This window comes from Balaenoptera musculus, chromosome 15 (genome assembly GCF_009873245.2).
Source record: "Balaenoptera musculus isolate JJ_BM4_2016_0621 chromosome 15, mBalMus1.pri.v3, whole genome shotgun sequence".
Taxonomy (NCBI): domain Eukaryota; kingdom Metazoa; phylum Chordata; class Mammalia; order Artiodactyla; family Balaenopteridae; genus Balaenoptera; species Balaenoptera musculus.
Window position 1 is genome coordinate 1222808 of NC_045799.1, and position 68787 is coordinate 1291594.

General features: G+C 61.1%; 2 protein-coding genes and 1 long non-coding RNA gene across 3 annotated transcripts; 2 read left to right on the plus strand and 1 right to left on the minus strand.

Moving 5' to 3' along the window:
- Window positions 1-4575: 4575 nt before the first annotated feature.
- LOC118880933 lies at window positions 4576-49496 on the minus strand. The gene is made up of 5 exons (XM_036825143.1): window positions 49427-49496; window positions 48761-48836; window positions 7593-7771; window positions 6543-6783; window positions 4576-5866 (listed from the first exon to the last, which is right to left on the minus strand). Exons 1-5 carry the CDS (start codon window positions 49494-49496, stop codon window positions 5716-5718), a joined length of 717 nt encoding a protein of 238 aa, XP_036681038.1. The 3' UTR covers window positions 4576-5715.
- Window positions 49497-50330: 834 nt separating this feature from the next.
- On the plus strand, window positions 50331-56846 carry LOC118880934. The gene is made up of 6 exons (XM_036825144.1): window positions 50331-50401; window positions 50711-50896; window positions 50962-51227; window positions 53810-53876; window positions 54146-55661; window positions 56044-56846. The coding sequence occupies exons 1-5, from the start codon at window positions 50331-50333 to the stop codon at window positions 54708-54710; spliced, it is 1155 nt and encodes a 384-aa protein (XP_036681039.1). The 3' UTR covers window positions 54711-55661; window positions 56044-56846.
- A 6774-nt stretch (window positions 56847-63620) lies between these two features.
- Window positions 63621-66633, plus strand: LOC118881791. The gene is made up of 3 exons (XR_005016607.1): window positions 63621-63697; window positions 63795-64332; window positions 66596-66633. It is a non-coding gene; the product is annotated as an uncharacterized LOC118881791 (long non-coding RNA).
- The last annotated feature ends 2154 nt before the right edge of the window (window positions 66634-68787 follow it).

A 68787-nucleotide genomic window follows, 5' to 3' on the forward strand; every position in this document is an offset into this window, starting at 1 on the left:
CTTGGGGGATGTCACGGTATGGAGTCAGACTAGTGGGTGCAGGGGACCAGAAGGAACACAAGGAGGTCAGGCAAGAGGTGAGGGGGCAGGAGGGGCGACGAGAAGGCAGCAGATTCGAGATGTATTGGAGGTAGAGCCCAGGACTAGCTCTTGGAGCAGATGTGACGGGTAAGGGAGAGAGTCAACCATGAGATGTGGAGGTGGGGAGAGCAGATCTGGACCAAAGTTTCTGAATTCAGCCGCACAGAGATGCCTGTTGGACACCCAGGGTCAGCAGCTGGACACACTGCTCTGGGTTTCAGGGACAGTCAGGCCTGGATGCAAGAAATGGGACTTCATCTGCGGAAATTAGGTGGTACTTATGTGGGGCTTGGGGCCCCCGGGGTGGAGGTTGGCAGGGAGGAGCCTGGGAAGGAGCCACCAACAGAGGAGAGGAGCCTGGAGAGGAGGAGGGGGCATCAGCGCCTCCCCCGTGACCCTGACAGCTGCCAGCAGCGCCCAAGAAGCCCAAGTGAAGGCTGCTGACCTCTCCCCAGGTGTCCTTCTACCCGGAGATCCCTGCTCCCCCGTCTGAGGTCTCGGTGAGCCCGAGTTATCTGGAGCAAGAAGGGGAGGGCACACAGCAAAGGCCAGGCTGCAGGGAGGAGGGTGGCCTCTTGCTCACAGAGTCACCTGTCACCCCATCCTCCCCTGGGCTCCTCTCCCTGGGCCTCTTGCCCTGGACTCAGGTCTGAGCAGCCCCCCCACCCCGGCACATCCCAAACTGGGCTCAGCTGTTTCATTGTGCAAAGCCCTGGGGGCATGGGGCATGGGGACCAGGCCTGGGGGCAGCAAGGGTCCTGTCCGCAAAGCTCCGCCCACCTCCCGCAGGTGAGTTCGTGCTGGGACCTGTGGTCGCTCCCATTTCATGGAGACCCACCTGTCTGCCTTCTGATTTCTGGGGTCTCCTGCCTGGATCGCCCACGGCTGCGCCCCTCCCGTCCTTGGCACTGCTTTCCCGGGCCGACCACACCCTTGGCAGGATAGGCCCAACAAGGAAATTGATCCTGGCAGCTGTCGTCCTGGCGCCGCGGGGGCAGGAAGGCGGCCACAGGGAGGGCTTTTCCGTGTGCTGCTTTGTTCTGTCTTATTCGGAGCAACATTAAGTTACAAACCAAAGGGTGGAAAATAGTGGGAATTTCACTGTGCTTGGCAGCGGAGCGGACTTCTTATGAGGGTGACGGTCAAGGAAAGTGCTCTCGGGGCCCAGCTGCTGCCACAGACGAGGCTCTCAGTGGCCCCCCTGATGATGCCCCACTCTGCCTGCTGCATGGGGCTGCGGGTTCCAACCCTTACAGCGCTTTCTCGGCTTCTGTTCTACTTCACAGGCAGTTGCCTGGAAGTGGGGAGACGGTTTATAATGAAAACCAAACTCATAAAACGGGGATTTGCTTTTAAGTTTTCTTTGCCCTCATTTCTGGGGAGGAAAGCAAAGGCGGGGGTTCTCCACACAGGTGATTCCAGAAGCACGTGCCAGGGCTCCAGCAACCTGTGTGGACTCCATGGGACTCTATTCAGACCAACCTGTAACTTTCAGTGGCCAACAGGGACTCGGGGACGTGGGGACGTGGGGACACAGTCTGTGCCATCCCCACTTGTCCCTGGCAGACACTCGAGGGTGGAGACAGTGTGGCCCCTCTGGAAGTAAGAGGATGTGATGCCCGCTTCCTCTGTCTGGATGAAGGCCTCGCTCTGTCCCTTCATGCAAGTTCCGGCTTTATCTGGGCTTTCTGGTGAAACTGGCAGAAGTGTGGTTTGGACAGGCATGTCCCTTTTTTTTTCTCCCCCCCTTTTTTGATAGTGACATATTTAGAGAATAATAAATAACTTCCCTTAAAGATATCCAAGTACAGAATTGCAGAAGTTGCTTAGTAGAGGGGGCTCTGTTAGCGGCACTTCTGGGGCTGAGCCCGGTTCAGAGGTGCATCAGTCAACAGACCCTGTTCTGCCGCCGCAACGAGCAGGCCCAAGGTCCAGGGGCTCCGTCCCAGGTGGCCCCAGAGGGGCCAGTGCAGGGACCCAGGTTGTCAGGGGAGGAGGGGCAGGTGAGCCTCACACCTGCTGAGTCCTGAGGGCTCCCACCTGAACCTCACTTTCCACGGGGGCCTCCACCCCCGGTGCGGGGAGGTGACCTCCTGCCACGTGCCCTGAGGCCAGAGAAGGACTTCTGGACAGAGGCGCGGCCTGACACTTGACTTCTTTTCTGTTTGGTTCTGATCCAGGGGTCATCTCGGGGGAGCTGGCAGAGCTCAGGCACACGGGCCCACCATCTGCACGGTGAGGGGGAGGAACCTGAGTCCGCGGACCCTCCCTTCTCCCCCAGGTGCTCCCACCAAACGGGAACAGGAGCCAGGTACTTCTGTGGCCTCTCTCCCACCTTCGGCCCAGTCCTGAAGCTCCTCCCCTGGACCGATCTGTACCCGCCAAGGCTGCTCACGTGAGGCCAGAGATGCACGTGATTTGAAAAGTGGGGGGTGGCTAGACCATCCCGCCCGCACCCCACACGGCAGTCCCCAGGCTGCCTCCGCCACCCACCCTGCCCCGCCCCTTTCCCTGCTGAGTCACGTCCCGCTCCCGCTCAGGGCGGCTGTGACTTCTGGTCGGTCAGAAATGTTTCTGGTTGAGCTGTCAGTGGCTGAATGTCCTTCCTGCCCCTTGAGAGGAAAGTTTCAGCTCTGGAAAATTACCAGGCCAGGAAGCTAGGGAGGTTTCTGCCCTGGGGCAGTTTGAGAGAGAAATTTTCCGACTGGTCTCAGACTGCGAGAAGAGACACTGGCTCCTGGCAACCTTTATTAGAACCACTTTCCTGATCCTCTGGCAGCAGGAAAGCTGTGTCCCAGACTGTCCTCCTGGACACAAGTCAGTTTGTGTCAGAGAAGCGGCTCAGCCGTTTGGAACAGGTGCAAACCCTAAGTTGTGAGTTCAGACACATGGACTCCTTCTGGAAAGCATGGCAAACCACAGCGACTGCCTGAAATGATTCCTATGTGCACAGGAGTCCGGGCCCTCCCCCACCCTCCCTGGGCAAACTCCTTTTCAAAGCACCTAGAGGTCAGGTAAATATGGAAAGTGGGTTAAGTACCAGCTAAATCATTAGAGCAGAAAACATAATTGCCAACCAGCCTACTTAAGGCTGGAAGTCCTGGGGTGGGGGGCAGGTCTAGAGCCCACAGAGCTCCCCAACCTGCACAGGTGATGCCGTTCAGGTCTGTAGATGCCACTGATCTGAATATTTGTGTCACCCCTCTCCCTCCTCTCTGATCGAGGAGGGAACGTGACCCCCTCTGATCTCCCTCTGTCCCTGGTTGGGGCACCTGTCCCCCCTGTGTGGGTGTCACACCAGCACACACAGGTAAACCCCGTCAGTCCCAGGGAAGGTTCCTAAACGCTCCAGGGGAGAAGCCACTGGGAAGTTACACACAGCTCCGCTCGGGTCCATCCGGGGCCACATAAAACTTGACGGATGGAAACAAGGGCAAACCTGAGCAGCCGACCCTAACCCTAGGCACATGATATGCCCGCAAGACGACATCAACCCTTCCGGGTTCCCCCGCGATCCTGTGCCCACGAGGCCGGCGCACAGGCGGCATTGCAGGCCTCAGTCTGTCCGTCTGTGCAGTGGGGGAGCCAGCAGGGCTGTAGGAGCTCCGGAGACAAGGCCACAAGCTGCCCAGAGCGGTGTGAGCATCGATCGGGCTGGCCCTGGGGTGGCCAACCCATCACGAGCCCATATTTCAGAAGCACAGATTAGACTGTCCCTTTCCTGCCTAAAGCGTCCACAGCTCCCGGCACCCAGCTCCTCCCCGGGAGGTGGTGAGTCTTGGCTGCTGTGACAGATCACCGAGCCGGACTGGAGCAGCACGCAGACAGCACCTTGCAGCTCTGGGGCCAGAGTCCCGGGTCCCCCGGGTGCGGTGTCCGTGGGATGGAGCTCCTGGAGGCTTTCTCTCCCGTTCCAGCCCTCAGAGGCGCCATGCCCTGTGGCTCGTGGCCCTTTCCTTGCATCACCCCAACCTCTGCTTCTATCGCTGCGTCTCCTCTGGCTCTGACCCTCCGGCCTCCCTCCTCTTGGGACGCTGGAGACCAGTGGGCCACCCAGACCACCAGGCTCATCTTCCATCTCACGGTTCATACCCCTTTGCCAGGTAAGGTAACATATTCGCAGATTCGGGGGTTAGGACGTGGGTGCTGTTGGGGCCAAGAGGCACCCTCCCTCCACTGGTCACCTTGCTGTCCTTCCTCCCTCTTTGTGCCTGCTCCCAGGGGCTTTCAAGCCCTCAGCCTGGCCGTCCTTCTCACTCTGGGGTCTCGGCTGGTGTCCCTTCTGCCAGGGTGGGGCTGGCCCCCCAGGGTCACCCTGCTAGTGCCTGGTCCCTGTGGTTTTTCTGCTGTCGGTGCTGTGCTGGCAGGGGACGCGTCTGCTACCATGCCACCTTGTTCGTCCCTCAGAACACCGATAACATCATCTCACGGCTGCTAACCCAGGTGGGCTGCCTGAAGGTGGAGGCTGGAGACACGGTCTCTGAAACACACGCAGCAGCCACGGAGCACTTTATTCTGATTTTAAGTTAAATTTAAAAATTTAAACTGATACCCATGCAGTTTCTGAAAACTTTTATGTTTGAAACAACTTAAGTAAATGAGTGTCCTTTTCTGACCATAAATTTTATGAAATTTAAGTATAAGCAACGATTTCTGATAAAGATTTAGGTTCTGAATTTAGATGTACTGTAAACATAAAACATACACGGGATTTTGAAGACTCACCAGAAAAAAGGGAAAGTAAAATATCTCATTAATAATTCCTTATGTTGATTATATGTTGAAATGATAATTTGGGGGCTATTTAGGGTTAAATTAAAAGATATTATTAAAATTAATTTTACCTGTTTCCTGGAAAATTACATATATGGCTCTATTATATTTTTCTTGAACTGTGATGGTCTAGATGCACAAAAGTTTAAAAAACAAAACCTGAAAGTTTAATGCACCACCTAGTGGCAACTTTGAAAGGGCAGCTGGGGGCTGTGAGCATCTCTGCAGGGTGGCGGGAATGTGTGTCTGTGTGTGTGTATGTGTGTGTGTGCCTCCGTGTGTGCCTGTGTCTCTGTGTGTGTGCCTGTGTCTCTGTGTGTCTGTGTCTGTGTCTCTGTGTGTCTGTGTGGTGCAGGGCACAGTGCCGGCCACACAGGGATGTGAAGCCTGTGGTCTCTGCCTCCAGAGGGCCAGTCTGGGCCACAGTCCCCAGCACAGTGGGCAGAGTGGACGCCCCACTGACCCCTCCTTTGCGGAGCGTGGCCCAGCTCACCGGCTGGGGCCCAGGGGAGCGGTTGGTCTCCCTCCAGAAACAGGGCTCAGCACTGGACTCCCGGGAGGGTGGTCCAGGCTGGAAGCTTCCTCTTCTGAGAGCCGCACAGCTGGATCACACAGAGGCTCCTGGGGCCCGAGGGGCGTCCCAGCCCCCAGCCCCTGCGTGTCAGGGGAGGCAGGTCCCTGGGAGGGGTTGTCAGGAGGGCAAATCTGGGTGACAGGTGGTTCTCCTGCAAGGTGGCAGACCTCGCATGGGGCGTTTCCAGGGAGGGGCTGGGCTTTGCTGGTTGCTAGCTGCTCCAGGGCTGCGGTCTTGTCACCCTCCCATCAAGGCCACTTCCTGGGGCTCTGCGGTCCCAGAATTGCTCAGCGCCTGCTCCCCTGCACCCCCACCCCCATGCTCAGGAAGTGGAGGTCACTTGCAATCGGCAGCCGCAGTGGAGACGTTGACAAGTCGGAACTCTTTCTGTGGGAAACTCTCCAGTCTCCCGCAGGACCACGAGTTCCCCGGGCGGGCCTGGGGGAGGTGTCAGTGGGGAGCTGACCTGAGCCCGGACCGGGAAGGGGGCCACCAACCCCTCGGGCTCCAGGGTGGCTCCAGGCTGGACCCCAGGTCAGGGGAGGGGCCTGGCAGCCCTGGCCGTGAGGGGGGTGGGGGTCGGATGGGGAGGGGGGCACGGTGGCCTGACCCATCGGGCTCCAGCAGGGAGTCTGCCCAGCCCAGGCCCTGTTTTCTCAGTGTCCCCGCCAGGGCTGGTGGCAAAGCCAGGCTGAGGCAAGAAGCAGAGGAGCTCGGTGGCGAGCGGGCTGGGGCCGTGGGACCCCCCCTAGAGCCGGGCCGTGGTGAGGGCGGGGCCACACCCACTGCGGGACGTCCATCCTCCTGGCCTGGGTCTGCCGGGGTGGCCGTGGCCTTTTCCCTGGGATGCTCAGCCCGCTGTCCTGTGTCCCCCTCGAGGTCACCTGCCTTGCAAAAGCCGGGAGGTGCCTGTCGGCCTTTCCCACGGCCACTGAGGGTGAGTGGCGGTGCCAGGAGGCAGATAAGAAGGAAGGCTCTCTGACACCCGCTTCTCCTGGTGCCTCCCTGGGGTGGCAGGCACGATGAAAGCCCGGTGGGCCTGGACGGTAGCTGCTTACGAGGCCGCAGAGAGCTGGACGCCGCCCAGCTGGCCCCCCGCACCTGTGTTTCCTACCTGTGTCCTTCCTTCGTGTTTCGATCTTGTCCCTCAGGCAGCGCCTGCCTGGGACGCGGGTCTGAGAATGCCGATGGTGCAGGAAGGTGATAAGTCAGCCGGCTGCCGTCGGGGGACCCTGGAGTCACCGAGAACACAGGCAGGCCAGCCGGGCATGTCTTGTCACCACCCCCTCCTCCCCTCCTTCCTGGCCCTGAGAGGGGTACAGCCACGAGGAAGCCTGCCCTTGGAGGAAGGGGCTCTGTGAGGAAGGAACAGGTGAACGTGAGGGATGGCAGCCGGCTTCTCCGCACTCACGGCTCAGAGCACACCGGCCACCCCGGGCCTCGGAGCCAGGTGAGAAAGACCGCCCAGGCCCCCCGGTCCCGCCCCGGCCTCCCCGGCTGCGGCAGCCACAGGACAGGGGGTGTCTTTGCTGGTGTCTGTGGGCTGGAGGGGAGGGGCGGCCGCTGGTCCTGCTGAGTGAGAACCTGGGGCTGCCGTCCCAGGAGGGGAGCGAATCGGCATCACCTGGGAAGGTGACCTTGCTGGGTGACCTTAGGAGCACCGGCGCCTGAGCCGGATTCCCGCCCGTGGCCGTGTGTCCAGCAGGCATGGCTCTTCCGTGCCCAACGGTCCCTGCCTTTGCTGCAGCAGGAAAGGAAGCTACAAAATCCCCCAGGAGGCTTCGTTCTCCCGTTCCCACGTCTGCCCGGCACCCGCAGGGCCTCCGGTGTCCACTCGGATCCCCTCAGGAGGGGGCGTCCTTGACCGAGTCCTCTGGACTCAGATACTGAGTGAACTGATCTGAGCCTCGTCTTGAATCATCAAGGCCACGGCTCCTCCAGGGCAGGCCTGGGCTCGACGTTCCCCCAAACAGGAGAAGCAGGGTGACAGGAAGGTGGGTGTGGGGGGCCTAGGAGACTGCACCTCTCCCAGAGCCCTCCCTGCTGCTCACACCTGGCTGCCATCGGACGCGACGCGCAGGGGGCTGTCTGGAGGTGGGGTCTGTCGAGGAAGGCCCTGTGCACGGGTGAGGGGAGGGCGCACCGTGCACAGGTGGGGATTCACCTGCAGGAAGTGCTTGTGTCTGGTCCTCAGCTGGGCGATGGGGGGCAGGGTGTCTGCTGGTCCTTTGGCCTCTGCCTCTTTGTTCTGTCTGCCCAGGTGACGAGAGCCCAGCGGGCTCTGCTTGAATGGAGTCCACTTTCAACTCTTCTTTTGCGAGCGGCTTCTCCTTGGCATTTTCCCTGAGATTTGAATCCACAGAGAGTAGATTCAGGAAAACAAAACCTCCACACTCTTACCAGCTGGCCAGGAGGGAGGCCACCCCACCCAGAGCCCTGCCTGTCTAGGGGTTGGGCAGGATCATGGAAAATAACAGTAACAGCCATACGTGGGAGCCACGGGCCAGGCACTGAGCATGGCCTTTCACATCAAGCCTATGGAACACAGACTGTCTTATCCCCACTTTATAGATGGGATAACTGAGTCTCCCAGGTAAGAAATTTGGTCCAGAGCCCACCACCAGCTAGTGGCAGAGAGAGCTGGCTTTGAATCAGGCCCTGTAGGCTCCAGGGCTCAGGTCCTGAGCCCCTTCCAGCCTGGGGGAAGGCATCCTCAGGCTACGCTCTGCCCTTGGGTCCACGACCAGGGGCTGGACCATCCTCACCTCCAACTCCGTGTGTCCTGCAGGTCCCTCTAACCCTTGGGCCCAGCTCTGGGGTTCTGCTTCTCGACCTTGACCTGCGGCTGTGGTGTCCTTCACATCCCCAGACTGGTCTCCCCTTTGTCTGTAACCCGTGCAATCCCATTTTCTGATTCTTCCAGGTGAGACAGCCCTGGTAGGAGCCTCCCTTTTCCCTCCAGCGGGCTTCCCTGCCGTCTGGGTCTGCATCACAAAGCATCCCACTGAGGGACCTGTCCAGCCAGCACGGGAGCTGCATGCCTTGGTGTCAGCCCTGGGCCTGGCATCCCTGGGGGCTCTGCCCTCCCTCCCTCAGCTCCGCCCTCCCTCCCTCCTCTCCGCCTCTCCACGGCTGCTTCCCAGAGTTTTCTTCACCTTTGGTTTTTGGCAGTTTGATTATGATGTGTCTGGGCTTGGTGTTGTTTGAATTAATCCTGGTTGGGGTCCACTGAACTTCTTGAATCTGCAAAGTTATGTCTTTCACCAAATTGGGGGAGTTTTCAGCCACTACTTCTTTAAATGTTTTTTCCTCTCGACACTCTTTCTCCTCTCCTCTGGGGTCTCCAAGGATGCGACTGTCAGGACTGTTCCTCCCTCCCCCCACTTCTCTGCCTCCCTCCCTGAAGGATTCCTGAATGTTCTCTCCTCTGCGCTGGTCTCCCGGCCACACAGCAGAGATGGAGGCGGAGCTTGGCTTTCTGCACTTGGGGGCTGCTCTTTGGGGAGGGCAGAGGCCGGTCTCCCAAATCCCTGTGCTGGATCAGACGTCAGGGTGCTGGGTGCAAAGCAGAGATTCCTTTCCTTCCTTCCGGCCTGGAGAAAAGGAGAAATGCCCTCTGGTGCTGTGGAGCCAGCCAGCCTGGCCTCTGCGTTGCTGGGACGGAGACTGACTACACGCTAAACACCAACCCCTCCCTCCCCCCTGCCCCAGCCCCTGGCACCCATCATTGTACTTTCTGTCTATGGATTCGACTCCTCTGGGGACCTCCTATAAGCGGCTTATTTCACTTAGCATCATGCCCTCAAGGTTCATCCGTGTTGAAGCTGGTGTCAGAATTCCCTTCCTTTTTAAGGCTGAATAATATTCCATTGCATGGACCACATCTTGTTTGTCCATTCATCCATCAATGGACATCCAGGTTGTTTCTGTCTTTTGGTGATTGTGAATAATGCTGTTACGAAGATGGGTGTGCAAATATCTTTTCAAGACCCTGCTTTCATTCCTTCAGGTAAATACCCAGAAGCAGAGTTGCTGGATAAGATGGTAATTCTTTTTTGTTTATTTATTTGTTTGTTCGGTTGGTTGGTTGGTTGCGCCAGCTCCTTAGTTGCAGCTTGCCGGCTCCCCAGTTGTGGAATGTGAACTCTTAGCATGCATGTGGGATCTAGTTCCCTGACCAGGGATCGAACCCGGGCCCCCTGCACTGGGAGCACGGAGTCCTAACCACTGCGCCACCAGGGAAGTCCCATCAGACAGTAATTCTATGCTTACTTTTTTGAGGAACTACCATCCTGTTTTCCAGCTTTCCCGTCTTTTACCTTAAGTGGAATCGTTCAGTACGTGTGTGCGTATAGCTTCTTTCATGTGACATTATATTCATAAGATTCTTCCTGGTTGTCACATACAGTGGCAGACTGTTTCTTTGCACTGCTTTATTGTGTGCCGTTGTACAAACACACAACAATTTAGCCATTAAATGGCTCATGGGCAGTAGGCTGTCTCCAGTTTGGGGCTGTTATGAATGGCGCCGCCTGCACATCATAGCCCGTGCCTGGGGAGACCTGTGCAGAGCTGATAGGTCCAGGGTATGCATGTGCCTTAACTGGATTTTTTTTAAATAAATTTATTTATTTTATTTATTTATTTTTAGCTGCGTTGGGTCTTTGCTGCTGCGCGTGGGCTTTCTCTAGTTGCGGCAAGAGGGGGCTACTCTTCGTTGCAGTGCGCGGGCTTCTCATTGCGGTGGCTTCTCTTGTTGGGGAGCATGGGCTCTAGGCATGTGGGCTTCAGTAGTTGCAGCATGTGGGCTCAGTAGTTGCAGTACTTGGGCCCTAAAGCGTGCGGGCTTCTGTAGTTGCAGTGCGTGGGCTCAATAGTTGCGGTGCACGGGCTTCAGTAGTTGTGGCACGGGGGCTCAGCAGTTGTGGCTCACGGGCTCAGCTGCTCCGCGGCACGTGGGATCTTCCCGGGCCGGGGCTCGAACCCGTGTCCCCTGCATTGGCAGGCGGATTCTCAACCCCTGAGCCACCAGGGAAGCCTGTAACTGGCTTTTCACAAGCCTTATCCATGCAAAATTCCCTGGAAAGGAGTTGTGTCGTGCTTAAATACAGTAACATACCAAGGTTGACAGTCGCCACACGTAATTCTCAAATACTTCCGAAGAGGATTCTAATCCTGTGACAGCCCCTCTGTGGGGCAGACGCGATCGTTCCCCAGCGTCTCGGGTCAGGATAAACCCTGAGGTGAGGTGGCTTGTCCAGATCCCCCTGCGGGTGAGCGGGGAGCTGGAATGCAGATCGGCGGCACCGGTCCCCACGGCTCACACGGCCTTTATTCACCTCTGAAAGGCAGGCGCTCCTTTTCCTCTCCACCACTCACGTTACCTTTTAGAAATTCAGTTTTAATTGCAAGGAAAATATTATGACAGTGGGCCTGCCCCGGCCGCCTGCTGCTTCCCCCGCTGTTATTACAGTAATTGACTTGCTGGATCCGGCTGACCGGAAGGTGCCCGTCTTCCTTGTCTGTGTTTGCCGGTCTCGGGCAAGTGCGTGCCTCTTGGCATTATGATTCCAAATAACTCAATTGGAAGTGATTTCTAGAACAAAATCACTGGGAACAGAAAGATGATTAGTCAGCAGGGTAGCTAGGAAACTAATCCACTTGTCTTGTAATTTCTTCTGATTTGTACCAAGAAAGTTTATGAAGGTCCCGTGGTCACGTGAGAGCAATGACCAGTATCCACATGCCCTTGACCATCTATTTATTTACTCACTCCTTTCTTATAAAATAGCACACACGTGATGCCTGCCGTTTTTTGTAACCCTCTTTACTCCACTTAGCAGTAATTAATGGATAACATTCTGTGCCCATAAATATTCTTCTACAGCTTTCTTGGGGGCTATATCCTGTTCTACCGTAATTTATCTAACTTATGTAGATTGTTTCCAGCTTTGGGGATTATGTGTAATGACTATTCTTGCCTGCGCATCTTCAGGCAGGAACTTATTTCCTTAGGACATAGTTCCACGAATTTTACTGGGATTTTAGTCCATCTCTGCACCCTCCAAAAACGACATGCCAGTTTATACCTCTACTGGCAGGGCATGAGGATGTCCTTCCTCTGTTCTTTGGCCAGTGTCAGCTTTAAAATTTAAACCATTATTTGCCAGTTTGACAGAAGGCAAATAGACTATCATCAGTGCTTTCATTGCATTTCTTTGATTCAGGCAAAGTCAAGTATTTGCCATGAGCTGATCAGAGCAGTTTGTGAGATGCCTGTTCAGGTCTTTTGCCCATTTTCTGTGCATGTGCTTGTCCTTCAGAAACGTACTGCTTTTTCAGAACATTATTAACCATTTGTCTGTAACATGGATTGAAACGCTTACTCCTGGTTTGCCGTTTGCTTTTAATTTTGGTTTATGGTATCTTTAACCATACAGACATTTTAAATTTTCACGTAGTCAAATATATCACTCTTTTCCTTTGTGGTGCTTGGGAGGGCCTCACCATCCCAGAATAATAAAATGATTCATCTATATGCCCACTCTTTTATCTGTCTGGTGGGCTGGGGTATGTGGTGACGTAAAGCTTCTAAACTATGCTTCAGATGCTTTACTTAAAAATTAGCTGAGGATCTTGCATTAGTGACCGGAGATTGCAGATGGAATATGATTATATAGTTTTTAAATGGGTAGAAGCTGATATTGCCTATAGATCTTCATCAACCCCTCTGAATACAAAGTTTTCCCAGGTCAGTGGACTTGGAGGGAATTGTTTTCCCTTAATCGGTCATCTTCCATCTTCCATCTACTGGACCCTGAAGTCAGGGTCAGTTTCAGAGCCACTGCTGACCCCAGTGAGCACACACAAGGTCTCAGAGAGGAGAGCCCATGAACGCCACAAAAGCACAGAAACAGGGTCCCCCAGATACGGCCAGCGTGGGTGTGGCCGTGTTCCCGCGGGAGACGTGAACGCTTGGGTTGCTTCCGCTGTGTTTGGAGTCAGCGTGCAAGGCACTGGGCCCGGTGGGAGCCCGGGAGGGCCATGGATGTGCCTGTCTGAGGCCCCCCCCAACCCCTGCGCCCGATGGGGCTGCCTGGGAGGGCGTCCCTGCTTCTAACGCCGGGCGATGCAGAAAAGAACCGACTTGTGGAACTTCATAAATCAGGACTAGTTTTGTTCCAAGGATTGAAAATTGATTACGGGTCGTGCGGATCCGGGGGGCCTGACGGCCTCAAGCTCTCTCTTTGCCAGAGTCCTGCGCGTCAGCAGTTTTCCCGGAAAGCAATCCTTTTATGTTTAGCATCCTTGCGACCGATGACTGTACCGCTGCTGCCTGGCCAGACGGGGGATGCAGAAGGCGGGCGCGCTGCTCCCAAAACTCCTGGTCCTTTGCTGACCCCTCGGGGGGAGAGCTGAGGCCTCTGGGCTGGACGCCGCTCAGCCTTCCTGCTCCTCCACGTGAACAGCCTGGGAGGGTGCCCCCCCCCCTCCGCATTTCTTTGTTCATTTGACCCAGGTTTGCATCGGACATACCCCAGGGGAGTGGCCTTTCAAAACAGTTTACACGCCTAGTGAACATTGCCCCGTAAAATGACTTGATGCCAGTACCTCCCCGTTTGTGAAGCTTTTCCTCTGACCTGCGATGAAGGTTGCTGGTCACTGCCCCTTGAGTCCTCTGAGATGACCAGGGACGGGAGCGCTGTCCGGGCCAGAGGCCCTTGTTCCCAGGGGCAGTCCTGGGACCCCACACCCCGTAGGGACCCTTTGTACGACCAGCAAAGCCTTGCTCTGCGCGTCGGTGGGTGGGCTGTGCTCTGCTTTGGTGTCTCCGTGGGAAGGACTGGCCCTGGCAGCCTGCTGCTTCCAGAAGAACAAGAAACACAGTGGGTAGAGCTTGTGGTTCCACAGCCGCGACCCAGCTGGGTCAGCCCACCCCCAACCAACCCACAGACCCGGGAGTGAGGGGGACATGCCTGGCGCACCTGCCAAGGGATGCTGGTTACACGGTGACAGCTGACCGATGTGGGAAGGGCCTTGGCTGAGCGTGGCTGGGACTCATCCCTCTGACTTCGCCCCTGAGTGTCCTTGGTGTCTGTGGGCGTCTCTCCTCCCCCCGCCCCCTGCCCCGTACAAACCGTCATCTTCTGTCACCTGACACATAACACATCCCCCCGCCACCCCGTCATCCCTCACCCTGCCCCCTCCAATCCAGTCACAAGAGCAGTGATCTTTGAAAGACACAAGCTGCTGAATCATATCACGCCCCCCTCCCGTCGCCCCAGCTTAAAAGCCCATTAGTGGTTCTCTATTGCGTTAGAAACAGACCAAACCCCTCCCAGTGGCCTGGCCCAGCTTCCCTTCAGCCTCTGACCACACCGACTCCCTGGACTGGGCCGTGCTCCTCCCTCCCAGTTAATCACCACCCATCCTGCCATTCGTAACTAAAAGGCTCCCAGGCCCGCCGGCTCGGGCCCCTCGCCCACGTGGACCTGTCGTCGGGGGCTCGGGGACACGCCCGCCTGGGGTGTGCGCGCTGGCCCAGCTCCCGCATGCCTGCAGGGGACTCCCAGTGTCACCTGGCCCAGGCGGTGGGGGGCAGGGCCCTCCCCCCGGTGTTCCAGGGGCCCCCTGGGCGTTTCCAGTGACCTCTTCCCTCTCCTCCCCACTCCGCACGCTCCCCTGGGTCCCCTGACAGGGCGGCCACCAGCCGGGACATGGCTTTGGGGGGTGGGGGTCACCCGCCACTGCGGGGAGCCCCTCGGCCCTCGGTGTCTTCTCCCACCCTCCCTGTCCCTGCCGCCCCAGTCTGGCCAACGGTGGGGGGACCACGACTTCACCCTTTTCCTCCCAGGCTGTTCTCTGCACAGCACCTGATTCATTTAAACATTTCACCTTTATCATGGCCAACAGGGCCTTAAATCAGTGATTCTCGGGGCCCCACTGCACATTCATGAACACGAGATCCACCGTACCCACACTGCTCTGCCCTTGCAGGCCCATCTTGCCAAAATGGAAGCAGCCCCCAGAAAAGACAGAGGCTGCTCCCCTCATCACTCCTCGTAGAACTGAGTCTCCTTGACATCACCAAGGTCACGGGCCAGCCCTGGACCATGGCCAGCCAGCCAGACCTGGGACACGTGGGCTGGGATGGGGCAGGGATGGGTCCCCCAGGAGAAACCAGGTCCCCCCACCTCAAGAACGGGCTCCTCCTGCAAATGTCCTCTGCAGCGGGGAAGGAAGTCCCAACCGGCCCCATCTCCCTGCGGCCTCGGAGCTGCAGAACTCCGCTGTAAGTGGCCACAGAGCAGGGGGTCAGGGGAGCGTCGTTTTTAGGTTTACGAGACATTTTATTGGCCCATCTCAGATCATCACAGAGTGTGAGATGCAGTGTTTGCACCCCTGCAATAATTTCCAGGCAACAGACAATAAAGCAGAGTGGATTTTAAAATGTGGGCATTGTCGCCTTGGTTTGAAGGTAGGCCATATATATATATATATATATATATATATATATATATATAATATTTTTAATTGACGTGTAGTTGATTTACAATGTTGTATTAATTACTGCTGTACAGCAAAATGATTCAATTATACATATATCTAGCTTCTCATTTATTTAAATACTCTTTTCCATTATGGTTTATCACAGGATATTGAATACAGTTCCCTGTGCTCTACAGTAGGACCTTGTTGTTTATCCACTCTCTGTATAAAAGCTCACAGCTGCTGGCGCCAACCTTCCACTCCATCCCTCCCCCACCCCCTTCCCCCTGGCAACCACCAGTCTGTTCTCTATGTCCATGATTCTGTCTCTGTTTCATAGATATGTTCATTTGTGCCGTATTTTAGATTCCACATATGAGTGATGTCATATGGTGTTTGTCTTTCTCTGTCTGACGTACTTCACTTAGTATGATCATCTCTAGTCACATCCACGTTGCTGCAAATGGCATTATGTCGTTCCTTTTTAGGCCTGAGTCGTGTTGAGCACAGGAAGGGTTTAGCTGCAGTCCGGGCGAGCATCGTTTGGGAGCATGCCTCATACGACGCCCTTTAATCCGTCGGGAACTTGGTTGGGGGGTGAGTTTGCTAGTCCCCTTGAATGCTATTTAAAGAGGAAATCAAATTACCTAAAATGAGCGCACCCACAGCGGACACATAGCGGGCCCTCGTACTCCTCAGCGGGTGAATATTGAGCTGAAATGAGCTGGAATTCTGGCTGGGCCACAGCTCGGAGAATCCGCTCGTGACAGGCATGCAGTCGAGGGGTTCCCCAGGCCAGGGCCTCAGTCACCCACAGAAAGTGAGAGCTGGCAGACAGCTTCCTTGGGCAGGGCCTGGGGACGGGTGGTGAGCTCTGGGGGTACAGGTCTTCGGGGACACGCCCCCAGAGCATCAGGAGGAGGGTGCTGTGGTTGGGGGGTGCACCCTGCCTGGCCCCGGGGGACGTTCGCCCGGAGTCCCGCATCCCTCCAGCCATGGAGGCAGCTGGGGCCATGCTGGGGCCCTGCCAGCCAGCTGAGTAAAACAGCTAATGAATAACACCAGTTAAAACTGGGCCGCTCTCAGCGCTGAGTGCTTCACTGGCCCCCAGCCCAGCACTTCCCAGCTCAGGGTCAACCTGCGGGTCCTCGGAGAGCTGGGGGCCGGAAGAGTCAGCATCGCTCTCCAGGAGTGTGGTCCATTTAGCTGGGCTGCTATTTTTACCCTTTGTTCTCCAGCAAGGGATTTTTCTTGACGGCAGGGACTTCATCAGCCCCTGGCCCTCCCCGCTTTCCCCCCTCTCTGACCAGCAGTGTCTTTCTCTCCTTTTGGAATTTCAGATGATGCCACCCACTTGCATGAAAGCCAAGTAGGTTAGTCGTTGCATTTAGAGGAAGGTGTCGTCCATAAGTGCTCTATTCGTTATTAATGAGATGGTGGCCAAAAGGCGGGAGTGGCAATTTGGATTTTATAAAGTTGCCCGGACAGGTGTGAGGGAGAACATTCCGGAGATGCGTGCTCCCCTGCAATTCCCGAGTGGGAAAAAATTTAAACATTCTGGGGCCGCCCAGCTCAACTATTCATCAGGTCATAGAGTGACATCAGAGAAGAGTTAATGACAGGACTTCCCTGGTGGCGCAGTGGTTAAGAACCTGCCTGCCAATGCAGGGGACACGGGTTCGAGCCCTGGTCTGGGAAGATCCCACATGCTGTGGAGCAATTAAGCCCATGTGCCACAACTACTGAGGCTGCGAGCCACAACTACTGAGCCCGCGTGCCTAGAGCCCGTGCTCTGCAACAAGAGAAGCCACCGCAATGAGAAGCCCATGCACCGCAAGGAAGAGTAGCCCCCGCTCTCCGCAACTAGGGAAAGCCCGCACTCAGCAAGGAAGACCCAATACAGCCAAAAAAAAAAAAAAAAAACTATAAAAAAAAAGAGTTAATGACAAATAACAGTTCACATGATTCCCAACAGCCGGACTGTCTCCACCAGTGGCTCATTCACCTGGAAGAATGAGGGGGGCCACCAACGAGGGGCCACCTGCAGGCCTGCTGGGTCCTGAAGCTCCTGTGAGCTGTCCCTCGGCCCCACGAGGATGGGCCTGCAGGGCACCCCTCCTCCCACTGTCCCTGCACATGGGCCGGCCCTGGCAGAGAACGGCCGGCCATTGCTGAGGGCCACAGGAGTGCTGCAGGGTCAGGGGAAGGTGGCATCGGGCCCCAAAGGGGCCCCAGGTGGGGCTCGACCGTAGCTGCCAGAGGTCTGGGGCTTAGGGCTGGTCCAGGTGGCCCCATCTTCCCACTCGGGGCCCCTCCCACTCAGCCTCTCCCCCTCCCACCCGGCCGCTCCCCTGCTGCCCCGCACAGCTCGAGGGGAGTGGGCACAGTCTCCTTGGAGGGGGTGTAGGGACCACGTCCTCAGACCCCAGCCAGGCTGAGACCCCCACCTGTTATCACACCCCCCACCCCCCGTCACCGATGCAACAGAAAAGCAGACATCCCAAGGGAGGCCAGTGGATCACCGGGCCGGGCTGGGACGAGACGTCTGTGACCGGTGGAGCCCAGCTGGGTGGTGAAGGGCAGGGGAGGGGCCCCACGCTCACAGAGGGTTGAGCACAGCAAGCTGGTGGGCGCCAGGCCACCAGTGTGGTTCCAGTGGCTCCAGACAGGCAAGGAGGCTGGGGCTGGGTCTCTCACCTGGGAGCACGGCTGGGAGGGCAGCCGGGAGTGGGTGTGCTTTCTCCTCCAGGTTCTGAGCAGGGAGGCCCTGACCTGAGTCCTGTCCTGGGCGAGCCCTGGGTGTGTTTAGGTGCGTGGGGGGTGCACCCCTCCCCCCCGGGGTCGCAGTAATCAGAGAAGCAACTCCCGCTGTACCCAGGGCTCCAAGGAAGGAGGGCTGTCTGGCGGAGCAGGACAGTCCGCGGGGTCTGGCGGCAGGGCCTGTGGGTGGCTGCACGTAGCTCTGGGCCTTGCCGGCAGCCACGCAAGAGGCGGACGGGCTTTTCCAAAGACGGGTCTCTCCCAGCCCCAGGCTCTTCTCCAGCGTTACTCTGACACCCTTCCGTGGAGGGGTGGGGGTCTCTGTCCCCTCTTCTGGAATCCGGTGGCCTTGTAACCATGGTGGAAATGGCGCCATTCCACTCCAGAGTCTTGGCCATAGAAGGTGACCCAGCCTGCACTGGTCTCTGCTGGGCGCCAGGTGCAGAAGCTGGCGCCATGTTCGGGCCCCGGGAGGCGTCCCAGCCAAGGTTCCTGCTGACAGAGGCCACGACTGCAGGAGACGCCCCCAGGTGACTGGACCCCCAGGCTCAAGTCTTCCCAGACCTTGAGGAACAAAATCAGGCCATCCCACGGGGCCTGTCCGAATCCTGCCACACAGACTCCGAAAGCAATGGACGGGGTCATCTTACAGCCCAAGTCTGGGCGCCTGTGATGCAGCAGTGACAGGAACCCATGCAGTCAGGCCCTCACTACCCCGGCCTCCCAGCCTCTGCTGGCGGGTCCCGGGAGGGCCCCCAGGGGAGGCAGGCGTCACGGTGAACAGGCAGGGTGGGCCCGGGTCCGGCCCAGATGCGTCCCCATCTAGGTGTGGCCGGGTGGTGCGGGTCCCCAAGATGCAGCCTCTTCCCCAGCCTCCCGCCGCCCCCCCGAGGTCAGCAGGAGGTGCCACCACCCCCTCCCAGCCCGGCCAATGGAGTGGTCTCAGCTCGGAGCCTCCCCAAGCTAGCACATTCAGGGGCTGCTCTAGCCAAAGGCCATTAAGCTGTCACGGCCCATATGTCTCACGTCCCCCTTCCTGCCCGTTACCGCTGGGCCGGTGTGTGTGAGATGCGTTTCTTCCCGTCTCCTCCTCCTTACTGAGTCACCGCAGTCCAGCCAGACCACCCCCCCCCCCACACACCAGCTCTGAGCTCATCGGCTCTGCCTTCAATTATTCACCCCCAGAGCTGGGGTGTGGGGCGAGAAACTTGGGTCTGACAAGGGCTTTGGGTCCCAGGCAGCTTGAGTGGCTCGGAGAACGGTGGGCAGGGGCCAGTGTGGGCTCCAGCCCCTCTGCTCCTAACCCCATGTGTGGCCGGGTGGCTCCCAGGTCCCAGCTCAGACTCGGAGTCCGGCCCTGCCCCCCTTTCCCCACGGCCGAGGCGGGAGGAGGGGCAGCTGCTGCCCAAGTCCAAGGATGTTGGTCGACTTTGACGCAGGAGAAGAAGATGTTGCATCAACGTGCTGACACCACACCCCACCCGACCGGCTGCTGGCCACTCAGCCTCCCCTGCCAGATGCAGGACAGCTGGGCTGGCTGCCCGTGGAGTCCTCACTACCTCCCTGAGCTAATGGCACCGCCCAGGTGTTGTGACTGGAATATCGAGTGTTGAGCCAGCCGTGCATTCAGAGATGACTCTGCTTAGTTACGACAGACTCGTTATTTTTGCTGGATTCCATTTCCTAGTATCTGTTGAGGATTTTTGCACATTATGAACTGAACCTTTGGGTGCCCCTAAAACTCCCCTGAAACCCATGTGTTGAAGCCTTATCTCCAATGTGATGGTATTTGGAGAGGGGGCTCTGGGAGGTAATTAGGGTTAGGTTAGGTCATGAGGATGTGGCCCTCATGGTAGGATTAGTGGCCCCATGAGCAGAGCCACTCTATCTGCGTGCACACCGAGGATAGGCCCCGTGAGGACGTAGCAAGAAGGCTGCTGACTGCTGGCACAAAGGAGAGCCCTCACCAAAACCAGATTGTGCCGGCACACTGATCTCAGACTTGCAGCCTCCAGACCTGTGAGAAAATGAGTTTCTGGTGTTCAGGCAACCCAGGCTGTGGTATTTTGTTGAGGCAACCTAGCTGGCTAAGGCAGTATTGATGTTCATGTGGCCCGGCCTGCCCTCAGGCTGTCCAGGTGAGGTCCAGCACACACTCCAGCACCCAGGCCTGACCTTCACCAAGGCCTGACCTGCCCCCAGGCCTGACCAGAACCCAGGCCTGACCAGCACATGGGCCTGACCATCACCCGGGCCTGACCTGCACCAGGCCTGACCTGCACCCGGACCGACATGGCCAGAGGCCCCAGAGGCTCCGAGCTGACCTGGGCTGAGCACCCCCACAGCCAGCCCTTCCCCCCGCAGGCCACACGGGGGCTCATGGGGAGCGGTGCTCCCGGGCAGATGCAGCCGGCCTCTGTCCCAGGCTGACCACCTGGCCTGGCGCCGTCTCCCCTCCCGGCTGCTGGAGGGTCACTGTCATTGCCCTATGGAGGTGACTCCAGGGGGCTCATCTCCACCGATTCGGGTGTTAGGAGCCCGCGGGGCGGGGGTTTTGTCCTACTATGCCCTGGGCCTCCACCTGGCTGGTGCCCTGCTGCCTGTGGGAGCCTCAGTCACCTCACCTGGATGATGGGCTTGAACACCTGCCCTGCAGTCACAGTGAGCGTGGCCCGGGGCGAAGGTCCACGGAAGGCCCTTCCCCCGGCCTCGACGGGAGAGCACACGGGAGGTGCGCGACGGCCCGCGTGGGTCCTGGTGCAGCCCTCACACTCCGCAGCTTGTGTGACCCCGAGCCTCGGTTTCCCTCCGTGGGAACCACATGGGCGCCCTGCCACGGCGACGGCACCACCGCCAACACCCAACACTGTCCATCTGGACTCAGACAGCTAAGTCCCACTGTCTCTTGACCAGGGAACTTCGTGCCAATAACTTGCTGACTTTGCATTTATTGAGCACTTACTGCGTGCCCGCCCTGACCACACACACTGTCCTCCAACTTCCCCTCCCACTCCCCCCATCCAGGCTCCTCCTCTTCTCTCTGCCTCCCAGGGCCGCAGGGCTCAGGCCTCCTCTCCCCGCTGTCCACACCCCTCATGACCTCAGCCAGTCCCAGGGCTTCGAGGTCACCCGGACATTGATGCCCCCAGATTCACGCCCATGTCCCTTACGTTTCCCCTGAGCTGTTTTAGCCCTCGAAGGCCTGCCTGTCCACGTGGAGTCCAGCGGGGGCCTCAGGCCCGGCGTGCAGGCAGCACCATTCTGCTGCCCGTCAGGCCCAGACCATCCCAAGGCCCCGCCACCAGTTCCGCCCCCTCGTCCCATCCCTTCTGTGCTTTGTGGCTCCTCCTTCACCATAAGCTCAAGTTTCCCTCTGCCCGCAGGCTTCACCCCTCCATCTCTCTCCCCACAGCAGCCAAAGGGACCTTGTGAAAATACAGATTAGATCCCGCCGTCTCTGCCCCCACCTCATTCAGAACAAAACCTGCTCCCTACTGGGGTCCACAACGCCCCCCAAGACCTGCCGCAGTCCCTCTCTGCCTGGGCTCCAGCCACATGGGTCTCCCCTCTTGGCGCGGACCGCCCCCCGGCCCGTCTGCCTCAGGGCCATTGCACCTGCTGTCTGCAATGCTCTCCCACAAGGCTGCGCGGCGGCTCAGGCCTGAATCAGACATTTCTTCTGGGAGGGGTCCTTCTTGGCCTTCCATGCCCCCATCTGCCTATCTCCTATAAAAACCTGACGCTGTCTCAGCTGCTCTTTTCCAGGCACTGCCCCCCGATACCTCCCGCTAGAATGTGAGCCCCTGGGGGCAGCGACCTCCTCTGTCTGGGTCAGAGGTTTCCTGGATCAGTGCTGCCCATCGTGTGGATGAAGAAATGGAGACACACAGCAGTGAGCAGAGGAGTGGGGCTTGAACCCACCTCGGGGGAACCTCGGCCTCGTCCTGTCTTGGGACGTGCTCACGTGGGCGCTCTTCCATGCTCCATCCACACCACAGGCAGGTCCTGGAGGGAGGCTGCGGCCGTGGGGTCCGTGCCCACAGCCCAGAGAGGTTCCAGGCAGCTGCCAGGCTGGGCAGGGCCTCCCCGGGAAAGGGGGCTGGAGCAGGGGAGGCGATGTCCCCACCTGGGACGCCTGAGGAACCCCAGGGCAGACCCCAGGAGGCAGCCCCCCCAGCCCCGCCGATCCCTCTGCGGGGCCACAGCAGAAATCGCTGCTTGCCTGGTCCCGGCGAGTGGCTGGGTGGTCTCCAGATCTCGGGGGCTCAGGACACCCTCGCTAAGCCAGGGGCCGGTCAGAGGAGCTGGGGCCAGGGCAGAAGGAAGCAGCCGTTGTCTCCTGGCCGGGAAGCCCTGCTGCTCCTCCCGGGAGGTGCGTTCTGCTCCTGGAGGCCCTGGGGCTCTGATGTCACCTCTGCAGCGGAGGCTTCGCTCGGCTTGGCGGGAGCGGGCCTGCTGTGCCGGGGAGCCAGCCCAGGGGCTGGGCAGGAAGCCCTCCAGGCCTCAGCTTCCCCAGCTCTGAAACAGTCAGCGCTCGCTCTCTCCAGGGGCGTGGGGATGACACGGAACCCACGGAGCACATACGCCCCCCAACCCTCGTCCTGCCTGCCCTTCACTGGCTGCCAGGAGCTGCCCTGCCCGCCTGTCTCAGCTGGCCTGCTGAATCATTCACTCGGCACAGGGCTGGCCCTGGCAGGACGAGGCCGGTGAGGGGGGCCGGGGGCGCTCTCCTGGACCACGTCCCTTCCCTCTGGCGCTCTCTTAAGTCATCTCTGGCTGCAGCTTGGAGCCTCCGCCCACGCTGTTAATGGACCCGCAGCGGAGGCTGCCGCAGCCAGGCCGGCCCCACGCTGGCCCAAGCCCTCCCTCAGCTGCCTGCGGGGGCCACATTCACTGTGCCAGGCCCAGCGCTGCCAACGGGCTCCAGCCAGTGACCGAGCTGACCTCCACCCTCCACCGCCAGCCAGGCAAGGACTCGGGATGGAAACGGGCTCCACGACTCCCCAGGCTGGGACTGCGCGTGGTTTGCCTTGTTTTCTCAAAAAGTGCTTCCCAGGGCCATGGAAAGGGCACGCTTTGGGCTGTGCCTGTGTGTGCACATATGCGTGTGCGTATGCATGTGTATGAAAAGGTTCCTGCATGTCACATGTGCAACACTTTGCACTCAGCACAGCTTCCATTGCCCTCTGACTCCCCTGTGTACACGTGTGGGCACTTGCACACATGCACACACGTGCGAAAGTCCTGGCCGAGCAGGACGTGGAGTTCGGGCCCTGCGTGTCGCGGGCCTGGTCAGCCTTAGCTTCCCCAGATTTGGTTTCGGGGCTTATCACTGCCATTTCCTGCTGGTTTATCCAGAACCCCCCCCGAACATGTGGGCCCCTGTAAACCTTTCGCCCCAGCTCTGCTGAGAGAAGGGCCCCATGAATCTCCAGGCCTGTGCCAGCCCTGTCCTGCCCCCAATAAGCAAGGAGATGATATATAGATGGATGGATGGATGGATGGATGGATGGATAGATAAAGAAATCCCAAGACATGGAAACAATCTAAGGGTCCATCAGTGGATGAATGGATAAAGAAGATGTGGTATATACACCATGGAATACTACTCAGCCATAAAAAAAAAGAATGAAATCCTGCCATTTGTGACAACATGGATGGACCTTGAAGGTATTATGCTAAGTGAAATAAGGCAGAGAAAGACAAATGTCATATGATTTCACTCACATATGGTAACTAAAAATACAAAACAAACAACAAACAAAATGAAACAAAAACAAACTCATAGATACAGAGAACGGATTAGTAGTTACCAGAGGGGAGGGGTTTGGGGGTGGGCTACAGCTGGACTTGTGGTGGTGACCACTTTGTAGTGTATGCAGATGTCGAATTATAGTGCTATACAACTGAAACTCATGTAATATTGATAATAAAAGCGCTGGCAGATTAGTAGGAAGTTGGTTATTCATGCCCCAAATGAAAGAGTAATCTCGCCCCCATGTGAATCGCTGCTTGAGAAGATGTTACCCTCAGCAGCTGCAGCGCTTTCTGCCTCGGCCAGCGGGGACATAAAGCCCAGGCCCGGAGGCCACTCTCCTCGGTGCTGAAAGCGAGCCTCACAGCGGGAGGTGGGGGGCCATGGACATTCTCGAGGCCACCTTGGACAGTTCCGGCCTCTCCCACCCACCCTGGAACATCTCTGGCCTGAGTGGACGGCGTGCGGGGCAGGTGGAGAGCCTCCAGGAGAGAGAGACCCCAACCAAAAGGGGCGGGAGTTGGTGGTAGCCACTCAGCATCCCCCACTTGGGGGTCCCCCACTCGGGACCGCATCAGAGAGTCCTCGGCGTTCGCGTCTCACCAGCTCCCGCTCACTGCCTTTCCTCCCCTCCTGGTCTCTCCTCCCGGCTCCTCGCGGCATTTGCTGGCATCACCTCCAAACAAACTGTGTGCCCCAAACCTTTGTCCAGGGCCTGCGTCAGGGACCCAGACGAAGACACCAGCGCTCCCCACTTGTGGCAACCCTGGGGAATGTGTCACACCAAGTTTTTCTTGACAGAGGGTCCCCACGTCTGCCCTCCAGCTTCAACAGTGCCAGTGGGGGCCCAGCCTCACAGTCCCGGGGTGAAGTCGGCTGGAAGCAGCTCTTCCCACAGTGGGTACCCAGGACCCTTGGTCGCATGGACGCTCCACGAGCTGTGGGGCCAGAGCCTCAGCACACGGCTTCCCAGAGGTGGCCCACAGGCCAGCAGGGGGGGCTCTGTGACCTTGGTGCCAGGGGCTCCGCCAGTGAACTCGTCCAGGAAACCCTTCTTTCTGCTGACGGCTGTCAACCCCTGTCCCAGAACCCGTGCTTCCTGGTGGCTCGCAGCTCATGGAGGGACTGATCAGACATGCTCTCAGAGTGGCTTTCCTTAGCGCGTTTAAATAGCGTGAAGCCACCAAATTAGATTTGCACACTCGGCCTCAGGCACACGTAGTTCACGCGTCTGTGAGATCCCGGAGCGGCAGTGACGCATCATCCCTGTTCGTGTTTCCAGAGCCACAGGGCAGAGCCCCAGGCAACGCAGTAAGTGTTGGTGGCAAGGATGAGCCACGTGTAACGCCAGGTCCTGCTTGGGTGGCAGCCTCAGGGTGGGGGGGGACCTGAGGCACCTCCAGCCTCGGGCATCTCCCCACCCGGGTCTGGACCTGAGTGCCGCCCCCTCCAATGTGCTGCTTCTCTGTCATCGTACTTTACAGATGAGGAAACCGAGGCCCAGACAGAGGCAGCAGCTTGCCCAGGTCACACAGGCCCCAGCCTCCCGACCCACTCTGCCTCGGAGAGACCAGCTGAGCTGCGCTGAGGGGCGTGGCCAGCGGGAGACACAGCTCCGTGCAGAGCCACCTGCTGCCACCTTGGGCTGGCAACATTCCAGATCCCCGCCGGCCGTGGTCACGTGTGCACTGCACTAGACGCCAGCCGCCACCTTGTCTGTGTGGCGACCCGTCACCTACAGGGGACATGTGTGAACGGCATGTGTGTTTCAGCGTGTGTGGTGTGTGTTTGTGCGGCCATGTCACACCTGACCCGTGGCGCAGGTGGGCCTCACACTGCAAGTTGGGTCTGAGGGGGGTTCCGCCCACACATCGTGTGTTCAGCTCTGCTGTGAGTGTCCACGTGAGGCCAGGGAAGGCGGGGCGAGTCCACTGTCATCGCAGAACAAGCCCTCTAGTTGGTGTGGCCAAGACCCGCAGGGGCGTGTTGCTGGTTCTCAGAACATGTTGTACATACCTGTCCCCGGGCTCAGGGGGCACCTCAAATCCGAGGTAGCCAGCAGGTGTGGGGACAACCGGGGAGAATTCACCTGCTCAGAACTCCTACCCGTCATCTGGGTCTCATTTTACACATCCCTTCCTCCAGGAAGTCCTCCCTGACCACTCACCCAAAGCAGGTAATGAGTACCTGCCATGAGCCCCACACTCCACGTGCCCTGCCCCTCACTGGACTCTGTGATGCCTGGCACAGAAACTCCTCAGGTATTTCCTGGGTACATTAAGGTGTGGATGAACGCAGAGCTCGGCAGTACCCAGGCCTGCAGATTCCCTTGGACCAGAGAACCACAAACCCGTCTGTGACTCATGCCACTGGATCACTGGCTTCCTTGGGAAAATGGGCGGAAGATCCGACCTAATTCCCAGGAACACTGGACTTCCGCTCCTCTTGGCAGTGGGGTTCAGAAGACCCCCCCCCCCATCACCCTGCGGAAGGCAAAGGTGATTTTATGCGTTGATTGGCTGGGCCTCGGGGCCCAGTTCTTTGGTCAAACACCAGTTCAGATGTTGCATGAAGGCATTTTCAGATGTGATCAACAGTTAAACCAGCCGACTACAAGGAAAGTGGGTGACCCTCTGCGACGTGGGTGGGCCGTCCAAGCAGCTGGGGCCGCAAGAGCGAAGACTGATGTCTCCCCCCCAAGGCCCCCTCCTTCTGTGGGCGCACGGGGGGTAGGCGGCCCTTCAGCCGGAGATGCGAGTGGGTGCGTCCAGCCCAGCTGTGGCCCCGCTGGGGAGGGGTGGGGAGTGGCTACCATTTCCCGGCATCGGTTTCAGCGGTTTTACTGTTTGCCCATCTTTCCTCTCAGCCCAGAGAGGCAGCGACTGGCACGCAACTCTGGAGCAGGTTGTCTGCCCCCCCGACCTGCGCGCACGCCCAGATTCCTGGACAGATATTTTACGGGCAGCCTGGGTCTGTAGGTCTGAATCACAGAACACTCATATATCACACCTGTGCTGGGCTGCAAACCCTGGGGGAAGTACTAATGCTCTCTTTCTAAACAGCCCTGACATGCGGAGCTAATAGCAGTTAAGTGCGAGACCTGCAGCGCCCTTGTGAAGTCCTCCTGGGGTGAGCGTGGAGGCTCTGGGACTCCTCCACCCCACCGGGGGCTTCGCAAAGGAAGGCTGCTGGGGGCTGGGGGGGCGCTCAAACCTGGTTTCTCAGGACCTGGGGTCTGCATCTCCCTCCTCGCCTGAATTTCGTGTTCCAAAATTTTTCAAGGCTCATTTTTAAATAAAAGCAGCCGTTGCAGCTAGTTGAACATCCAGACTGTGAGAAAAGTGCGAATCGCCCCTCCCGCCCGCCCCTTGCCCCTCCCCCAAGTCGTCTGCCCAGCAGTTTCTCCAAAGCCTTAGGAGCAGCTCCTTGGTCAAACTCGCTTTAGAGTGAATCCCCTGATGGGACCGCACAGCCTCTCAGCACCACAGGTTCCCCGGCTTTGGGGCTCGGTGCCCACAGACCCCCCGCAACCTTTGCAGCTGCTGCCGAGGTCTTGGTGCGGCTGCACCATCGCCATGCAGGCCTGCAGGGCCTCCCGCCGCAGGAGTTTCCTCCTCTAGGGCAGTTCAGGCAGGAACAGCATCTTCGCAGAGAGGAGGCCAGGCCTGGGAAGGGGGCTGCACCCCAGTGGCACCCACAGCCCTCTGGGTCCAGGGGCCACCAAGGGGTTGGGCTCTCCTGCCCACCTGCCCAGCTCTCCCCACCAGATGCTGAGCAAGGTCTTCCCTCTGACCCTCGGGCAGCCATGAGGACTGACGTCGGGACATACGGTCACTTGGCCACAGTCGCCCAACAGGTCCCACGTGTCACACCGCCTCTGCACCTTGGCTTCTCCTGGAAGGCCTCCTGCCCTCAAACCCATGGCCCACCCAGGACCCCAATGGCCCACCTCCCCGTCCCACCGCAAACCCCACCTGCACGGTCCTAGTTCCCTGCATGGCTACTGAGCCCCGTGGGGAGATGCCACCCAAGAGGGGCTGCGTCAGCCCAGCCTGCGTCCCCGAGGCATCCACGAGGCACGAGGCTCGAGGCTCAAGGACGCCACGCAGGGGCACAGCCGGCACTGGGGGCGCCGACAGTGCCCAGCGGCCCTTCCCTGCACCACTCGACACGAGCCCTGCCCCGGTGTGGGCCTGGCAGAGCAAACCCCCATCTCCTGGCTGGGATGAGAGCCAGCCTCCAGGGAGAACTCATCGTGCACACATGAGCCCCATCCTACATCCTCCCACCTCCCGGCGTCCTTGATGACCCTGCCCCTCCCCCAGGAAGCACCAAGGGACAAGGGCTCGCTGGGCCCCTCCGGGAACTTGCCGAGATGCCGAGGGGATGCTTTGCTCAGGAGTGAGAGGCCTATTCTGGGGTAAGTTGCCAAAAGGGCATAAAAGCATGTTCCACAGCTTTTGTTCTTTATGACAGCTCCACTCTGAGTCACGCCGCCCCAGAGGAGCCAGCCCCCAAAGGCCAAGGACACGAGCCTGTGCGGGCAGGTGTGAGGCTGCCAAGGGTCCCCACGTGTGCTTGGGAGGCCCCCATCGGGGACAGGCTTCATATGCTCGGGGCCCCCTCCAGATAATCATCCTGGAGCCATCATTACAGGGGGCAGAGAGAAAAGAGAGAGAGAGAGAGAGGCAGAGAGAAAGGGGGAGGGGCTGCAGGCCCGTGCAGCGGAAGGGGCCGTCTGGCGGGCCCGCGGCGCCAGCCTCTCCAACTGTCGGACGGGACGAGGGACACCTAGTGGTTACGGTCTCTGGTTCTGGAAACTTCTGCCTGTATTTGAAGCCCAGTCTGGCCTGTCCGTGGCTGTGACCTTGGACAAGGCACTGAACTCGCCAGTCTCCCTTCCAGCCCTGTAAAATGGGGCTAATAACAGTGGTCTGTGTGGACATGTCGTCATGAACAGGGACTGAGAACACAGTGTCGGGAGGCCTCGGGCACCGGCCTCCACAGTGTTCTCCAAACACCAGCCCCCCAGACCTTGTTTTTAAAACAAGCCTATGCCCCACCCCTCTTCCCCCCTCTCTGGGCCAGGAGGGGCATGACGCTAGGGAACATAGCAGTTTCTAGAATTTACTGCCGTGCTTCCCAAGGAAGGAAATTAGGCAAAGCCCTCAGGGGCATGATAAAGCGAGTCCAAGCGCCTGCCTTTGACAGGTGCTGCACTCCTGCCCGGTGTGAACCCTCCTCAAGGTGATCCAACTGCTGTATCCATTCTGCAGATGGCAAAGCGGAGTCACGTGGGCCCGGAGCTCACGCACCCCACCCCCACAGGCCTGACGCAGCAGCAGGGAGCTCGCAGCCGACTGTCGGGGACACCTGTGCAAACGGTCAGCTCAGGGACACGCCTGGCTGTGTCCTTGGGCTCCCCCCCCAGGAACACCTGGAGGTGGGCCTGCATCACCATGCCATTTGGCGCCGCTTTTCCGGCACCTGCCTGCAGCGGGGGGGGGGACACTGTCGGGGGGCGCGCCCACTGCTCTCTGCTGCCCTTCAGCCAGGCTCCAGCGCCCTGGGGCTGTAAGCTCTTCCTCCCAGGGCGGGCATCACGGGGAGGGCGTGAGCGAGCAACGCGGACTGGCCACGGCCGCAGTTATTAGCATGTCGTTATTAGCTATTAATACATCAATACAATTAATACAGTCCCGCCTGAATAATTCACGCATCCGCGCTCCATCCGTGGAGGGTGTAGTAGAAGTTTGTCAGGCCTGTTTTCAGGCCAGGGCGTCCCCAAATACCGTGAGTCTCTGTGTTAACACCCTCATTCCAAGTTGTGCCCAGAACCAAGCAAGCATTTTAATTAACTTGCTGAGAGTCTGATTAACGGCGCTCGTCTTCCAGCTCGAGGGTTCGTGTGATAGAGCTGGGCCTGTCCTCCTCTGGACAGAGAATCAGTGCCTGGGGCTCAGGGACACACGGAGGGGAGGGGACTGGGTGCCGGGTTCCTGCAAGCCCACATGCGCCCACGGGCGTCCGCAGCTCCCCTGCCCGCCCAGCGCAGGGCTCGCCTGGGGGCCGGCAGTGAGCAGTGCGGCAGGAGCTGTCCGCAGGCAGGTCCTGAAAAGGCTCTGACAACGTGGCACTTTTCTACTGTTCAATGAAGCGCTGTGCCCACATCTTCTGGCCTGACCCGGCTGGCCTTCTTGGGCAGGTGTTGCTCAGGTGCAGAAGGCAAATTATTACCCAGGGTCCCTCCACGAACCACTGGCCTGTCCTGGAAGTTCGTGTCCCCGAGCCTTCCTCCGTGCCCTGTCCGATCCCCTGAGCCATCTCTTCCCAAGCAGGGAACTCCTGGTGGGGGCGGAGGGCTTTCTGTTTGGGGGTGATGAGGCACATGACGTGCAGATGCTATTTTTATTATTGTGTTAATATTATGACAGAACTGATTGGAAACTGTACCATCAAGAGCTGACATGTCGTTCACTGAGAGTGGCCGAGGTCACTGCCGTGGGTGGGGAGAGACCCACCAGGATGGCTGAAGGTTTGGGGGAGGGCCTCTCGGAGGGGGGACTCTGCGGACCTGGAAGGAGGGGCAGGAGCAAGGCTGGCATGGAGACCATGGCGCCTTCCCCCTAGTGAGAGACTTAGGGTCCAGGGGAATTTGGATGTTCAAGGGAGCACATCCTGTATCCCAGGGGGCTCCCCATTTCTCTGTGCCCCCAGATTCCCTGCTTGTCAGACTGCACGAGACAGAGCAGGGCTGGCGGTGGAGGTGTGCCCCTCGTGGGCTGTGAACGCCGGGCACTGCATCTTTGGTCCCTCACCCTCACCGTAAGGAGGAATGCAGGGCAGCCCCGGCTTACAGATGAGGACAGGCTTGGGGACCTTCCCCAAGGTCCCAGACCAGGAATTTGCTGAGGCTTCTGCACGCAAGCCCAGGAGGCTTCAGGGCAGCACACGGCCTCCCTCGGGGCTTTGGCCCGTGGGCTCCCGGCGCTGTCCTCCAGTGCGGGGCTGACTCTGCGTTTAGGTTCACCTAAGAGGCCTCTCCTGATCTCCCAGCGGGCTTGGCGCCGCCCCTGCTCTGCTGGCTCCCATCTCCCTCCCTGGCTCTCATCTCCCTCGGGATAGCGGCCACATGGCCAGGGGTCCAGCTTGCAGCTACCAGGGTGGGCGAGGCGGGCGGTGGGTGGCAGCCCCGCCCCACACGAGCTCACCCCAGCTCTCAGGCTCCAATTTGTCTGATTCACGACAAAGTAACGAGGACAGGAGAAACCCGCTCCTTGGGGCAATTTCCCTCGTTACCGGTTCCAGGAATTAACTCTCGGAGGGGATGCTGGCCTCTGCTGCCTGAACAGAGAAGCTCCTCTGACAAACCCGAGCCAGGGACCCAGTGCCCTTCAGTTTTGTGACAAAGGTCAGATGTTCACGGCCCTGGTTTTCCTCAGCAGACGCCAGCTGGCCTGCCCGCCGGCCCTGCCACACCTGTCAACGACTTCAGTCCACCTTTGTGTCTTTGGTGTGCCCAGCAAGGAGAGGGCTGGACCTGGAGTCCCCACTGGGCCCCCTTCCCCTCTGTGCTGGCCAGAGACCCCCTCCCCTCCCTGATGGGCTGAAGCATCCAGCCCCACCCTCGGCAGGTCTTCAACCAGAGCTTCGGCCCCCCGTCTTGCTCCCTTGCTCCTGAGCAACCAGCTGGCTGGGGGAACGTGGGCTTCTGCCCGCCCCCCATGCCCCTCTGCAGCCGTAAGAGGAAGGGGGATGGGAAGGGGGCACACCAGGTTGGAACAATTACCCTGGCAATGGTGCTACACTAAAACCTCCGGAAAACCTGGTCCAAAGGCAGGGGCGACCCCAGATACCCTCAGAAAGAGTTCAGAGCCCCCCAGACCTGCTCTCCAGGCATTTTCCAAGTTCTGGGGCACACGGAACACCCCCCTCTTCAGCCCAGCCCCTGGGGCCCTCCGGAGAGATGCCCGAGCCAGCCCGCAACACCAGCAGGGTGGCAGGTCAGGAGAGGAAAACGGCCCAGCCAGCAAGAAGCAGATCGGGGAAGCTGCCCTTCGGCTCCTTCGGGAAGAGCAAGTGTGTGGCTATTGATCGGATATTTTCATGTAGACGGGGGCACTTAGCCAAAGCGAGGGGCGAGCAGATTCATGCGCGTCATCATCGGTGTCTCTGCAGCGAGGCTGGGCTTTCATTTAACAGGTGCAAGTGATCCCATCAGTCACGGTGTCCCCTGGTTGGTGCTGGAAGACGCAGAAAGCCTCCATCTAGAAGTTTCCGTAGGGTCTGGCCCTGCTCCCCCGAGAAAGCCCGTTTCTGGCGGGTGAGCTGAGAAGTACGGTCCAGCTTTGTATGGGTGGGAAACGCCTTGTGATCTGTTGTTTGTCATTTGCTTTTCGCTCCGATCTGGACTGGGAGCACACGACCCCACCGTCTCCCAGTGAACTTACTGGCGGACCTCACCCACAAGCCGGAGACAAGCCGCCCCACCCCGGGTGCCTGTCAGGGCCCCGCACTGCCACTCACCGCCGGGAAAGCGCCCCGTGTCTTCAGACGCTTGACCACCCTCGTGGGAGGTGCGCCCCCCAGGAGCCAGTCTGTGTCCTTCTGTGGGTCTCTCTCACTGTGGACATAACGCAGGCCTGGAAAGCGAACTAAAATCTACAAAAACGAGCCCCTCGACAGCCCTGATATTGTCCATCCTGGTCTCAATTATGTTAAGTTTACAAAACGTGTGCTTCTTCTTGTTGACGTCCGCATTCTAGTATTTCTACTTTTACTTATTTTTAGAAATAAAGTCAAGCCAAAGCACAGTAAAGCAGCTCGACGGCCACCCACCACTGCACCGGGACGACTGAGCTGCGGAAGCGACCCCCGGCCATCGGCCAGCCCTCCCGTGCCCGCGGCCCTCGGCACGGTGGGGTGGGTCCACGTGCGAGGAGCCCGGCTCTGGCCCCCCGCATCCTTCCTCCCCTGTCGCTAGCAGCTCCCTGGTTTTTCTCTGGAGAGCCTGGGCCATTCTGGTGGGTGACCTCCTACCCTGCCCCCCCCGACCAGCCGTCAAGCGACCCGGGCCTGGCCAACGAGTAGCCGCCGGGGCCTCTGCGGGTTCCCCCTCTGCCCCCCCCGCCACCCCCCTTTTCTCCCTCAGATGCTGCTTGCTGCTCTGGTTGGATAGATGAGCCTGGAGCTGTCAGGGGCCACCTGTGCCCCCACCTGGAGAGAGAGGAATGAAGCCCCAGAGGAAAGGGAGCCGAGATGTGGAGAAAGCAGATTTCTGATGACACAGTTTGAGGTTCTGGATCCAGCCCTGTTTTTGGACCCCTGGGCCATGGGAGCCAGTAAATTTTCCTTGGGTTTATATCCCCAGCCGACACAGTTTGGACCACGGGAGAGCGAAGGCAGACGTGTCCTTGTGCCTGCGGTCGGGCCTCGGCCCCCTCCTGCCTGGGGGTCCACGGCTCCCAGGCCTCCTGGAAAGGCAGTGTCCACCCCAGGAAACGAAATGCTGCTTGGCCATGGGAAGAAACAGGCGCACTACGAGGAGTCACAGGAACAGCATGTCGGGAGGCAGACGCCAAGTGCACCAGCACACACCGTGCGGTTTCGTCGTTCAAACTTCTGGAAAAGGCAGACCCGATCTCTGGCGACAGAAAGTGGATCAGTGGGGAGGGGAGACAGGACCCCACCCTTCACAGGCTGCAGGGGAGGCCCCTGCACCCGAGACAGCAGAGCAGAAGGGTAGTGAGTGGCCCTGGGCCCGGGGAAGGGCAAGTGGGAGCCGGGAGCTTTCCTGGAAGAGGGCCTGGGTCTTCAGGGAAGCAGGGGGCTCGCCAAGGAAAGCCCACGCTGACCCCGGCCTGGCCGCCTCACTCTGAGCCTCTCCCAAGAGCTCGCCGTCCCCACGCTCCCCGGCTCCACCACGGGTGCTCTATTCCCTTCGCCTGCAGCCCTCGGGCTGCCCTCGCCCCTCCCCTGAGCCCACCTGCCTGCACCTGCCCACCCTGGGCCGCCTCCTCGCGCTGGGAGTCTGTGTGCGGCGGTGGCAATGCGCGTCCACGTGAGCGTGTGCGTCGCGTGTGCCCACACGTCTGCCTGAGTGTGCTGGGGTAAATGTGCGCTCCTGCGTCCGTGTGGCCCCAGCTGTAAATGCTGGGACTCGGAGCAGAACCAGACCACCGACGTGACGGGAAGCAGCGCACTTCCCCTGGCACTCGGCATGACTGTCATGTTTGTTTGAAAGTCTGGCAGTGGGAGGGCTTCCCCAGGACAGGTAGGGAGAGGGAGGGTGACAAACCGGGTTGAGCCCCCGCCTCCGTCGGGGCAAACCTGGAAGCCGGTGCGGCAGGCTCCTTCTGCAGAGGCGGCTGGAGTGACAGGGAGGGGCCTTCTGGCCCGTGGACCCTCAGCGCCGCTCTGACCCCACGTGTCCTCGTAGGAAGGACTGGCCACCTTTCCCACCATCCCCCGCTGCCCGTCTCACACTGAACCATGGGGCCGCTTACCGCGGGAACATCCGTGTTGTCAAAGAGAGAGAGAAAGATGAATCTCTTTCAGACAAGAGTTTCCTTTTCTGTACTAGAACGTAATGGACATTTCAGGGCCACCTTGTAAGAAAGAAATATCCAGGCAGGAGCGAGGACCAGGCTTCCCATCCAAAAGCCACAGGCCCCTCCCCGGCACGGACGCCCACCCGCCGGAAGGACTGGACACCAAGGGGAAACAACAGGGGGTCGGGGGTGGGGGGCGTTCTCTCTCCCTACGAGCTCAAAATCCAGGATGGAAGAGGAGCCCAGCGATCAAACCCTCGGCCTTTGTAAGGGGTCGGGGTAGCGGCTGTGACAGCTGGCATCCCAGGCTCTGACGTGTGTCATTTTCCTTCTTCGTCAAGAGCTGCCAAAGCTCCTGAGATCACAGGTTCTCCCCAGAAACGTGGAAGGCCGTGTGCCGGGTCCTCCCGTCCCCGACTCCTGGGCAGGTCCCCGGAGGTACCTCTGCCCTCACATGGAGGAGAGCCCTGGCCAGGCACACGGAGCCAAGGGACCCCACGGCCAAGTGCTGGGGACGAGAGACACCTGAGGACGCTGGCAGGCACCCCGGTCAGCAAGGCCTGGGGAGGGGCAGGGTGCCGGGGCCGGAGATGGACACGGCGTGGGGGGACAGAGTGGAGGGGAGCAAGTCCACGAGCGCTCGACACGGGGCCGGAGGGAGGCCGGGGGCCGGGGCGAGGGGCCGAGCGGGCAAGCTGGAATATATTGGAGGCAGTGGAATCCCAGGAGGTCCAGCCAGCGTGGGGAATCGTTGCTGGAGGGAGCCCGCGTGGACATGCACAGGACGGCAGAGGCCGCGGCGGGGCCGTGCACACCTCCCGTCAGGTATGTTGCTGTGGACACAGCGAACCCCCCGAACCGCCAGCAGGAAGGTGAGCAGAGGAGATAATGACGTGGGGGAGGGGGAGGGCTGGGTCCCATGGGGGCGGGGTCACCTCCCACCTTCACCCAGGCCTCAGCGTCGGCTGCACCAGGCGTCACCCTCCAGCATGGGCCATTCAGACCCTCTCCCCGGGGATGAGAAAAGATGGAGCCAGAGCCGGCGAAACACAGAGCCTCCACCCCAGCATGGGAGCCCCCGTCCCTGCCTGCCCGCTCTCCCCCGGGGCCTCACCACCGCGCAGCCGAACACCACCCCCCAATGCAGTGAGCGCTCAGCACGGGAGACCACGTGTGGGACCCCAGGGGCGGCCTGGCCGAGGACCCCCGAGAGGAGAGCCAGGCCTGCATGTCGAGCTGGGCACGGGCTGCTGTGTGACCGTGGGCGAGCCCCTCCCCCTCTCTGATGCCCAGGTGCTCAGCTGGTGGTTGCACCCCACCCGGGCGGACACGGAGCCTGGGGTTATGACAAGAAGACGGGGCGCGAGGCAGGAGGATGTGTGGGTCCTCAGGACGAGCCTGCGTCCCTAGGCCGTGCCCCACTTGCTGGGTCCCGGTGCCCTGGAGACCCCTGCTCCAGAGATGGGCACTTGCCTGCCATAGGGGTGGGCTCTGACGGGAGCGGGGCTTCCTGGGGCCTCCTCTTGTTTGCTCACCAAATGTCTACTAGGCAGCGATAACAGCAACAAAACACAGGCCGTTTCTGTGACACGGCGTGGAGCGCGTGTGTCTGTTGCTCACTTATCCATCCAATCTGCCCAGGGTGGCGCCCCCGGCCCAAGGCGGAATCCCAGCCGGCTGCTTTGCCACTGCCTAAAAGCTGAGAGGGGCTTTTACGTTTTTAAAGCTCAAGGAGGGATAAAAATCAAAGGAAGAATAATATTTCACAACCGGTAAAAATGATATGAGGTTCAAATTCCGGTGTCCACCCACCCACGCCTGTTTGTCCGCACACTGCCCGCGGCCGCTGGGGGGCTGTCGGCCCTTGGTTGGCCCCTGCTCGGCCTGGCGGAGGCTTGGTGGTGTTTTTGGTCATTTAATCCACAGCACCCGTGTGGTCACCCGCGGTCAATGAAGCAGAAGTTGACCTGGGCCAGGACGGCAGCTCTCGGAGTCCCGACCCCGCGCAACCTGGGTGGGCGGGCCGGGAACCAGCAGCACCCCGTCTCCAGGGATTCGAGCTGAGGGCCGTGCTATGGGTGGGGGTCGGGGCATCGTTGCATTTACAGGGGAGCTGCAGGCGGGAGCTGGGAGGGGCCTGGGGCTCAGGCGCCCGGCCAGTTGGGGCAGTGGCTGGGCTGGACCCTGGGGTGACCCTTGTCTGTTCTGAGGCCCTGCCTGCTGGGGTGGGGACCCTGTGTGGCAGTGATTTTCAGCTGCGGTGCCGTCACCACTGGCAGAGTCAACATGGGTCAGAATCGGAACCACAGGTGCCGCAGGGGAGACGGGCAGCGTGGGCGGGGACAGGAAAGAAGGGACAGGCTGGGCCTGGGGGACCAGGTGTCCCCATCCACGGCCAGCGTCATGTCCCGAGTCAAGCGATGGCTCGTATTCAAAGGGCCTCTGCCAGTTTGGGGGCTTCCTGAACAGGTGCCCGGCCAGCAAATTGGCCCCTGGTCTGGGCGCAGTATCTGCACAAAAGCCTCCCACCGGCAGGGGTCCTCCCTTCCCGGGCTGCTGACAGCTCCGGCCACCACGGGAGATGGATGTGAGCTGTATCTAAATCAATTGAAAGCTAACCGATCAGCTTCTGGGGCGGTAGCCAGCTTTGTGGGGGGCGGCAAACTGCAGGCCCGGGGTTTTCCTTTCCTGAGGACGAGGGGTGGCCCCTGAGTCCCCAGCGGGTGCAGGATTCCACACCCAACTGAGAGCTGCTTCAGCAGGAAGGACACGGGAGGCCAAGAGCCCCAGATCCTCAGTTTGGGGGGGTTTCCAAAGCAGGCTCACCAGCGCGGGCCCAGGCCCTGCTTCTCCCATCCGTCCTGGAACCCCGTCAGGAGCCCGGTGACCCAGCAGCCGGCCGTCCCAGGACATGGGGCGGCTGAAGTGACACCAGGACACGTGGGCGCAGGGACTCAGCGGGCCGCCCCCCCCAGCCACCACCCTCTGCATCCCTAAGGTCATCAATGCCCAGCACTCCTCCTAGGCCGAGGTTGCTGTGAAGGAGGAAGCAGAGCAAGGCCGGGACGGGCAGGACGTAGGCGCCAGACCGCAGACCCCAGACCCCACGCCGTGCAGGCTCCTGGACACACGCTCTCAGGTGACGCTCTGGTGTGAAAACAGACATTTATTTCCATGGTGAACTGGCGAGGACAGCAGGGGCGGGGCAGGCACAGCTCTGCTGCCACATCGCCCTCGAGGGGACGGCGTCTCCGAGGAACCCACCTCAAGGAGGGGAGTCCTGGTTCCCTGGCCGAGCTGGGCCCGTGTGGTCGCGTGTCCTCCCGCCAGGCCAACGGCGCCATCAATGCGCAGCTACAGCTGGTTGAAGGGGACCAAATCCATTGAACAGTTGATTTGGTTCCATTTTACCAGCTTTAGCAAAGCATTTGGGTCCCGGGTCCACGGGAAACAGCGACGTCGACGACGAAGGCGGCTTCCGTGCGACGTCCGGACGAGATGGGGGCCACGGGGTGTCCAGGCCCCACGCCCCCACCCTTCCCTGAGACCACCTGCGCCGAGGGGCCCCCAGGCTCTGCCGGTCGCAGCTGGAGTGGGAGGGGCGCGCGAGGGCGGGCGTGTGAGGGTCACGCACACACCCAGACACACACAGCCCCCGGACACACAGACACACAGACACACACACACACCAGACACATAGACACACCCCCCAGACACACAGGCAACACACATAAGCCCAGAGAGACACACACACCAGAAACAGACACACCCAGACACACACACACATACATAAACACACACCCCAAACACACAAAGACACACACCCCAGAAGCACACACGGGGACAGAGAGACACAGACACATGTCCCCAAAACACACACAGCCAGGCCCAGACGTAGACACACACACTCACAAACTCATCTTTACAGACCATTCGCACCCACTCTCAGAAACACACGTAAGCTCACATGCTCACAGACACACACGCTCCCGGCCCCCCCTGCTGGCCCACCAGCACTCCCTGGTTGGGACCAGTGGAAGAAGCCGGGGTGGGGGGCAGAAGCCCCTGTTCCTGGCGCTGACGCCCCTGCCCCCCCCGGCACCTCCCTCCCTCCTCTCCCTCCACTGTTCACTCACTGATTCTTTAGCAATCCTGCCTTTCGTCCGGCACCCACGGCACCACCGCTAGTCTTGGTCCTGGGGCCCAGCTACCAGCATCTGGACCTGCCCTCATGGGCGTACATCCTGGGGGCCCGGGATCCCGCAGTCTTGGGCCCTTGTCCCCTGCCCCCCCATCACATCCCCAGCTGCAGCTGAGGCAGGACCGGCCCCTGAGTGCCGCCTTGGGCGCTGGCTGAGCAGGAGCCCGGCTTGCAGGGGCCTCAGTCCAGCCTGGCCCGGAATGGGTGGCTGGGCTCCGCCCCACGGCGGGGGGCTGTGGTTGGATGGGGGCCCGAGCCTTTCAGGGAAGCCAGCCCTGTGTGGAGACGTGAAGGAACACGGGGACCCACACAGAGGACCCTCACCAGGGCCCGGGCTCCTGGTCTGGGGACCTACAGCCTGTCAGAGTGTGAAGGTGGTCCCCTCAGCTCCCAGGACAGCCCCTGGGTCAGTGTGAGGCCAGCATGGGGCCAGCCCAGGCCACAGTTGCCTGATGACCCTCAGTGACTTGGAGGGGACAGATTCCTCTTTAGAAAATTAGTTGTCCTGCCAGCACCAGTTCATCAGGAGTCAAGCAGGGGCGGGGGGTGCCGGGAACGCGACGCCCTGTGTGTGGACCTCCCTCTGAGCACAGACCAGCCCGGCCGGGCGGGGTGACCGCACTCGCCCCTGCAGCCCCCTCTCCGCCCGCTGCCTCTTCCCTGGGGCCCTTTCTGGCCCTGCCTCCTGACACTGTAGCCGCAGATGCTCGGGCGCTGGCGACGGGCGGCACGGCACGGTGCCCACCCTCCAGGGCCACTCCAGGACGCCCAAGACCTCAGCCCCCGCCACGCAGGCCGCCACCTTCCCCTCCCGTCCCTGCCGCGCTGCCCGCTCCCCAGAGCTGAGCTGGGCTGTGCCGCAGGGTCCCCCTCTGTGCGTGGCCCTGGCCTCTCCCCTAGAGACCACCTCCCCAGAGCTCGCGGGGAGCCCAGGGGTGGGTGCCAGGCGCTCTCAGCCTCACGTCCCGTGACAGACGGCAGAGCTCAGCCCCAGAGACAGAGGGGCTGGCTGGACCCCGGCTCTGCAAACACCTCTCTTGGTTTGACTCCAGGAGCACAGAGATGGGGGGCAGCCCTGAGGCTCCCCAGAGCGGCCGCCCGCAGCCCCGGTGAAGACACCGCGCAGCCGGAGCCACCCGGCCGCATGTATCGCCGCTGAAGATGTTCCTAATGAAGCGGAAGATTTGACAAGCAACGGGATTGCCCCGTCGGCCCTGCGCCCTGGCCGCCACGAGGGGAAGAGGAAGAGGGCCGGGCAGCTGCACCCCGTTACCGTCGCCCTGGGTAAGTCCTTCCCAGTCCCACCCAGGCCCTGGCACCAACTTGGGTGCATGACACACACACACACCCACCCCCCGCATCCCCTGCGCCGGCATGTCCCTACAGCCCACCATTGCTCTTTGATTTCTCTCCATGTGTCACTGCGTCTGGAGGGATGTCCCCACATGCCAGGCCTTTGCTTCCGCATCAAACTCTCCACTCCCTGGCACTCCCCTTGCACATTTCTCTCCACTTCCGGCCTGGCCAGGTCCCTGCTCGAGGCCGTTGGAAACCAAAGCAGGAGAAGGCAGAACACCAGGCCAGAGACTTGGCCCAGAGCCCCGGTTCTTTTCTACAGGGAGCTGGGAGATTCTGCATCTGCCGAGGAGGACAGCAAACATTTCACCCGTGGGCACCACAGTGAAGGTGCTGGCTGCAAAACCCCGAGTGACCTCGGGTGACGGCTGATGGCCCTGGGGCCAGGGCTGTCTCAGCGAGCTCGCCCCAGCCCACCACGTGCCTGCATGGTGTGAGCACCGAGGACGCCGCCTGCGGCCCTGTGCAGTCCCAGCTAGGAGGGCACGGGGGCTCGAGTGGCGTCGCCTGCCCCCCAGACTCAGCCCACCCGTCTCCCCGCCCCCGGGCCACTCTCCTGGGGGCAGTGGATGGATGTCCAGCCTCTCCCTCCCCTCGCCCCCATACCCTCGTCCAGGGAATGTTCCAGCAATACTTTGCTGAATACGTGATTACCACACTTGATTGTGCATTTGAAGGGCACACGGGGCTGTGTCCCAGCACAGTGGGGTCCACTGTGAGACGCGCCTGCAGCCCAGGTGCCTGACTGTCCTGCTTCTCTGACGGGCGCCCTGGTTGGTTGTTTCAAGTCACTTTGGCAGACATTTCTGCATCCCTTCCCCTCTGCATCCTGGGGTCTCTCACCTACCATCGGGGATCCCAACTTCCTTGCAGTATTTTTTTCTTTTCTATCTGGAAAATTCCAAATGCTAATGTCCCACAAGCCCCAAGCTCCCGAGCAGCCCGTGGCTCAGAGACCAGGTGCCCCACGAGCCCAGCCCCCCCCCAGGCCCCCACTCCTCCTCCTCAGGCCCTGAACTCACCTCCCCTCACCACGTGGCTGCCCCAGGGCCTCTGACCCTATAGCGCCAGCCACTGCCAAGCCCTCTCGATGACTTGCAATCACGTCACAAACTCTGCATTCACGTGAGCAACGCCTCTTGCCCAGGGCAGGGCCTGCCCTTGAGCCATGGCTGCAGGGCCTGGCACGGAGACGGCCATGTTCTGGTGAATTCACCACTCGCCAGAGAAGCAGGGCAGCGGCTGGAGCTGGCAGGGGTTTCGTCGGCACAGCCCCTCCCACCCCTGCCCTTCTGCCTCTCTTTTTACCAGGGTGTGAAAGAACGAGGCTGCAGCTAATACAGTTTGTGCATTTTATGAACCAAACAATTAAACAGGTTTTAAAACATCTGCTGATGGAATCATTCCACACAGGGAAGTACACTCAGCATTTTCAAGCAGCGACTGATACAAGATGCGGGGAATCACTGCTGAAAACACCAGCAGCCCCGTTAAAATCAATAGAAAATTAGATGCTATGAAAAATGCGATATGTGTCCAATTAGTTCTAATCGGAGCAAACAGCTCCGACAAAGGCCAGCGCTCCTTTCGAGATTTCGCCAAAATTCACTGCCTGCAGGAGGCTCTGGCCTGCGCCGGCCAGCCTTGCCCAGCGGGCCGGTGACACGCCAACACCCCCAGGCCCTGAGCCGTGGCAGCCACCTCATCCAGGAAGTCCTCCTGCATTTGATAAGGCCCCAGACCCAGAATGCAGACTCAACGAGCAGGCACTAAACTCAGCACAGCCTCGCCAAGTGAATTCCACCCCGGGCCACCCCTGCACCCCCAGTGGTCCCCAGCTCTGACCTTGGTGGAGCAGAGGGTGACCTTGGGCTCTGGAGCGCTACACACCAAGCTGGGAGCCCGTGGGGGCTTCCTTGGCCAGAACCATGCAGCCCCTAGTCGTTGGCACTCCATGCCCTGTCACCACTGTCACAGCTCAGTAGGGTCCCCTGGCCACTTGCCCCTCAAGGGTGGACGGACAGCTTCTCACCCATGCTGCCCCACAAGCCCTGGCCCAGGACCTCAGAGAACAGCGTCCGCTTAGGGCAGAGGATACCCCCCAGAGGAAGGTTCACAGTGGGCACTATGGCCAATATCCTTCGTGAAGAGGTGGCACATAATTCTGCCCAAGGATGACCAACAGCCCAAACACACCTGAGGCCCAAGACGCTGCCCTCAGAGGCCACAGGGCAGGGATGAAGCTCTACCCACCCCCAACCCCAGTCATCACAGAGACCAGTGTCCCAAGACAACGGTCCCCCTCCCCTCCAGCCCCATTCGCACACCCTCGGGGGCGGGAGCGGCTGCCGGCCACAGCACCTCCCTGCCAGGTTCCCTCCCCTCCTGACCTGGGAGGGTGTCACCGACTCATACCTGGATCTGTTTTGGGTTTTTTACTACGGAGTTTTAAAATTTTAAACATCAACAACCTAATATTTTTCGGTGGCAACATTACCTATTAACACTCAGATTCACCACTAAATTAATTTTTAATTCCAGATTTTGGTTAATTACTGAAATAAATGGCAAAGAATGACGGTTAGTCCTGGGAGTGTGAGCAGCCCCGGCCGAAGGAGCCTTCCCGGGGGTTCTGTTGGGGCTGCTGGGACCGTACAGGGGAGTCTCGAGGGAGACCCACAATGAAGAGGCAAAAGGAACCCGCGCCCCCCAAAACCGCCCTGTTTCTTATTATCGCCAGCACTGACCCCAGCCAGATGCCGACCAAGACCCACTCAGCCCAGCTCAATAACTCTTCTGTCTACTCCAAAAAAAAGGTATTATTTCTCAACGCTGATAAAAGTTTAATACAGAGTTGCCCGGGTTTTTAATAAACTTGTCAACAAAAGAGCAGAACAAATCGATGGGCCCCTCCTAGAGATAAATTTCACCTCAAATAGACCCAAAGAGCAGGGGGGACGGGGCGACGGGAGACGGGGGCGGGAGGGGACGCACGATTGTTTTGCTGTCCTTTGCAAAAATGGCAAGATAGATTTTTGTGCCTTATTATCTCAAAGACAGGGCGGGGGTAAAAGCTGGTGTGATCTGAGGAAAGAGAGCAGCTTGGCTGAGAATCAGATGTGAGAGCCCTGAGGTCAGGGAAGGGGGTGGCAGCTCCGGAGCAAATTGACGGCCGATGTGTCCAGAGGTAAGAAAAAGGCACTCGGCACCACAGGGCCTCACAGGAGCCCCACTACATCCCATCCGCCTGCAGAGGTGAACCCGGCACCGCAGGGCTCAGTGTGCAGGGGCGGCCGTGTCACCACACAGATAAACTAGCTGGAGGTCCGGTGCGGTGGCCCACGGGCCTGGGACGAGGTGGAAGGCCCGAGCCGCACACACGAATCGCCTGTGCTATCTGTCCCTAAACTCCGCCCGAGTTCTCTGCCCTCCCCCCCAGCTTGGTGAGATCTTCAGGATGGGGAGACGCGGAAGCGTAGTCTGGGCCACGGGACTGGCACCTATGCTTCGAGGGGGACTCAGCAGGCCCTATATTCCCTCACTCAGGGTCATCTGCTCCACCGGCCTTGGGGGGGCAGTTTGAAATTCCACTGTTAGAGATTCACTTTTTGGATTAAAGATGGAGAGAAAGGAAATTCCCCCGGGAAGGGAGAAACAAGCTACTGGCTGTGAGTCCTCTGGGGCATGTTGCCACGTCCAGCACAGGAGGGAATGGCCAGAGACAGATGAGGCGGGACCACAGGGAGTGGGGACTCGGGGTACCCTAGCGCCAGCCTTTACCTGCTGCGGGACTGAGCCCCCTCCGCCCCACACAAAAGCCCCAGCCTGGGCTGGGGTCCTGGCCCTCCTCAGCCCTTCAGTGGGCAAAGGCTCTGCCACGCCCTTGGATGCAGACAGCAGGAGTCTCCAGGTGCCACTGGATTTGATGCCCACAGAGGGGGCAGGTGGCGAGGGGAGAACAAAACACGGGCGGGGGCAGAGCTCAGAGCCTCACCGCCTGTCCTGTCGTTGCCACCGCAGCTGCGATCCCGGGCACTTCGGTGGCGGGCGGGGTGTGAGGGGGCCGCCCCGGGCCTCCCCCGCCCGGAGTCATCCGAGTTCAGCCTCTGCAACGGGACAGCTGAGAATGTGGACTATTTATACCAGCCACGGCGGACAGGCGGCTGGAGGGACACGCAGCCCGGTCGCCATATGTGGGCATGACCAACGGTGCGCAGGCCTGCCAGGGGGATGGGACCCAGAACCGCATGTCTGTCCTGGGTGTCCTTCAACCTCCAAAAGTCCCCACGAGTACCGGTGACAGGATCCGGGGACAGCTGTCCTCTCCCCGCCCTACTGTTAAAAATACCCGGTCACCGTTCCTCCGTCCCACAGAGTCCTCCCGCACTGGCTCGCGCACACACCTGCCTCTGGCCCCAGCCGTCCTCACTGGCACCCATCCCACGCTAGAGGGTTGACCCCATGGTGGGGGGCCCCCAGACTCACAACCACCAGGTCCTTTGGGAGTCGCCCTGGATGGGGAGAAGCCAGTGACCCTCCCAGCAGCACTTGTGTAGTGGGCCTTCTCTCCTTTGTTCTCTGGCTGGGCTGGACACGGGGGCCTGGGAGGTGCCCCTGTGCCCAGCGTCGCTGGCCCTCACTGGCACCCAGTCAGACCACCCCCCTTAGCCTGGGAAGCAGAGCTCTCCTGAGAGTCAGTGGGGCCTCTGAAGACCTGGGTGGGTGGGCCCAGGGAGCTGGTGCCTTTGCCAGAGCCGCTGCCTGAGTCTCTCCCGCTAAGGAGCAGCCGCGGGGCTGTCAGAGGCGGCCCTCTCATCCCTGCCCTTGAGGTGCACAGCCCTGCATGCCGCCCGCAGCTGCACCTCCGCACTGCAGCACCCTGGGCAGCAGCTCTGCAGCAACCTGCACTGCTCCGCCCCCCAAGCCCCCACTGCCGGCGGGCCGGGCCTTCCCGGGGTCAGAGAGGCCTGGAACTCGGAGCACTAAAGGCAGTCCCCACTGCGCAGCCAGAAAAACTCGGCCCAGGGCAGCCCAGGCGCCGCCCGGCCAGGCCCTGGCCTTGCAGGGCCAGTTGAGAGAGGCCCGGAGCGGAATACGGGCCAGAGCTAACGGCACTAGCTTCTGGGAGCTGCTGATGCTGTGCTGGGGGCCCCTTCCCTTCCCGAAAGTCACACCCGCCTCTTCTCATCCGGGAGGCCGGCTGCTGATAGGACAGTGGGCAAGGCCAGGGTCCCTCAGAAAGCCCCGGGAGCCCCAGGCATGGCCACCCCGAGAAGCAGTGGACGTCAAAGGCAGGAGCAGAGCTGCAGTGGGTAGGAGGCCCTCTGCAACGGGACGTGCAGCCAGCCGCGCGAGGCTGAGTCAGCACAAGGCTCACACAGGACCACATTAACCTTTATGCTAAGGTGGCAGCAATTAATGCAACATGCCGGCCCCGCCCTCTGGCCCCGCCCACTGGCCCCACCCACTCCCCCGCCTCCCCAGCCTGCAAACAGCTCCAAGCCCATCTCCCCTGCCTAGTCCTGGCCCCCAAATTACTCAGCTTCCCTCATTTTTCATTTAGGACATTTTGGGGGTGAGAAATTTGCCATTCAAGCAGTGTCCACTCTGATGGGCTGGGGCTACGGCAGCTCAAGCATCCGTCCTGCAGGTCAATCTAATCATCTCACTCGCAGTTTGCTCTTCAAAACATTTTTCACGTGGGGCCGACGGCTGTAAAAGAGATCGCTAATACCCCTTCACAGATGCTTTCACCAAGGCCCCCCCCTCTGAAAGCCTCCTGCCATCTAGTGCTTTCTTGCATTTGACGAACCATCAAACCAGAGCCACAAGGTGTTCTTTGGAAGCCGCGCCTCGAGGGACGAGGTACGTGGCCACCTGGCTCCAGAAAAAAAAAGACCCTGTTCTCCGTGCACACCACAGACAAGCTCACCCGAGCACACACGCGCACGCGTGCAGCATGACGGGGCTGGCCCTCCCTCCTGGCCCTCACCCCGGACTCAGACCCGCTCTCCCTCCGGTGTGGAAGCGTCACCTGGAGCATGGCTAGAGCTTGCGAGCCATAGCGTAGACACATTTGACTAATTTGGCCCTGAACTGATGAGCTCCACAATTCTCGGACCTACTGTTTGCACCAGTGGAAACTGGGGTGGCCATAGGACTGCCGTGGGCCAGTCCTGGAGTGTGTCCGGGAAACCCGGGAGGCTCCCTGAGGACCTACCCCTCTGCAAGCTCAGAGAAAGGGGCACCGGCCACCTCGCCCAACCTGGGTGTCTCCCCGCAGCCACACAAAGCCACCCGGGTCCCCAGGTTGGCGGGCGAGCCCCATGAGTGTGGGGCTGTCCTGCTTTCACCCATCCAGCTCACCCCAGGCTCCCCTCCCTCCGCTGGAGTCCCAGAGCCCCCGCGGCAGTGTGTCTGGGGGGGTGCCCTGTCCAGCAAAAGCCCCTCTGGGTGGAGCACAGACACCGTTCCCGCCCGCCTCTCCCCTCCCTCACACAGAAAGGCCCAAAGACCCCACTCAGAAGAATGCCATCCTTGCCTGGGGGACCGTCCCTAGCTCCTCCCCCCGAAAGCCAAGAGTCGGAGCTTCAAATACAGAAAATACAGCCCCGTCAGTGTCGCCACGAGGCAGCAGGGCCACTGGGTGAGGGGCGCACACCGGGGAGGGGGCCTGGCAGGGAGACATCCCAGTGGTGCCCCTTTTTAATTCGGCAGATGAGAGACCTGACGTGATTTACAGCTGAGAAGGCCGCGGCTCTCTCCCTGCAAACTCTCTAGTTTTACTGCTCAGTCAAACCTAATTCCAAAACACTAATGCTTTTATTTAAACACCACATCCTGCAATAAAGCCTTAATGTGCAGCGGGATGTATGCAGGGGAAGCAAGTGCGTGTCTGCGGCCGGCCTCAGTGGCCGTGGCCGGCTACTTCCCTCCCTGTGGCCGGAGCTGGAAGCAAGCAGGGCAGAGATGACCTTCCCGGGGATACTGGGCGCTGACCCCTCTGGGCCTGGTGGCCGGGAGGAGAGCAGTGCCCAAGGACAGTCCCACCTCCCTGCTGTGGGGTCAGCAGGGCCAGAGGCGGGGAGACTTGAAAACGGGGTCAGACCCTCAACTACAGTCAACTCCCCAGGAGGTGGCGGCCACATGGGAGCTTGGAAGTGCCCACGCCTCCTTGTCCCCAGCTCCGAGGAAGGGCCTGAGTGGCTCAGGGAACGTGGCTGCTCCCAGACCTTTCCAGCAGCTGGAGGAGGAGGCCTGCTCACTCCCTCCTCCCTGTTCCCCCCCCACAAGAGCCAAAGTCCTGCCAAAGGTCGGGGTGCAGGAGGGGCTGGGGCACCTGCCGTGGGCCCGGGCGGCAGTGCCAGGGATGGCAGGGAAGGCGGGATGACACACACTTTGGAAAAATGGCCCTGAGGCCCGTGGAGAGCGTGCCCTGGGCGGGGACGCCGGCCTCATCCCGGCTGCAGACTCCGCCACTCCAGAAGCCAGAAACTGACAGGGCCACCCCGTCCCCCAGCCCCCAGCCCTTGCCAGCTGCCCCCAGGGCCCCCTGCCCTTTGCTTTGCCAGGAAAGGACTCAGACTGCAGAGACAGGCTTCGAGGGCCGGCCACAGCAACTGTCCCCAGTGCCTGGGTGGGCACGGTCCAGCCACGGGACCCACAGGACATCACCCCAGCCCCTGTCCTGACTGGGACCTGGCTGGCGGCAGGCTAGGTGAGATGGGTCCTGGTCTGCACGATGCCAGCCAGCGTGACCCCACCATCCTTCACAGAGCAAAGCGCTTTCAGCTGGAGTTGCTAAAATCAGAGAGCAGTGTGAGGCCTGGCGGGGTGCGGGGGGCAGGAGGCAGGCCCAGGTGGGAGCTGCACAGGCGCCCGAGGTGTCCTCGAAATGCCGGGCCGGGGTATCTCAGAAGAGGGAGAGGGGCCTGGGGCCGAGGGGGCTGATCCACAAGGTGCTCTGCCTCGCAGGCGGCCCGAGAGCCAAGACCGAGTGTCTTTCTCTCAAAGATACTCTCGCACGTGGCCGCACAAGCCCCTTCCCTCAGGGCAGCTGGACCGTCCTTTGGGGAACAGGCTACTTTGCTTGGCCTCTGAGCAGTTTTCTGCCCCCATCACACAAACAGCCCTTTCTTCTGCCAAATGACCCTTCCAGGTGGCAACAAGTGATGCCCAGAGCCCCGCTGCCCTGCCCCCCTGCCCCTGCACGCCCCCCGGGGACCCCACGCCTGCCACGGGCCACGTCCCCTCTGCTGCAGTCAGCACGCTGAATATTTAATGTCTGGCGAACGCTTCCACCTGCTGACACAGGCAAAGTGACAGAACAATACCGGCAGGGGACAGGCTGGTCACCGACGCCCAGGCAGCTTGCCACCAAGGCCCGGCCCGGCCACAGCTGCCGGCCTGTCTGTCCCCCGGGCGACCCCACAGGCGCACGCTGCCCCCTTCCTCCAGTGAGAGAGTTCCTGACCTGAAATACATACTTCTTTACATTCCATAGCTTAGCAGGTCCATATGGGCACATAAAGAAGTATGTTTCCCAAGCAGGCAGTTCAACGGCACAGCTGTGGCGCTTGGGGAAGGGTCCCCCTGAGAAGGCTGCACAGAGGCCGTGGGTCTTCCCCCCGACCCAGTCCCTGGAGCCAGCCCACCCCACCCCGCGGCCCCCAGCCCCGTCTGACCTCGGCCCTCCCCTCTCTCTCTCTCCCTCTCCCTCTCACACGCACACACACACACGCACACGCACACACACACGTACGTGCACGGTCAGGAAGGGCAGAAGCAGACAACGAACTCCAGAAAGTCTCAAGAATCCCTCCGATCGCCCCTGCAGTTGTTTAGTTTTGCGTCAACGACACAAGAAAGGACTCAGGCGGCCACCTGCCACCCTCACCCCAGGAAGGATGTGTCATTCCCTCCCAGAGACCGTGCCCGAGCCCCTGCCGGCACCCTCCCTCTCCACCTGGGCGTCCCCATCCTGACCAAGTGCACAGAGACAGCCGCTCAGGAGGACCCCTCCACGAGTGGCCAGGGAGCAGGGTGGCCAGAGCCAACAGGGAGCTCAGCACTGCTGGCCATAAGCGCAGACGACCGAGAAGCAGACAGCCCCTCAGGAGGACCCCTCCACGAGCGGCCAGGGAGCAGGGTGGCCAGAGCCAACAGGGAGCTCAGCACTGCTGGCCATAAGCGCAGACGACCGAGAAGCAGACAGGCCTTACCTGGGCAGCTGGGCGGCTTCCTGGGCAGGTCCCTGGTGATTCGGCCTCCCAAGAGCCAGCGCCCCTGAGAGCTGGGCTCATGCCCCTGTCTTTGAAGATGTGTATGAGAAGGGCGGTTGCAGGTGGACCTTGCGTCCTCGCAGGGCGGCTGGGAGCTGCTGGGAAGTGGCCCGGGCCGCGGCCAGCTCCCTCGGCGCCTCGGCCTGGCCACAGTGCAGACGCCCAGCCCGGTGAGGGACTGGTGCCGGCTTGGCCTCCCGCCTCCGGCCGCCTGCTCCTCTGCCTCCCTCCCTCCGTCCCTCTCTCTCTCCTCCACCCTTCCTCTCCCCTCCACTCCTGGTGCATCACCACCTAAAGCGATGCTTGCGCCAGTGGACGGCTCACACGGGCGCCCAGGGCGACTGGTCCTCACCTGGCTTTTTGTGGCCTGTGCCCAGCCTCCGCCAGGCCTGATCAATACCAATTTACAGTCAAACGCAGGGGCTGCCTTCCTGTTAATGAATTTCCCCAGTGCTCACCGCTTCTAATGAACCCGTTAAACAGGGTTTAAGTAAACTTAGCAAGCGGCCAACTAAGCACTTTGGAATACGTAATTGTATCGATACTGTTTTCCACAGCATTTCAAAATTTCCCTGTGATGGAGACGTGGAGAACCTTCCTCCCCACCACCTTCTACGTCCACCACGAAGCCAGGAGTTTGAACACCACGAGAGTCTGTAGCAGAGCAGCGGGTCATTGGGGTCCGGTCCCCATGCAGGAAGGAAAGCCACCCCAGCCCAAGCCTGCGCTGGGAGGACAGAGGAGCCCACAAGGTGTCAGGAGCAGCGTGGGACAGAGGCCTTGCCGTGGTCCAGGTGAGACCCACAGGTGAGGAGGTAGGACATGGAAGGAGGACGTCACTGACTGCCGGACGCTCGCTGGGGGCGGGCAGCCGACCGGGTGCAGACACAGAGGGTCTGCCTGCTGGGCCCAGGTCCTGTGTGGCTGGGAGCTGACCGTGGCCTGAGGAGGAGGCCCTGGACCCAAGTGGACTTCTAATTCTCCCTCCGTCAGCAAGACGAAGTGTGGAGTGACCCTGCCCGCCCCTCCGCACCAGGCAGCCCAGCCATCCCTGCGTGGGTGGGCCCAGAGAGGGTGTCCAGCGCCGCTGCCACCCGGGGCAGGGCAGTGTCTGCAGACCCTGCATCGTGCAGAAGCAACTGGGCGATTTCTCAAGTCCCTGGGCTTGGCAGCAGCCCTGGGCACAGCTGGGCTGGAGTTTATATGGGGGGGCTGGGGGGGGAGGCATGATCAGGGCTCCAAGGGGCACCCCCACTAAAAGGAAAGAGCCACCCGGCAGGAAGACACGGAGGAGTGATGTCCCACTTCCGTGGGGCTGCTGCCATTTGTCATCTTCACGGAGCCAAGGATAAATAAAGGGCAACCGAGACAGCTGCTTGGGCCCCCCGGCTTCTCCTCAAGCCCCCCAAGGGTGGAGAGCGCCTCGAGAGAACCGTGCATGATAACTGGAGTCTGAAGTCTAAGTTTCCTGGCCGCCCTCTGACCAGTGAGGCCTCAGAGGATGGGAGGCATGGCCAAGGCTCAGGCCCAGGACCACCCCCCATCCCCAGGACCACCCCCCATCCCCACCCCCAGGCGTGCGTATGGATGGTGCCTGGAGGTCAGGGGAAAGTTGGGAGCCCCAAAGGGCAGGAGAGTCACCCCAGGTCCAGCCAGAGCCCCAGCGAGCTTCTATCCACTCAGAAATGAACCGCAGCCACTTTTCAAAAAGTTTCCCACCTTGATAGAAAAGGAGCACCCAGCCACCTCCAAGGGGACCCCACAGGGGCAGTGAGCTGGCACCGGGCCCGTGTGCCAAGCCCAGGCCCTTCAGCTGTGAATGCTCCCAGCCCCCAGCCGGGTGGAGGTCAGGGTCTCTCGCAAGAGACCCCCGGGCTGCCCCCCCTGCAGCCCCAAGTCTCCGCCCACGTGCGCCCCTGCTCTGCCCGCCCGGCACAGGGACCCTCCCCACTCTGACCCGGGCTGTGAGAGCCGCAAACGCCCGGAGTCCCCACCTGGGGCAGGCTCACCGCAGCCCCTGCTCCGGGCGGGACCCCTGCCCCCAGCGCTTCCACGGTTATTGCTGCAAGTTCCAAGGTAAGTTTCGCCTCGTTCCCACCCGAGCTGCGCTTGGCTGCGGGTTAATCACACCTTCCGCCCAGCCCCCGCGGCCCCCACCCCAGCACCTCGACCCCCGCGCACCCCATCTGGAGGCGCCGCATCCTTGCAAAATGCCTGCATGTCAAAGTTCTTGCCTCCCGGTTGGACGCGCCCTCCCCGCCCTGCTGGCTGCTGGCTCTGCAGTTTTCCAAATGCGGACGATGCCACGAGCCAAGAGAAAACTCCAGAGCACCCCCGGCTGGAGCCACGCGGCGCCGGCACCACGGCTCCCACCTCGCCGGCGGGCACACCCCCACCGCGGCGGCCGGCAAGTTTGCGGGGGGCCGTCCGGGCGGGCTGAGCGGGACTCACCGCGGAGCCCCTCCAGCCGGGCTGTCGACCGCGGCCGCGGGCTCAGGGTCGCGGCTCCCGGGTACGATGCGCCCCGTGCGGCTCCCGGAGAGACGCTGCTGCAGCCGCGGCCGCGCCATCCACCTTCTCCCGGAGCCAATCGCGAATGCAGGGGTGGGGGAGGCCGGCGCTCCCGATGCGTCCGCACTTGGGGGGCGGGGTGGGGGGGGCAGAAAGAAAGAAGACACCAGGCACCCCCCTCTCCGCACCCTTGCCCTTCCCCCAGCCCTCCTCAGCAGCTTAGCAGGGAGGGAGATCTTGAGAGAGAGAGAGAGGGAGAGAGAGGGAGGGAGAGGGAGGGAGGGAAGGAGGGAGGGAGGCTCTGCGGAGTTACCGAGAGCGACCTCGCGGCCGCACACCTTGAGCCCTCCCTGCAGGACGCTCCTGCACCCCTGCACCCCGGCCGGGGTCAGCACAAGGTAGAGGTCAGGTGAACAAAAGGGGAAGGTCCCAGGGGTGTGCAGGCTCACACAGGCAAACGGCCGGCCCGCACGCGAGACCCACGCGGGCGGGGGAGGGGAGGGGAGGGGAGGGCTGACCCGAGGGGCCAGAGCAGGCGTGGCCCCCTCCTCGGATCAGGAGCCGGCCTCACCTTTGCAGTCCTTATATACCCGGCCAAGCATCCCAAACACGCGCCCTGGCCAAGTGGCCCCTCGGGCTGTGCTCTCTGACCATATTTAGTCAAGCAGGGGAAAAAATAGCCTGTCAGCTGGGCCGCGGCTGGCCGGCCACCGGGAACAGGGTGGGAGCGCCAACGCCATTGACGGCCGGTCCTGGGCCCAGGCTGCCGGCCTCTTCCCCTCCCGGCCCCTCCCCACGGGCCTCCCACCGGCCGTCCCTGCCCTGCCATCCCCCTGCTATTTTTAGCCCAGCCCAGTACAGAGGCGCCTCGCGGCGGCCCAGCAGACACCTCTCGGGCCACACAGCCCGGTCCTAGGGGTGCCCTGGGGAGACTCGGCCGCTCCCGAGGCCCGCTGCCTTTTCCCCACCCTTGGCCTCCAGCGGGCTGGGCGCCACCGGTGCCCCCTCCGCTTGGCCCTTTAGCCCAGAATTGGGGCCCAAATCAGGTGGCGAGGGAACAGCCAGTTTTCCCGAGGCTCCCGAGCCAGGCCCGCGATGACGACAGGTCCCCTTGGACAGGGAGCCCGGGGACGAGCTGGCCCACCCCACCCTGCCTGCAGCCGGGGCCACGTGTGAGCGGGACGCCGCGCGGGTCCGAGTGCTGCTTACGCCTGGACACCCCCCGGCTCACGCCTGCGTGATGTCGTGGCTGTGTGGCGGCACAGCCCACAGGGACCGTCCTCGCGGGGCCAGGACACAGAGGCCGGCCGGCCCCCGCCATGTGTGGGCCGGGCAGGTCTCCTCGCCCCCCTGGAGTCCCCCAGGGCCAGGGCAGGGGACGGCAATAACGGGGTGGACCCACTTCCCCGAAGGCTAGGTGCAGGGTTCACGTGGGGAGGGGGAGGGGTAGTTAGTATCTCTGTTCCCGGAGTGCCCGCCCGGAGTGTGGGCAGCCATTTCACAGCCCTCTGTCCCCTGTGCCGCCTCGCAGGCCTGGCCCAGCCAGGGACGTGGGGTGTCTGTGCCTCTCAGAGCCGGCTCCCCTGTGCCCATCCCCCCATGACAACCCAGGCCAGGCCCCGGAGCGCAGGGTCCCAGCCCTGGGACCGGGTGCGGTGGGGACACTCTTTGTGGATCACCCCCTGGGATCCAGCCTCTCCCCCAAGAGCGGCCCAGGCTGGGGAAGGGACGGCAGCGCATCCCAGCAGTGCCATGCGGGCCGGGCCGGGAGCGCAGGGGCGGGGGGTGGGGTGCCGCGGAGGGGCCCTGGAGCAGAGCAGGGCTGGCAGGAGTGGGGGGACGGAGGAGGCGGGCCCAGCGCTCTTGGGAAGCTCTAAGTGGCTGGGAGGCCCAGGCAGGCCCTGCTCCCAGGGCCACCGGCCCAGCCAAGGGGCCCTCGGCTCACTCTGGGTGCGGGGCGTGGACCCTGGGAGGTTGCAAGCTGCCCCCATCTGAGTGCATTTCTGGGAACCCAAAAGCCACTTGTCCTCCAGCTGACAGTGGGAGAGCAGCCAGTGTGAGGGGCAGCAGCGGAGCTGGCGCTGCACGTGCCCCCTGTACCTGCCGTTCCCCTCGCCACCCCACCTTCTCTCTCCGGGCAGGGGGTGGGCGGGGGAGGGGGACTCACAGAGGTTGAGCAGGGAGGGTCAGGGAGTCCAGGGACCCTTGGCTGGGCCTGAGGTGGGGGCCGGCCTGTCCCTGAGGCCACCCTGTGAGTGACGCTCTAGGCCGTGAGGGCAGGGAGAGGGTGTGGAGCAGGTGCTGCCGTAAATCACCTCCATAATCACCTCCTAGTGGCAGCCCAGCCCTTCCAGACCAGGACGGGGCACGGGGCTCCCTTCCCCGGAGAAGGGGTGGTGTGTGTGGACCGACCCAGGGGTCCCCAAGGTCCCAGGACCAAGCCAGATGACAGAGTACTCTGTTCATTTATCCACACAGCCAGCATCTACAGCTATTCCAGAAGCTTCTCTGTGGGTTACCTCTATCTTCAAAGCATCCCTGAGAGGTAGGTATCCTGCTGTGCCCACTTTACTGGGGAGGAGCGGGGCTCAGAGGGGGAGCTGACTTGCCCGAGGTCACACAGTGGGGGCGGAGCTGGGCAGTGTCCTGCGGTCTGGCCACTGCTCCAGCCCCCTCACTGGGGCAGGAAAGACAGGCCCAGTGTCGCCTGCCTTGGGTGCCGAGCTTTGGATGTCCTCAGGAAGGCGGCGGGTGACGTGACGGCGTTTCCCGCGCGAGGATGGATAAGGCAACCCTCCCTCATTCATTCACCAGCAAGGATGTGCAGCTCGCCCGCCGAGACCACGTGGGGCTGGCCGTGCACGTCCGGTGGAACGTTCCACCGTGGCCGGATGTGCTGTGCTTCCCGCACGGGCCACCGCACTGCACGTGGCTGCTGAGCTCTCACGGTGCGGCTGGCATGGCTGCAGACCTGAACCTTCGGTTTGATGTCAGTCAGTTAATCTTAGTTTCAGTGGCCACATGTGAGCAGCGGCTACTGTGCTGGGTGGTGGGAGAGAGAGAGGATGGGGAGCGAAGCAGGAGGTCCTGGGCCCACAGAGAGAGCAGTTTGGGGAAGGGATGGGCTTGTAGGTCAGAGGTCAGGGGAGGCCTCCGTCGGGGATGGACAGGGGCCCAAAGGACGTCTGAGGTGCGGCGGCTGAATGTCTGGGGAGGAGCACCCAGGCAGAGGGCGCTGGGAGGACAGAGGGCAGGAGGGAGGGCGGACGGACCTACGGTGGGGCTGGGCAGAGGTGTGCTGCTCAGGTGGGAATGCTGCTCGGGTGGGAATGCTGCCGGGGGCAGGGTCGAGCCGCGAGCCCCAGGCCACCAGGGCTGACGCTTCTCAGCGAGGCTGCGGTCCAGCGGGGAGGGGCACTCAGGTCCTGGCCAGACCTTGAGAGTTTGTCCACAAGATTTGCTGACCCAGGGGAGATGGTTACAGAGAAAGAGGGGTGTCAGGTGAGCGGTCCCACGGGGAATAGGGTGCCTCTCCTGCGAAGGTGGGAGGGGAGGAAAGGGCAGGCGGGGACTTCGCTTCGTGGGAGGGGCCTCTGCCCGTGGGCTGGAAAAAGCCGGCCCCACCCCCCACGGAGCAAGAGGTACCCGAGCGGCTGTGAGGGGTGGAGGTGCTCCCTTCTCAGAGCCCCTTGCGGGGCTCGGAGGGGCCCCCGCGACCGGCCTGGGGGACCGTCTCACGGTGAGGAGCCCCTGGAACTCGGGTAACTGGAGGCAGGTGTGGTTTCTGGGTCCCTCGCCCAGTGGACCCCTCGCCCCTCACCCCTTGAGCCGAGGTAGGGGAGCCGGGAGCAGCTGCTGGAGAGCAGCGATTTCCTGGAAGCGCTGAGGACAGTAATGGAGCCTGAGCGGCCCCCTGGGGGAAGTGGCTTCTGCCTGAGAGCATTTCCTGAAGCTCCATCCCTGGCGGCACAGGGCGGGGGGCTAGGGCTGGGCAGGCAGCCCTCCCGTGCATCCCACCCCATCTGCCAGCCTGGGAAGAGAGGGGGTGCAGAGCCCAGGAGGCCCCACAGAGCCCGGCTCCAGCCTCACTGAGAGACCCTCGGGGGCCTGGGTGGGACGGGGCAATGAGAGGCCACTCTGACCTCAGAGCCTCAGCTTCCTCGTCTGTGAAGTGGGGCCACAGCCCCTCCCGGGTGGTGAGGAGGCTGAGGTGTGGACAGAGCCCCTGGCCGAGACTCCAGCCACGGAAGCCCCCAGACAGCATCACTGTCTCACCCACCAGAGGAGCTACTGGATGGATGGATGGATGGATGGATGACCTCATCAATGGGTCAGTCAATCCCTCGGCCACTGGGCAGGCGGGGCGGTGGGCAGCACATGGGGGGCAGGGGGAATATGGCTGGACCCATGTCAATATACGTTCAGCTTTGGGGGTGGAGGTGAGGCTGGGGTCTTATTTAGAGCGGGGAAGGGCAAGGCTGGGCCAGTGCCCTGGGAGCCACAGTCAGAGGGTGGAAGCCCCTTCACCCCAGCCTGGGCACCCACCACCCCAGGAGACATCCAGAGCCATTCGAAGCATCAGTCCCCAGTCAGCGCTGTCCCCTCTGGCGAGACCCTGTTCCTGCTCACTTTGCTCTATCCTGAGTCTTTAAACAAAACAAAATTAATCCTAGGTTTTATTTTAATATTTCACTTGTACTTTCCAACAACAGTCAACACAGTCTCTGCAATGGCCTCTCTCTGCTAAGATGAGCCCAGCTTACCCATCAGAGCACCTGAGCAGTCAGACGCCTCTCCAGCGAGTCCACGGAAGATGCTTATCGTCACCGGTCACCAGAGCAATGACCGCGGTGGGACACCGCCTCATACCACCGGGACGGCTGGAAAAAACAAGAGCCCCAAACCAGAACATAACAAGTGATATTGTTATCAGCGAGGACGTGGCGAAATTTGAACGTCAGGTGTTGCTGGTGAGAATGTAACACGGCGCAGCCACTGTGGAGAATCGTCTGGCAGCTCCTCAAAAAGTCAAACCATCACAACCAGCAATTCTGCTCCTCGGTACGTGCCCCCAAATGAAACAAGGACCCAAACAGATACTCACACGCGAGGGCTCACAGCAGCCAAATGGGGAAACCCAACGCCGGCTGCCAGTGGGCGGACAAACCGCACAGTGAAGCGATTCAGCCACGCTGGCCACAATGTGGACACATCTAGGAGACACGGTGCTGAGTGAACAGGCCCAGACGCAGAAGGCCGTGTGTCGTGCGATCCCATTACACGAGCCGCTGGGGCAGGAGAAGCCACCAAGACCAAGCAGACGGAGGGAGGGGGAGACCAACCACCTGATGGGAACCGGGCCCCCTTCGCGGGGAGGAGAACGTCCTGGAACCAGAGAGAGGTGGTGCTTGCATGGCGCTGTGACTGTGCTAAAATGCCCCGGAACTGTTTGCTTTTAAATAGCTAATTTTATGTTGTGTGCATTTCACCTCGATTAAAAAACAACAGAAAAAGAGCTCAGGGTCCAGCCCCACCCCGTCTCCCCACTGACCCCCACCGCCTGGACGCAGGACCACCCAGACCCGGGCACGGCCCCTGGGCTGTGAAGGCTGAGCTCCTGCTCTCTTAGGGACCTGAATGATGAACTCCAACCTTATCTGTCCCAACACCCCGACACCCGGCTCCACTCAGGCCGGGGAGGGGGCGGCAGGAGTGGGGGGAGGGGAGGGGAGGAAGGGGCAGGAGGAGGGAGGAGGGGCGTGGAGGCAGCTGCTGCCCCTCTGGGCTAAGGACGGCCACAGGCACAGACTTCGGGAGGGTGTCACATTGCCCAGTCCCGTGGCTGCTGGAATATTCCCTGTGGGATGGACAGAATAATGCCCCTCCCCAAAGAGGTCCACATCCCGATCCCCGGAACCTGTGAACGCATCACCTTCTGTGAATGCAGCTTCTCTCCTGCCTGGATGGCGAGACCACAAACCTGGAGGCACAGAGGGGCTCCTATAGCAACTCGGGGGTGTCTGCACTCAGCCGGTCGAGAAGACGTCCGCCCGCAGGACTTCTCAGGGCCTTTCTGAGGCCAGTGCCCGTGTGCACGTCGAGTGCCCAGCAGCCCAGCCTCAGCCGACCACGCCCTGCTCTGCTCGCCCGTACCCTCACCAGCCAGCACACACAGGCACACGGCATCTGGGGGCGCTCAGAGGGAGCTGTGCACGGCAGGGAGGCCCATGGAGCAGAGCCCAGGGTGCAGTGCCCGTGGGATGAGGCAGGAGGACTATGAGGTCACCTGCTGCCAGACGCCAGTGCCCAGACCCTCAAATACACACACACACAGAGGCGCACGTGCACACACACGTGCACGCACGCACGGGCATACAGCAAAACAAACGTGCGTACATAACCGTAATGGCCGTGGGAAAACCTCCCTGACAGCTCGTAAGGAAAGTTATATTTCATTGCCATGATGTCAGCAGAGAGCAATTTGTTTCCAGAGACGTCCCATCCAGAATGGTGACAGCTTCGCCATCATGGAGACTCAGTATACTTCGGGGACCTGGCCATGTGGCACCACCGGAGCCCCTGTGAGGGTTCGTGCAGCTTCGGGTCAGCAGGGTGGCCTTGGACCTGAACCACAATGAGCCCCCACCAACCCAGAGCTTCGGGGGGAGGTAAAGGAAGGCCCGGAGAGCAAGGGGCACTGGAGGGGAGGAGTGCTGGGGGTCCAGGCTGAGCTCCGAGCCCTCAGGGGTCACCCTCCTGCTCTGAGGGCAAAGACTGTCCGGCTTCTTCCTCGGCCTCCTTCTCCTCTCTGCCCCCCTCCCGCCGTGTGTGCAGGGGGTGACAAGGACTCCTCCACCTGCAGAAGCCTCCCCCATGGGGAGGACTCACACGGACTCATCTTAGAAGAAAATGAACTCAAGCCAGGGAACACGGGCCAGGCTGGGCTGCTCTGAGCCCCACCGCCGGTGCCCCGCCCCTCCTCACAGACATGCCCACAGAGGGACCCTCACCACCCGGCTGACCTCGACATCGCCCCTGAGGACAGGGCTGGTACTCCCACTTCCGCCCGTGGCTGGTCCTACAGGGAATGAGAGGCAGGAAGGTGAGGAAGGGGGCTGGCCAGGTCCCCTCGCCCCACTGGGTCCAGTGGCCCCTTGGGGAAGTATTTTTCTGGGTCAGTCAACAGACTCCTATTTCCAGGGAGAAAGAAGCCCCTGATCATAAAGCCCGGGCAGGGGTGGGGAGGTTCGGGGGCCCTTTCTGGTGGCATTTTAAGAAATCCTGCCTTAAATGTAGAAACTCATCACAGCAGAAAGCTTTCCCGGCTCCTGCAGAGATGCAGCCGTCAGAACAAGCTGTAAAACAGAGGGGCTCACAGCTCTGCAGGCAGGTCCTGATGCCCAGCACTGCTGGGGGACCGGGCAGCTGGTGGCCTCACTTCCATGGGCTGCCTGCCCTTTCTGGGGGCTCCTGCCCCGTCATGGTCATCACGTGTTTGTCCCAGTCACCGCAGCCACTGCTGAGTGCTGTGGGAAGCCTGGCAGAGGCCTGCTCTGCTCTCCCAGGAGTTTGGGGAGCAGCTCAGAGTGGGAAAGACATGGCCTTGGCGGCCAAGGGACCCAGGGAGTTGGGAGACAGGCCGTGCACAGGAGGGCTCTGGGGGGAGAAGGGGAAGGACCCCAGATGACCACGACCACCGTTCATCCTGCGTCTGCAAGCAGAGCCAACTGTTTCCAACCCTGCCCCCAACTCTGCAGCGCACCTCCGAGGGGCCTGAGCCGGCGAGGACACACAGAGTGGACCGGGCGGGAGAGTCCTTCTGACTACAGTTCACACGTCCCTCTTCCTTCTGAGCCGAGCAAAGCTCCCGTCCCCCACGTGACCCGGGAGCTGGCTTCTGACCTACGGGGTGAGGGGAATTGACAGAAACACAGGCATTTAGACCATTGACCTGCAAACCCATTTAGCGCTCAAAACGTTTCCCCTCCATATTGTTGGACGTGGGGACAGAATGTCCACCAGGTGGGCAAGCGTCACTTTACTTGGGCACAGGCTCCGGCGCATTTGGCTAAGTGGACTCTTTGTGTCCAATGACTGGACACTCCCTGTGCGCCATCCCTTCCCACCCGCTCCGGGCAAACGCAGGGGCGATGGCTGAGGGGCACCTGTTCCCTGCCCCCTCCCCTCCCTGGGGCTCAGACAACTTCTCTCCCCAGGTAGACCTCAGGGCTCTGGGGCTGCCCTGTTGGACGCCCCGGGCCCAGTGGGGCCCAGAGCCCTGGTCATCGCCCAGCGGTGCGGGCAGGGCCCCAGAGCCCCTAATGCCCCGTTCACGCCAGGTTGCTATCTGCTTGCTAAGGCTAGCGGTGGGGGGCATGGGGGTGGGTGAGGGGGGCTCCCACTGCTGGGAGCCCAGCCCGGAGCCCTGAGACAAAGGGGGCCTGGAGTGTTGATCCAGCGAGAGCTCAGCCACCGCTAGCTGCGTCCCTCATCTCTGCCCCATAAATATTCATTCTGCCATTGCTATAAAGGTGCTTTAAAGAAAAAAAGCCAAACTCATGTGGAGTCAGGGACTGCCCAGCTGCCAACACGCAGGCCGCTACGCCAAATCCCCCATGGATGAGCCACACAGCCGCCACCGGGATGGCTTCTCAGGGCCCCCGTGGGCGCTCTCTGGGGTTTTGCTTAATTTGGGACAGTTTTTTTTGTTCCCTGCATGTAACATTTATAAATGTCACAGTGTGCCCAGGATGCTCTGTGCCTGTGGGCGGGGCCTCCCAAGGGGGCGGGGCCTCCCAAGGGGGCTGGCCCTGCCGCCGCGTGGAAGGTGTGCTGTCGCCCTCCTGTCGGGGGTCCCGCCTGCCTCCGCTGGGGGCTGGCCTCCTGCACCTCGGCTTCCACACCCCGAGGCCGGAATCCCGCCCGTTCTGCCGGGTTGTTACAGCCCATCTTGGCCCCCCCGAACGAGCCCGAGCATGTCTGCGCCGGATTGGATCTCGGATAGAGCCGGAGGTCGCCCCGCCTGGCCCTCCTGTCACCAGTAGCTGGATGCTTTGCTTAAATGCTTCCGGCGATGGGGTGCTCACTGCTTCAGAGGTGCCCTCCCCGCCTCAAGGGAGCCGGTGACGGCAGGTCACACGACAACGACGCTGACCATCGGTCAGGTTATCGAAGCCCGGCGGGGTAGCAGGCGCAGGGGGAGCTCCTGAACCTGCACACCTGTAGATGCCGCCGTCCCCAACAGCCGGCCGCAAGCAGAGCGCCAGCAGAAGGGACACCGTCCCCAACAGCCGGCCTGCAGGTGGAATCCTCACTCCCTCTGCGCCCTGCGCGTCAGAGGCCAGACCCGCATCTGGCTGTGGCCGTCCCGCCTTCCCCTGGAGCCCCCCACTGGCCTCTGCCCTGGCGAAGTTTCTAAGCACCTGGAGCAACAGAAGTTCCCAGGCTAGGGCGGGTGCGGCCACGCTCCGGGGCCCCTGAGGGAGCTTTTGCTTCTTGACCGTGCGGGTTCCCTGAGAGCAGGTGTTCAGACAGTGAGAACCGGGGCCCTGAAGAGAGCGTCCCACTTAACAAATGGAACCCTGCTCAGTCCTGATGGATGGCTTAGCCGGATCGTAAAACTCCGGAGGAAGTCAAATTCAGGTTCTCAAAACCTTGGAGATATTCTTGAATTTATTATGTGACCTGATAAATTATTGAACCCGAGTCCTCGGGGATCTGGAACAGGCCTGGCAGGCGGGCTGTAACACTCCGAGTCCTGAGGGTCGCGGCGCTCGCCTGCTGTGGGCTAAGGTTCCCCGAGAAATGTTCTTCCGGGAACTTGGGCTGGAAATCCAGAATCCCCGGGAAGCTTCCCCGAGGTCAGAGGGCAGCAAAGCCTGAGAGGCCCCCAGCGTGGTCTTTGGGACCCTCTGTCCCCCTCGGCCCAGGGTCTCGGCTGTTTCTCTGGCCACCCCTCCCTGGGGAACTCCCCCAATTTCCTTTGAAAACAAACCTGTGGGAGGCGGAGTCCCTGCACCATGCCCCCCAGGCCCGCCTGGCGCAAGGAGGGCAGGACCAGGAACGGAACGTGGTGGGGAATCACTCCCAGGCTTAGGGCGTTAATCTACCCACTGCGAATTCATCAGAAGGAATGTTCTGCCGGGTGAGCCCGCCCTAATCAGGCGAGCCCTTCACAGGGAAGAGCATCAGAAACACGTTGTCCTGCTGGTCTCAGGGAAGGAACCGACAGCCAGGTTGTGACCGGCCCATGGGGCCACGTGGCAGCCCCCAGCCCCCAGCCACAGACAACGCGGAGTTGCAGGAATGAATCCCACCAATAACCTCACCGAGCCTGGAAGTGTCCTCAGCTCTGGCCACACCTGATTTCAGCGCAGGGAGACCCTGAGCAGAGGAGCCACGCCGGGCTCCTGAGCCACGGGGACTGTCGGAGAACAACTGGGTGGTCAGCTGTCCCTCAGAACAGAAAACGAACAAAACACCGAATCTCAAACTCAGGACACGGCTCAAGTCACGTCCATTGGCTCCCCTAGGGAACCTGGGCAGGTGGTCTCCGCGTCCTTGGCCCCTTCCGTCTCCCTGGGGCAGCTGGGCCATGTTGAGAAGAATGCTGACGTACGCCTAGGCTCCGTGGGAAGGGCACCACGGGGCACCGATGCCCCGTGGGCGGTAGCACGTGGGCCATATATGCAGGTTCAGCTCCACTGAAGGCTCACAGTTTGAGGGGCCGTATGAGAGCCTGCTATGCCCCGACAGGTGCTTCCTCCCCACGCCCAGCCCCCACCCCCTGGACGAGAAGAGAATAACAGATCCTGTGCGTCACGGGCCCGGCTTTTTTCACTGAGATGCCAGATAGTCAGTCCTGCTTTCTGGTCCGGGCAGCAGTGAGCGTCTTGCTCCAGGACAGCAAAACTGGGAACCACAGCTGCTGGGGGGTCCCATCCACGGCAACGTGAGGAGCCCCCGTTACCCTCGCCTCCCCCCATTCATGACTTGGTGCAGGTCCCCCTGGTCCAAGGGGGACCTCTCCTCCGCGAAGATCCTTCATGACCCCCAACTCCTCCCCCAGCCGGCCCTCCACTGAGCTAATCTCACCTAGATTTTTGAGATTGTCAATCAACTAACTCGTGCTGGTGTTGGGGTCATTGCCCGATGGGGCAGAATCCCTGCAGCCACAGGGGTTGAGGCAGGGTCAGCCCAAAGGGGCACCCACGTGGGCGCCCTCTGGGGTTTTGCGGTGGGGGGATCTCTGCAGTGCGCTAGGCTCAGGACTAACTGCAGCCCCCCTCTGGGGCCCGCCTGCGTAGGGGGGATGAGCTCCCGGAGGCCTCCACCCCAGAGGCAGCCTCTCCGAGCCCCAGGAGTGACCTTCGCCAAGGCTGCGAAGCCTGCAGCCAGTTCTGCTGAAGCACCGCGCATTCACGGTTATGAGCTATTTTATTGCCCAGTCAGTAAAAAACCTTCTGATTAGGTCATTGCAGAGGCAGGCGGATGCCAAAAATTATAAATTTCCTTTTGTCCACCACTGACCCCTCCACCTCCACGCCGGCCTCCGTTCTGGTTCCTTCCCCGTGTTTTCATTAATTACTGAGACATGGCAGCCGTGCCAGGCTGCTTCCAGGCCCCAGGGCTCCTTCCTAGAGGCCGGGTGGTGCTGGAGGACATGGGCTAGTCTCGGCTCTGGGATGGGGACGCCCCCTGCAGGCCGTACCTCTGAGTCTGGCCCTTCCAACCAAGGGCGCAGGCACAGGGGAGGGCCCCGGCTGAAGGCTGTGCCCACGGGGGCCGGGGCCCCTCTCCAGGAACCGGGGTCTCCCAGAAGCAGCACCAGCCCCCTTGAAGCAGGTCCTCTGTGCACCTTTACACAGACTGCACTGAGGTGGGGGCCTGTCCATTCACGCGGTCATTCAGGAGACGTTGGCTGGGCCCACACCACGTGCCCTGTCTGCTGAGCGCTGGGGCTCTGACCCTCCTCTGTGAATCGGGTGGGCTCGGCACCCCGCCCCTGGAGAGGGGGCCTGGCATAGGGAATGGTGTAGATTCAGACCCAAGTGCCAGCTCAGACACAGCCCAGGCCTCCCCATCAGAGAGCCCAGCTTAGAATCAGTAGTGACGTGGTACAAGGATGGGGACAGGGCAGGGAGGACTTCCTGGAAGGGGTGGCATCCATCCCCAGGTCAGGGCTCAGGCCCTCTCCCTAGCTCCTGGGTGAGGCCTGGAGACCTCCCTGCAGAGCCAGCCCAGGGGCACTTGTCCAGTCAGGGGCAGAGGCGCCCAAGCGGGACACTCTGGGAGGCGGACACCACCACGGACTCCAGCTCCACCTCGGCACCTGTTGGGCAGACTCAGAATAGCCTTTCCCAAGAGGTCAGGTTGGGCTGGGCGATCGGAGGGCTGGACGGGTTGGAGGGCTCTGGGGGGGGGGGGGCTGGAGGGCAGCTGCTGCAGTCACTTGCCCTTTTAGGCCGAGGGGGCCATCCCGCCCGGCCTGGTCACGCCCCCCACAGCTGAGCAGCGAGCGTCCAGCAGACAAGCAGGACAGCACTTTGAAAGTCACATGACGTGGGGCACCCTCCACCACCTCCATCACAGCGGTCCACTGGGGGGCTGTCCCCCCGGAGCCCAGAGCGCCCTGGCTCCTTCCTGGCATGTTCCAGACCTGCCCGAGAATGGGACTGGCACGTGGTAGGTGCTCAATAAATCTTCGCAGGCCCCGTGACGGACGTTGGGGCAGCCCAGTCAGCGATGCCTCCGACACCAGCTCGGCCCGGCTCCCCTGCAGGGGTTTCCCCTGCCCCCCGCCGTCTTCACCAGATGCCCTCCCCAGTCTGGCCCCACCAGCTTCCTCAGGGCCCCTCCCTGGGCTGGAGACAAAGATGAGCAAAGAGCCTTCCCGGGGCTGGAGGCCGCTGGGCGGCTGTGAGGGACCGGGGATTCACCCAGCAGCCCTGCCCGGAGCCCCCGCCCGGGTCCCCGCCACCCCAGGCAGCACCACTTCTCTAGTAAGTTCTAACGGCGAGCTCGGCTTTCCAGAAGCGTAATTAAGTGTGACGACCTCACTGCTGCCCCTGCCCCACGAGATCAGGTCGGGCTTTTTAATTAGCCCCACCAATAAATATGTCAAAGTCCCCTTAAAAATATATCTGTCTCCCAAGGCCAAGCTGAGTGACGGCGTGAACAGGGGCTTAGAGACCAGGCACCGGTGCCTCAAGCTCCTCATGTCAGTGGCACTGCCTGAGAACGGAGGAGCCCACTGCCCGCCCAGGGTCTAAACGCTCAGCCCCGCCAGGCCCCTGACCATGGCGGGGCAGCCCGGGGGCCCCAGCTTCGCCCGGGACGGTGGGGAAACAGGGGGCCGTGGCCAGCAGGCTGGAAGCGCCCGTTTCTACAGCATCTCAGGCCCAGACCCCGTCTTGGCCCAGAAGATGGGGGGCAAGGCAGCAGACCCCCACTCTGGCAGGGCGGCAGGCGTTTGCTTCATTTGGGCCCCTCGTCCTCCACTCATGTCTTAGGGGACTTCCTGGTGTCCTAGGGGTTTTCTCTCCAAAGAGAATTGCCCCGGGGGCTGTCAGGGGGGGCGCCCACCCCCTCGGGACTTGTAACCGGCTTTGCACATCTCCCCAGCCACCCCCCCACTGTCAGTGGGCACCGCAAGGGTCAGAGAGAGACGCGACGCAGAAGTTCCAGAAGTTCACATTCAGAAAGCGACCTGTTAGTCCTGGTTTTCCAGCCCCTGCTGCCTGGGTGGGTGGGGGTGGGATCGGCAGGGAGGCTCTTTAACTTGGAGTCGCCCCTGCGTGGGAGGGATAATTTCAAGAACCCCCTCTACCTCCTAGGAAGGTTCCAGAACCTCCCCTGTGCTTCCCACTGCCTCGCCTGGGTCCGAGCCCAAGTCCAGCGAGTGCCCCCCTGCCCTCTCCAGGGGGCACTGTCCAGGGGTGGCTGCTCGAAGCCCAGGTCCCCTGAGTGCAGGGTTGCCAGGGGCTCAGCCTGGCGTGAGCATGGCCCTGGGAAGGGAAGGCCGGGGGTGGAGGTCATGACCCGCCCTGGAGGGGTGCCCAGTTCCGGCGGGACCTTCTCCACCTGCCCTCGGCTCCCTGCGAGCACCCCCAGACCAGGAAGAGAAAGAGGCCGAGGAAGGTAAGTGCCCTGAGTGGGGCTGAGGGACCGGGCCGGGGGGAGGGGAATCAGGAAAGCCCCCTCCCCACCCCCTGCACAGCCCTGGGGAGGGCCCGGGCCCAGAGCCACCAGGGCACCCACACCGCACTCCCCTCTGAGCCCCAGCCGAGACCACAGAACAGGGAACACGGGCGATGTGGAGGAAGGCGGAGGCTCTCACCATCGGTGCAGCCAACATTCATTGAGTGCTTGCTGCACACCTGCCTTTTGTATTCATCACACAACATCTTCACGACAAACCCGTGACCGGTTCTGGTTTCAGGTCAGGAGGGCGGCAAGCTGACTTCCAATGAGAACTGAGGGCCCCCCCCGCAGGGCCCCCAGGGCTCGCCGACCCTGCCAACCCCCAGACACACCCTGCCGCCCCCTCCCGGAGCCCCCAGGTGGACCCTCCGGCTGGCTTCCTGAACACTAGAGAGCCTGGTATTGACCGCACGCAGACTGGGCATTGATTGGCTGAAAGGCGAAACCTGAAATAGTCCCCGCTGCCGGTAAACGGGATTTTTAGTTGTTTAGGCAGCTGATCTCTGGTGCCTCCCAGGAAGCTGGGCAGCAGGGGATGGGAACGGGAGCTTTGATGTCCACAGCCGCAGGGCAGGCCTGCTGGGGGCCCGCACCGCCCACTCTGTGCAGGGTCCAGCAGGAGGTCTGTGCTCCCGGGAGCCCCGGCCCGGGGCCCCGGTCAGGGTGGCAGGCCTGGGACACGCTGCAGGAAATGGCACCAGCTCTGAATTCCAGGGTTGGTCCTGGCTCAGCCGTGTTCTCCGACCCCCTGGGCGAGTCACGTCGGTGCCCCCACTTCCTCATCCGTAAAATAAAATAGCAGCCACGCAGGATGCTTGCCTGGCCAAGGTGACATGTGCACCGCCTGGAGGAGCGTCTGGCTCGGGGTGTTTGTTCAGTTAAAGGCGGCCGTTACTTTGAGCCTAACCCCTAACAAAACTCATTAAAGTCATTAAGGATGTTCTATTAAGAACTGTGTGACTAGATGCATTGAGAGGCCTTGGCAGGTGCTGTTACAGAAACAAGTGCACTTTGGGGGCTTCCCTGGTGGCGCAGTGGTTAAGAACCCACCTGCCAATGCAGGGGACACAGGTTCGAGCCCTGGTCCGGGAAGATCCCACATGCCACAGAGCAACTAAGCCCGTGCGCCACAACTACTGAGCCCATGCGCCACAACTACTGAAGCCTGCAGGCCTAGAGCTCGTGCTCCGTAACAAGAGAAGCCACCACAATGAGAAGCCCGCGCGCGGCAACGAAGAGTAGCCCCCACTCACCGCAACTAGAGAAAGCCCGCGCACAGCAACGGAAGACACAATGCAGCCAAAAATAAATAAATAAATAAATTTATTAAAAAAAAAAAAAAGGAAAAAAGAAACACGTGCACTTCGGAAGCGTGGGGTCATTGCGATGGTGCGCCCCGACACTCCTAATAGGTCAGAGTGTGCATCTTCTGCAACTCTACGCAATTCCAAATGTGCTGAGTGCTCCCAGGGGTGAGGTGGGCCGGGCTCAGGAACAGCCCCCATCCCGGACATGCAGCCCTGGGGGCTACAAAGACCTATATGAACAACAAAACAATGCAAAGTCGCCAGAGGCTGGGAGAGCAAAGATGGGAGGGGGTCATGTGGGGTTGTAGGCCAGGATGAGAGCTTTGATTTTATTCTAAGGGTACAGGAAGCCCCTGGGAGTATCAGGAAGGGAGAACGATGGGTCCAGGAGGGGAGCCAATGGGAGGCCAGAGCAGGGGCCATGCTGGAGCTGGGAGGGAGGGAGGTGGGCACCAGCTGGGAAGCCTTCACAGCGCCTCACTTCCCTACCTGTCCCCACTCACCAAGGCCACCAAGGCCTGGAGCAGGGGCTTCAAACCCCCACGTGCCCACAGAGGTGCCAGGTCTGAACACGGGCGCCTCCCCCTGCCCTGCCCCCAGCACCCTCCCGGTGCCCCCCCGGTGCCACCCCGCCGTGTGCCAGGGAGCAGCTCTGCCTGCACATCTCCAACCCATTAGGGCCCGGCTGACATTTCTCCCAGAAATAATTAACTTGGACATCACAAAGGACATTTCCAGCAGCCAAGGTCATCCCAGGGCTGGCCGTGGCCTCTCTCTCTGCGGTCCCTCCTCAGCCCACAGCTCGGACGAATGGGGTTTCAGAGACCTGGCTGCCGGCTCGCAGGAGTGAAGAGAAGCTAACGCTGCTTTTCTTGCAGGAATAACTGCTGCTGCCTCGTCAGCTGCAAACCGCCTGGCGGGGGAGGCTGGCAGAGCTGCCTCGGACTCCGAATCCCAAAGGGCCCACGGGGCTGCAGGCGTGGGGGCCGCCCAGGGCGCCCTCGCTCGCTGTCAAGGGCTAGTGTCAGCCTCCTGCTCCGTGAGCACAAACGTCTCTGGCTCCCCCGTAACCTGAGTGTGGGCCGCGGGGAGCCGGCGGGGAGCGGGGTGACCGGGGCCACCTGCCCCCACCTGCAAACGAGTGATAGAGCCTCGCCTTCACAGGCGTCCGAGGTCAGTGACGTAGCGTGCAGGCTGCCTGGCACACACGTGTGCTCACTGGGCATGCAACTGTCCTGGGGCCACACACGTGTGCTCACTGGGCACGCAACTGTCCTGGGGCCACACACGTGTGCTCACTGGGCACGCAACTGTCCTGGGGCCACACACGTGTGCTCACTGGGCATGCAACTGTCCTGGGGCCACACACGTGTGCTCACTGGGCATGTAACTGTCCTGGGGCCACACACGTGTGCTCACTGGGCACGCAACTGTCCTGGGGCCACACACGTGTGCTCACTGGGCATGTAACTGTCCTGGGGCCACCGCAACAAAGCCCCACAGACCAGCTCTGTTCCCGAGGCTGCTTCCTTCCGAGGCAGGATCTGCCCCAGGCCTCTCTCCAGCTCCTGCTGACATCTTGGCGTCCCTTGGCTTGTAGAAGCATCGCCCTGACCTCTACCTTCATCTTCACATGGTGTCTCCCTGTGAGCGTGTCTGTCCCAATGTGCCCTTTTTATAAGGACACCAGTCATTTGGATTAGGAGACACGCTTCCTCAGGGTGACCTCATCTTAGCTAATTACATCTGCAACAACCCTATTTCCAAATAAGGTCACATTCTGAGGTCCTGAGGGTGAGGACTTCAACATACAGGTTTTTAGGAGACGCAATTCACCCCACAGCACTAGGCCTGAGAGGCTGCTGGGAAAGAAAATCCCCTTCTACACAAAAGCCTGCACACGGGTATTTATAGCAGCTGTATTCATAGTTGCCAAAACTTGGAAGC

Bases quoted from the DNA above. Each gene is read 5' to 3' on its own strand.
- LOC118880934 (XM_036825144.1), top strand. From the start codon at position 50,331: ATGGCCAAGGCTCAGGCCCAGGACCACCCCCCATCCCCAGGACCACCC. The intron at 50,402-50,710 runs GTATGGATGGTG...CCCCCCCTGCAG, and splicing joins ATCCCCACCCCCAGGCGTGC to CCCCAAGTCTCCGCCCACGT. The intron at 53,877-54,145 runs GTAGGTATCCTG...TTCATTCACCAG, and splicing joins CTTCAAAGCATCCCTGAGAG to CAAGGATGTGCAGCTCGCCC.
- LOC118880933 (XM_036825143.1), bottom strand. From the start codon at position 49,496: ATGACCCGCTGCTCTGCTACAGACTCTCGTGGTGTTCAAACTCCTGGC. The intron at 48,837-49,426 runs GTGGGGAGGAAG...CAGGGGCATGAG, and splicing joins CGTGGTGGACGTAGAAGGTG to CCCAGCTCTCAGGGGCGCTG. The intron at 6,784-7,592 runs GTGAATCCCCAC...CCTTCCTCACAG, and splicing joins GACACAAGCACTTCCTGCAG to AGCCCCTTCCTCCAAGGGCA.